This window comes from Numenius arquata, chromosome 14, assembly GCF_964106895.1.
Source record: "Numenius arquata chromosome 14, bNumArq3.hap1.1, whole genome shotgun sequence".
Taxonomy (NCBI): domain Eukaryota; kingdom Metazoa; phylum Chordata; class Aves; order Charadriiformes; family Scolopacidae; genus Numenius; species Numenius arquata.
Genome location: NC_133589.1, coordinates 82,044 through 153,512, shown reverse-complemented (window position 1 = coordinate 153,512; position 71,469 = coordinate 82,044). Strand labels below are relative to the sequence as shown.

General features: G+C 41.2%; 3 protein-coding genes and 1 non-coding gene across 5 annotated transcripts in view; 1 reads left to right on the top strand and 3 right to left on the bottom strand.

The window, feature by feature from the left end:
- Positions 1–24,584, bottom strand: part of EEF2K (eukaryotic elongation factor 2 kinase) — a 26,847-nt gene extending 2,263 nt beyond the window's left edge. The window contains exons 1-18 of one of the 2 annotated variants that reach the window (XM_074158286.1): positions 24,260–24,584; positions 22,398–22,448; positions 20,505–20,605; positions 18,869–18,929; positions 17,985–18,022; positions 15,176–15,347; positions 12,022–12,171; positions 10,352–10,484; positions 9,531–9,658; positions 8,739–8,940; positions 8,392–8,459; positions 7,100–7,177; positions 6,211–6,273; positions 4,765–4,899; positions 3,355–3,543; positions 2,823–2,947; positions 1,485–1,663; positions 1–860 (exon numbers count right to left, since the gene is read on the bottom strand). The exon at positions 1–860 is cut by the window's left edge and continues 2,263 nt beyond it. In XM_074158286.1, the coding sequence (XP_074014387.1) occupies positions 751–860; positions 1,485–1,663; positions 2,823–2,947; positions 3,355–3,543; positions 4,765–4,899; positions 6,211–6,273; positions 7,100–7,177; positions 8,392–8,459; positions 8,739–8,940; positions 9,531–9,658; positions 10,352–10,484; positions 12,022–12,171; positions 15,176–15,347; positions 17,985–18,022; positions 18,869–18,929; positions 20,505–20,605; positions 22,398–22,448; positions 24,260–24,505 (2,229 nt within the window). In that variant the 5' untranslated portion in view covers positions 24,506–24,584 and the 3' untranslated portion in view covers positions 1–750. The remainder of the gene's footprint in view (positions 861–1,484; positions 1,664–2,822; positions 2,948–3,354; positions 3,544–4,764; positions 4,900–6,210; positions 6,274–7,099; positions 7,178–8,391; positions 8,460–8,738; positions 8,941–9,530; positions 9,659–10,351; positions 10,485–12,021; positions 12,172–15,175; positions 15,348–17,984; positions 18,023–18,868; positions 18,930–20,504; positions 20,606–22,397; positions 22,449–24,259) is intronic. The other variant, XM_074158287.1, reaches the window with a different exon arrangement.
- Positions 24,585–35,369: 10,785 nt separating this feature from the next.
- Positions 35,370–35,451, top strand: TRNAL-UAG (transfer RNA leucine (anticodon UAG)). Its single transcript has one exon. It is a non-coding gene; the product is annotated as a tRNA-Leu (tRNA).
- A 1,497-nt stretch (positions 35,452–36,948) lies between these two features.
- Positions 36,949–46,976, bottom strand: LOC141471850 (putative short-chain dehydrogenase/reductase family 42E member 2). Its single transcript, XM_074158573.1, has 11 exons — positions 46,635–46,976; positions 46,022–46,117; positions 44,922–44,979; positions 44,161–44,279; positions 43,125–43,200; positions 41,587–41,669; positions 40,208–40,345; positions 39,169–39,234; positions 38,475–38,538; positions 37,739–37,812; positions 36,949–37,197 (listed from the first exon to the last, which is right to left on the bottom strand). The coding sequence occupies exons 1-11, from the start codon at positions 46,974–46,976 to the stop codon at positions 36,949–36,951; spliced, it is 1,365 nt and encodes a 454-aa protein (XP_074014674.1).
- Positions 46,977–51,342: 4,366 nt separating this feature from the next.
- On the bottom strand, positions 51,343–64,830 carry LOC141471884 (putative short-chain dehydrogenase/reductase family 42E member 2). The gene is made up of 11 exons (XM_074158615.1): positions 64,600–64,830; positions 61,970–62,065; positions 61,110–61,170; positions 59,154–59,272; positions 57,572–57,647; positions 56,262–56,344; positions 55,613–55,750; positions 54,030–54,095; positions 53,163–53,226; positions 52,736–52,809; positions 51,343–51,546 (listed from the first exon to the last, which is right to left on the bottom strand). Exons 1-11 carry the CDS (start codon positions 64,828–64,830, stop codon positions 51,343–51,345), a joined length of 1,212 nt encoding a protein of 403 aa, XP_074014716.1.
- Between the last annotated feature and the right edge of the window lie 6,639 nt (positions 64,831–71,469).

Sequence of the window (71,469 nt, the reverse complement as noted above, 5' to 3'; positions counted from 1 at the left end):
AATTTTACACAACTATGTTATTATATGGTGCAAATTATGAAAATGAGAGAGGTAGCTGGATGCCTCACCTCATCAGGAACATCAGTGATTTTCTGATGGTAAAATATGCAATGCTGGAAATGAATAAAACATATTCCACTCAGAATATCCTCACTGCCAATTTGAAGCATCTTCCTCACCCCCCTCAAACTGTAAGGGTTCTATCTGGAATTTGTTTGAGAAGAATAACAAGAAGTGCCCAATGACACCAGCATAATAGAATGGGACTACTTATTAAAATTAGTAGCTGCATGCCTCACTTGAAAATTTACAGTCACACGCAAATTCGGTGAGAAACACCAAAAAAAGATGAAGAAATGCTGAGAATTTAGGAAAATGTTTTTCTGTATGTGGAGAAGAAAAATGTAAACACACTGATGATTTGCTGTGTAAAAAACAGGACATGTGAAACCTAAATAGACATCAGCTTCATTATTCATCAAAAAAACTAAGCCCCTCAGTTCTAACAGTTAAAAAAAAAAAAAAACAATAAAAGGTCAAGTGTGTCTGCATTACAGCTTTAAAACACTGCAGAAGTATGCCACAGCACCCTACATACCACTTACATTTGGATTTCCCCCCTTCAAGAAACCCCCAAAAACTAAAATACAAAAAAAAGAAACTGGTAACACCACATAAAAATCTATCTTTTTAGCTGCAAATGCGGCAAGTCTATAAAAAAAAGTATACAAGAACTGCTTAATTGCGGTGTTATTCTTCCATCATCGCCCAAGCCTCTTCTGCTTTTTGGTAGTACTGATTTGCCAGTCTGCCTTTCATGGCTTCCATTGCTGTTTCTGCTGCTTCTGTGTACAGCTCACCTGGGGAGGAAACAGTATCAGTTATGGTACAGGGTAAAGAAAAAAACATCTCTTTATCCTGACGCAATTAAAGGACAAAAAGAGAAACTGAGGTCGAACTACAGGGGTGGGTGAATGAGCGTATTTTAATAGTGTCAGCAGAGTTACATCAGCTGGGAACCTGGCTTTCGCTTTTCAAGTTGAAAGCTGCATGACTGGCTGCTAAAGGCTCCTCAAGGGATTTGCAAGGACTGGACATATGACCAGTCGGTAGGAGTCCCCCCGAAGCCCACATACATGACACAACTAAGGCAATGCTGTGTCAGGCCTGGGATCACGGCTGTGACTCAATACAAGACACAACCTGCAGTTCAGCGGCCTCACAGGGAGCAAAGGTGGCTTGTGAGTGACTCACTGGGTCACAGGACCGGGCCTGGCACCGACCCCTACCCCATCACCAGCAAGATCTCTTATTTCGCTGTTTTCAGGCTTCTATCACCCAGCATCATTACCACTTCATCTACAAATGTGAGGGTACTGACCCTCTGCATGTTTGTAACAGCTGAAGCAGGAAATGTACTTCTGGGGTACATGTTGAGGGAAAAGGGAAGGATTACTTATTACAGAAACAAAATGAGACCTCACCTGATCTCTGTGGATCCTTATTCAGGTGGAACCCTCCAGTCATTAACATCTCTGCTTCCCTGGCCAGCAGCAGATACCGGGGCTCATCCTGAGTGCCATCATATTCCCCTCCCTCATCATAATCGGTCATGTTCAGTGCTGCGTTGTACCAGTACAGTGCCTCCTTCCAATCCTGTACTCTGAAGTTCAAAACAATTTTTGAAGATGGTTACCTTAGGAAACAAATGTCCTTGCACTGGAGACTCAGAATTCAATTTTGCAGTACCTTCTCAGAGCCTTGACGCTCTCCAAGAAAGCAAACGTTTTCACAGAGGCTCACTAACTCTGCACTGCAGCATCAGGTCACTGAATCAAATGAGGCTGGGACCACTTTATGCAATAATTACAGAGGAGAAAGTTATCAGGCTGTACTGTGTTGAGCTCCAGAGCCTAAGCTTTTGTTATAGTTGTATGGTTTTGGTCTGGCATTTATATTTGTAAAGGTAACTAATTTAGAAACATTCTGAAGTTGCAGGGAGTCCTGTTTCATAAATACTTTAAAACCAGCGATTTTCATGTTGAGAATGCTCAGTGCACAATCTATTTCTTAGTCACAATGCTGCTCCTATCCTTCCTATCAAAATAGGACCGCTGGCCAAATTAAGAGAGACTGAGGTAAAAGCATTTTTAAATTTCTTAAAACCATCCTTAATTAAAAGTAATATCCTCAGCATTAAGACTATGTTCCTGTGAAATTTCTATTTCTACTTTTATTATGAGAAGCAGTAGCGGCTACAACTGTGACAAATACTTTGTTCATCTGACTGCATTTCGTCTATAGTCACTTTACAACTTCACCTAATTCTCCTATTCCACAGCTTCTTTCATAGTTTAATTAGGAAAAAAAACAACACCCACTTTTAGAAAAAAATGTGCTTGCAAAAAGGTCACTAAGGAGACACACAGTTGTAAATACTTTTCACTTACTTTTAGGGTACTACATCTCCAAAGGATCTCTTGTGTTCATTTGTTAGCACTGATCCCAGGATTTTCAAGACTGCAACTCCCACTGAAGTGAAGGGGAGTTTTATCACCAACTTCAGAGCAAAAATACTTGGCCATCACAGGGCAACCTCAGCCAAACTCAAACACACAGCTGCATCCAACAGCAGAAATGATCTCTGCTATCATGGCCTAAACCTTGCTTTTATTCACACTTGGGTAAGTTTGAAGTAACTCCAAAATGCTACTTCATAGCATTACTGACATAACAGCTCTTTATGTGAATGGAAGGCACACATATCAAGTGCTTCCTCCCATGGAGCACCACCAAGTGAATTACTCAGTCATGCATAGTACCTGTCTGAACCAAGATTTACACCTGTATCATAGGCTCTTGCTACAAGAATCATGGAAGGCCGGTCTCCAGCTTCTGCTGCTCTCAGCAAGTAATCAAATCCTTTGTTTCTGTTCTCCTTCGTGTCCTAGTAAAACAAAACAAAACCTCTAAAATGCATGTTTCTAAGTAAAACCATCCCTTCCTTCCTCTAACACTAAATGCAGCTTCTCCAAGTCAGTAATAGCTGCAAGTGTTTAGCATGCCTGAGAAACAGGCACAGCCACAAAAAAACCCTAAGACACTGAATAGTAAAGATCATTTCAAAAATGTCCTGAAGATATGCAGTAATTTGCTAGCAAAACCAAGAACAGGCAGAATTTTTTTCCTGCTTTGTCCGAGTCCTTAATTACAAAGTTATCTATTTTCTCTGAAGAGGCTACAGAACACCTAACTACAGTTATTGTTTTGTCTCCACTTCCTGTTATTCTTAGGTTATTTTTACAATGGACCACAATTCTGCATTTTGGCATTTTCTTTGAAATTCCTGTTTACCTCCAGAGTGACCTCAGAAAGAATGTGATGTGGCAGCTGAGAGCACATGAGCCCTAACCCAACGATGGCTTCCAGCTCCCCACAGTCTGCAGCGTGCTCCAGGTGGAACAGGGCTGACTCCTGATCCCATTCCTTGTCTTTCTCACAGAAACGCCCAGCTTCGTGATAGCGAACCATGGCCAAATGCACCTAGAACACAATTGCACAGGAAAGAGCCACAAGTATAGACCTGATTCTTCAAAATCCCCATGCTCAGTCCGGCCCAAACCACGACATTTACTTGGGCACAAAAATACCTCGCTGAGGTCACTACTTAATTAAAGCTAATTGTGTGCCTCTCTGTGACTAAGCAGAGGACTAGTTTGATAACACACGGACCTGGAGCCTGACTTGTTCCTGAACAGATTAAACAGGCAAAAAGTGATGATTATAGGCAGGGCAACTGCCTGTCCAGTTCTGTAAGCTTAGACACATACAGCTTTGCAGATCTGACTGCTAGAGACAGAAGACCTAATTCAACAAGAACCTCCCCACATCGGTGTGCCCTAAGCAGTATCCCAGCAGGTTGCCACACCAGAGGACCAGTGTGAGGGGCATATCCCAGCATATCTGCTAGGGCCTTGGAGACCTTTAGGAGGGAGTCAAAGTTAAAAGCACCCAGCCAGCAGCTGCCTAATGTGCCAGCCAGCAAGACACATGGCAGAGACCATGGGTACCGCAAGGGCCCCTACAGAGAAGGAATTAACCTGAAGCACAGAAAATCAAGAAGGTTATCCAGGGTAAAATCCTCATACCATTGAAGCCTTTATTGTCAGAGGGGAGTGGGGGCAGGATTTCATTCCAAACACGTTGTGGGATTTTGATTTTTTTTTTTTTTTTCCTCCCTTCCCCAAGGAAAAGGCAGGTTTCTTCTCAGACCAAAAGGTTTGAGAACGTCTGAGGCTCTCAGGATATTCAGGAAGATCTACACCATGTGTTTTGAGCGTGGACTTAAGCCCACACATAAGCCCAGACTTAATTCACATTTACATTGGCTGGGATAGTCTGGAGTAAGAAGAGTTGGTCCACGCTACCATTTTTCAGGAGCCCAACCTTGCCTATTTGCAAGTTGTGGATCAGGCACACCATATCTATCCCACTCCATCTTCTCTGTGCGAATCCTCTGGAAAGGCAGGTGAACCAACAACAGGGTCCTTCCCAAAGGAGCCCAGATATTGCAAGTCCAAAGACAGAGGGAATTCACGGGTTCCTGAGCTGAGATGTCTTTTATAACATAGGATTAGGTGACAGAAAGCTATAGACATTTTCACCTGCACAAATAACTCATGCAGAGAAACACCTCTATGCAAGTAATAAATGCAAGATGTTCCTTTCCAGTTGGAAAGAACAGGATTACTGCACCCATCCTACCTTCCCAAGGACTGACTTCCCAATTTTCTTTTCAAGTTCTAGTGCGTTGAGCCTCTGAATTTCTTGGGCAACACAGGATGGTCTGTGGATGTGGACTCTGGAAGAGTTGTAGAGATTCCATTTCTCCACACTGATCTGAAATAGGAAATATACTATCATTTCTATTCAAAATTAAGATTTCCGAACTATTCAATATGGATTGCATCCAGAAATCAAAGCCTCCCCCCCCCCCCCATTAACGTTATTACTTATTAGGAAATACTGTAATTTAAAACACAGCTTTCAGAATTCATGTTAATAGCTGAATAAATGGTAATTATTCTTTGTTAAAGAAACAGAATAAAGCCCTCTGTTTCTAATCCCCACATCAAGTATCTTCCACAAACGACAGCAGCGAAGCAAAGCATTAAGTTCTGAATCAGAAAAAAGGTACTTATAAAAACAAGCACCTGAATAGTCACACTGCAAGCACTGAGGTTATCCATGCAAAAAAAAAAAAAATTAAATCCGTACTTTTCTAGTCAGAATTTCAGTTCAAAACATTTTAAATGCTACTTGCATTCTACAACTCTAGAAAAATGAAAATTAACAATGCAGAAGATGAGAGGCAGATACATGTATTGGTGTTTCTCAGGATGTCCAAACACAACGAGAACAAACAACTTTTCAACATAATGGGTGAATGGGAAACAGTAGCCAAAACCAATCCTATCAGGATGAAAGCCGTTGGAGGTACACAGGGGAAGCACAACAGGGAAGGCTACTGGCACCAGTCTGTTAAAGCTGTTTCAATTTCCTGAATCACCAATTTATAATCATTACAAGGAAATTCTGAAAAGTATCTAATTAAAACATTCACTGTTGTCAAAGCTCTGTTTTTTCTTTCCTTGCAGAATAGAGTTATTTGTTTAAGTTTAAAGCCACATAAACTAATTATCACAGAAGCTATATTTTGTAAAAACATAGGAGGAGGTCTGGTCTTCCCTAAGCTCAGTTAGATACACAGTGGAGAGAGCTACTGTCACGTACTTCAAACAGTGCATGTTTAAAAAAAAATAAATCATCCAACCATGATAGGACACGATTCCAAAAATAAAGTGCAGAAAGGAAATAAAATCTAGTTAGGCAGAAAAAAAAAAAATAACCTGTAGAACTGTAATTATTTTTTTAAAGTGATAAAGCTATGCATAATCATTAATTTATGTTAGAGATCAGTTACAGAGGTGACAATCTGTTTATAACATTACTTTAACTGGAAAATAAAAACAAAACAAAAAAGGAAACAACACAGAGTGGTAAATTAATATTAATAAACATAATCTGTAGCTGAAAAGGAAGGAAAACTGACATCTGATTTAGTGATGTGAAGTTAGATGGCAGATGAGTGGAACAAAGGACAAGCAGAGTGGCAAACTCATCGTCTATGAACATTTCTGCTTTATTTACCCTTGCAGAGCTTCCCAAACTGTCTTCATCAGATTCATGTCTTCGGTTGTTGTTTGAATGGCCCTACGTTAATGTAAAGATTTGCATAATTTAATTTGCAGCAACTGATGTGTGCCAGTTCCCCTCTAGACTGTTCTTATCCACCAAAATTAATAGTGACAATGACCAAAATAGTTTCTACTGGATTCTTTTCTCTCAGTGATAGCGCAATATAAAAAGAAACATACTGAAATGGTAAAGAATGTGTCACACCCATTCTCTAATCCTGTAAACTGGATATCCCATAACAAACACCTTGTCACTTCAAAGGCGACAAAAGGAGTAGCATCAGTATTCTGGAAGCAGTATTCTCTTTCCTGTCTTCTATTTAAATATCTAGTTAAGAACTTCAGGTAAAAAAGCATTCATTTCAAAGTCTGTATTTTAAAGCAGTAGCCGACTAACCCACAGAAATTCTAAAGTTGCATATTATTAACTGACAACAACATTAAGTTCTATGATATCCTAAGCCATATAAAGTCATAGAAAGAATAGAGGGTAAGAGAGTCTGAAAGTAAATCATATTCATGGATTCCATATGACAAGAAATTGGCTACCTTTCTCAAATGCAATACAGAATACTTAAAAAAAAAACCACCACAACAATATGCCAGTGTTTAAAATTAAGCTCCTCATTATAGTCTCTCTCCTGTAAAAGCATCATTAGCATTCCCAAGATGAGCAAGCAAGTTTGCAACATGCGGGAATTTCTTTCTAATGGTTTCCTCCGTTTACAAAGTCTAGATCAAGAGGGATAAAAAATAAGATTCCTCTATTGTATTCCTCTGTAAGATTCTTCTGTCTTGAAACACTTCAAGTACGAACAGGCCCAACTCTGCTAAATTCTTACCCTCTCTCTATGATCTAGATCTTCTTGCTCACTTCTCTTTTCACTGGGATATCCGCTGTCTCCCCCATTTTCAAAATCCTACAGAAGAACAAAACATCACAATGTTAGCACTACCCTTTGTGAGGATCTCAGCTTGACATTTCCCACAGAGAAAACCTTCTGCTGGTTCAATAAGATACGCTGGATGGATATACTGGATGACTATTATTGTGTACTATCCTGGTTTCAGCTGGGAATTAATTTTCTTTCTAGTAATTGCTATGAAAGGAATATCAATAATGCATATTGTTTTAGTTGTTGCTAAGCAATGTTTGAATTTTTGAAGGACTCTTTTCAGCTTCCCATAGAAGCTGAGAAGGAGCATAGACAGAATAATGGAACATTCCGTACCACAGACATCATGCTCAGTATATAAATGGGCGCCAGCTGGGAGTAGGGTGGGGATAGAGTCTGCAATCAGTAATCAGAAAGGTACCCATTCACCAGGCAGGGAGTCATTTCTGTCATTATTATTATCATTGTAATTTTCCTTTTCTGTTACTGTTTCTATTGAACTGTTTTTATCTCAACCCACAAAGTTTTTTCCTTTCCGTTCCTCTCCTTTTTTCCCTACCCTTCTGGAGGAAGGGGGAGACCTGCGGCTGCGTGGTCCTGGCTGACAGCTGGGGTTAAACCATGACATATGTTGTGTTGCCTCTGACAGAGCAGGATCTACTGACCCAGAAGGTACTGTCCAAGTTTATGTTCTCTCTTAGATACATACAGGAGAAAAAAAAAAAAAAAAGTCAAGGACTCACATCTTTATCAAACCAAGAGTCCACTGAATACAGTTTTCAGTCTTCAGTGGTAGCCAGTTAAAATATAAAACAGTAACCGGCAGCCTCTGGCAGTAAGGCCCTGGTGTTGGAAAATTCCCATGGAAAACTTACTGCAGTCTCCCCAGGCGAGGTTTTCTAACATCCCACAGTACTAGTACTTGCAGAGACCTAATCAATGGGGATTCTGTTTAGCTTTCATACCACAGCAGTGCCAAAGACACAACATGCAGGCAAGGGAACATATACGCACTTTCCTTATCTGTTAAAATACATCAAATGCAAATAAATTTCCAGAGTGGAAAAAAAAAAAAATCATGCTATCTTAAAATAAAATGTTCTTCCTTCATTAGAAAGAGCAAATGCACACCGGTAATGTGACCTGCAGCAATGAAAGCAGGCAGAGCACCTTTACGTGCTTTTACTGAACCAAGCCTTCAGGCCATCCTTTAAAGACACATTCATTAAGGAACTCACCCTTTGGTTATCAAGCTGATCATAGTCTTTGTGAACCAAGTTATCTACTTCGCTGAACACAGGCCAACCTAGGAAGAAAAATACTTGCTTCTTACTGTAAGGATAACATGTTTGAGAAGAAAGCTCTAGATACCATCATGTTACTGCATTTTTTTCACAGAAACATTTGTGTATTAATAATCTACACACAAGTAGTTTTAGTTTTATTTCTGCTCAGAGAAGAATGCTAGAGACAAGTATTGTGGACTAAATACAACATGCTGCTGTGTTTAAAACCAACAAAATAAAACAAGTCACTGCCAAACATTCAGGAGCCCCCAAGGAAGTTAGGTATGAAGATCACTCACTGAGCACGTCCATCTTTTGGCTGTGAGGGGTTGCTGAGGAGGGAGAGCAGGGCAAAGAGTCAAACGCCACATCGCTCATGCTTTCATCTCCGGAGTTTTCAGACAGGCGGAAGAGCAGAGGAGGCCGACTACCAGAGACTGTTCTCACCCGGCTGCTGCCACATTTTTCCTCTGTGCCACGGAGAATTGTCTCAGCAGATTCCTTGGCAAATTAACAAGAAAGTCCCATGAGTAATGCTTCTCTGTATTCTAATGATGCTATATAAGCCAACATGAATGTTTATTACCCCCCTTTACAAAAGGGCGGGTATAAATACACATGCGTATACATAACTATTTGCTTTGAAAAGTTCTATAACCCAACAAAATATCAAGTCCTGGCATAGTTACAGTCAAACAGTTCTGTTTAAGACTGAATTTCATTCAAAGCATTTCATCAGGTCCCAGTCCCACTAATACCAGTTGAAACTGAGATCAGTTAAAGACGAGCAGTTCTACTCTTTTTGTCTCCCCAAATTAGGTTTGTGAGGTATGAAACTTACTAATGACTTCAGCATTCAAAGATATACTGGGTCCTAAACATACATGTGTTACAAGGTTCCCTATGTATTAAAGCTACAGTATTAACTCAGAGACAAGTGTGGGTAAGTCAGCTTTAAAATGCAACATTAGTGATTAAGATGGTTATATTTGCCATTTAAATAGCATATTTGAATTTTATTTAAAGGGCTTTTAAAATCAGAATAAATCAGCTACACTGCTTGCTTACACTTTTTTTCATCAAGCACTTACAAGCAATTTTTTATTAGAATCCAAGGCATCTTTCTCTTTGGATGAAAGATCAAATGGTGCAAGCCCCATGCTTTTGCAAATCTTGTTGCAGGAATGAGAATGAAAGAATAAGGCCATACCTCGAACACCTACAGCATTAAAAAATAGTGAAGAAAGGCTTTACTTTAAGTTTTTATGACAGTTTGCTTATTAAAAGCTAGAAGTCCCAAGGCATTTTCTAAAAAGTCAAAAGATAAAGAAAGAGAATGTGCTTTGTAACATACACAGCTCAACCCACTTCCGTTTTATTTTAATACCTGTATGGGCTTTTCACTCGTTCTGCAAGAGAGAGTGAAAGGAGAACTGCAAAGTCTTCAAAAGCTATGTGTGCACAGGATATAATAAATAAATCTGGCTGCATCATTGAGAAACACACCTACATTTCATACTGCTTACAAAACTTGCTGTGTCCTATAAATAACTTCATGTATGGACACTTGGAGCTTTACAAATATGCAAGGCCTATCTCTCCACATTCAGCTGCATCCATGCCTGCAACGTGGCAAGGAAATTAAAGGCCACCACTACTGCTTTCACATTGTAGGAAGTGACTTAATTTCATTACTTGTTTGGTTTAAGAGTAGACAAGCAGACACGAGCCAAGATCAGCTCTCATTTCAAATCTGCCCATGCACAACGGCTGCCCTGTTCAGGGATCCCAGCTGTTTGCAAGACCCTCAGAAACGTGCCTGCTCACTCAGCTGCGTAGTGGCTACCCAGCAGACAGCTGAGAAGAGAAAATAAGAATCCATTAGCATGTGAAACAGGATCATCGATTTTACCTAGGTTGCCATCTCCAAAATCTGTACCGTTCTCTGTATGGATCTGAGGATCCGTGTAAAGATCTCCAACTCCCTGGATATCAACAACAATGAGTTGGTGTCCTGAGCGCTCAAAGGTGAAGTGACTAAAGGCCTGGGAAGAACCACAGAAGATGTCTGAGAAAACTCTCCCTCAATCTACTGAAAACAGCAACGCACATTCATATCTTATACATGGGCAAAGAAGCCTGGTAACACTATCGGTGAAATATAACTGGTATAAACATAATGATGAAAGCAATGAGAGACTAAACGCATGCAGTAGATTGCTTCTCCAACCTGCCCCCACTCAGTGCAGGGCTAAAAGAGGTAGGATGAAAAGAAGCAGTGGGAACACGCATGGGAGAGGAAATTGCTTTATTCCTCCTTCCTGTACCAGAGATTCTGTTTTCTACTACAGTCTTCACCTTAGGAAGCGGGGAGCAGCCTGGCAGAGAAAACAACAGCAGGCTCTGGTACCAGTGCAGAATCGCTTCTGCTTAAACATCCTGGCTGTGCCTGTGGACCTCAAAGCTCTGCAGCCCTGGGATGCTGCTTCCTTCTGCCAACAGGCAAAGATTTGCCACATTTTGGAAAAAAAAAAAAAAAAAAAAAAAAAAAAAGAGTGAGCACCTCTACAAATTCTCCTTCCCCTACTATGGCCTTTGGGAGGTCCCCCTGAACAGCTGATCTGGCTCTACATTCATGTATCATCAGATAATGAAATGTGCGTTAGTACTCTTTAAATGCAGAATTTCAAGAATCAGGTATAAAAATCCCTTCTCTTTGGCATAAAGCTGAGACATTAGGAATCTTCTGGGAAGGCCTCCAAAAACGCGCTGCTAGGCCTGACAGAGGTGACGGGTGGACATAAACAAGCATTTTAACTGCAGCAGATCTCATGGAACATTTTGTTCCCAACCTGTGAAAGCACAGCACTGATTCAGTGTGCAAAAGACAGCCCAGAACATAAACCCTCTGCTTACATTAAGCATCAGGACAAACACCTTAAAAATACCAGGAAAAAATGAAAAGAACAAAACCCTCAAGCCCCAGTAAAACACTCCTTTGCTATGCTGACCACTTTGCATTTTTCATCAGTATTTTAAAGTTCTTTTATGAGATCCAAGAATCACTTGAAATCTGTACTTGTATTTCTGTACGCAATCTCAGATTCACCTATTCAGAGGCTGTAGCTGAAAAAACCCCAGATTCTTGTATGCAAATGGACTAGATGTTTAGTTACACGAGTTGGGTATCTGCCACCTCTTTTTGAATATTACATGAAGCACCAGAAAACTATTTAGGACATAGTACAGAAGAGGTCCCTGCCTTAATTTGAAGAGAGTCTGAAATATGTTGATGCTTGCAATTATAATTAAGAGTCAAAGGACTTAATGTTTCCGAAGAGTATTAACCATGTTTAACTCAAATAAAATCAACAGACACTGAAATGAAATAAAGCAAGCACACTCAGTGGCTGAAAGAGCCGGGCCCAAATAAGGGGTAGACATACTGCAAAAAGAGAAATTAATTTGGCATTGTACTGGAAAGCCTGCAGTTTCATTTCTTGGCAGTAATGCAAAAACTCTGGACAGAGCCAAGAATTTCTTTGCAGCAGACTCTATGGAAAGCATTAAACAAACTCTCACTTGCGGAGTAAGACGAATGTTGTCATCTCGCACAAATCCAGAATTTGAGTTGTATTTGATGTACTTGCCCTCAATGTAATGTTCCAAATGAAAGAGTGGCTTTCCAGGTCTGTTCTTCATTTCAATTATACAGGTCTGTACTATATCCACCTGGGGGAGGGAAAGAAGATAAACAATGACAAACAGAATACTGTCTTCAGATCAAAGTGTGTCTGAATCCTCCAGCTGTGAAAACTTTCCCAATGGGAGAAGCTGAAAAATTGCAAAGATCTGTCTTTTTAACAAGAGGGTGGGGGAAGAGTCACATGCTTCTTAGATTATTGGAGGAATGCTATAAATTAAAAGCAGTCACTTCAAAACAGCTCACTTCTGCAGGAAATTCCTCTAAAAAATTCTTAGTAAATGTTGGCTTGCCATTTTATTTTTGTGGGTATCTTAAGAGTAGACTCCAAAGAGTCTGTACCCAGAAAGCAAAACATACAGTAACCACTGCACAACTTGTAGAAATGCCTCTTCAGAGAAGATACTCTTCAGAATATCTTCAGATACTTCTGTATCCTGCCTCACCTCCTCCCTCTCTCCCAGACACATTCCTAAAGGAGAAACCATCACAACTCTCACTTTACTTACATCTTCTCCCCTATGTGAGTTTAAAACTACTAGATTTTCAGATTCCTCTTTGTGTGCTTCGCTCTATACCTCACCTTGCTGCTGTTAGACAGGTGGTTATTAACTAATCCTCATATGGAAGGCAATACACATAGTCCACATATTCAAACGCACTCACTCATTTTGGCTATTAAATGGCTATGGCCCCCACACTGAGACACAGTTCCTGACCCAAGCATCTTGTCACATCACACATGGTCTGTGGTAGAGCCAAGGGCAGGAACCATGATACCACAGTGCATGTGCAGCACCCCTCCTACAAGCTGCCTCTTCTGCTCATTTGAAGTCACAGTTAACTCAGGCATTTGGTACCCGCTGTGCATTGAAGGGACTCAACAGCTTCATTGATACATACCGTGGACATACTCAAAGAGGAGCTACCGCCCGGGAGCAAGTGAGCTTTGCGGTTCCTCATGCCTGCACTTTCGTTTCTTGTCTTTTAAGAAGCTGATTGCTGCTGGAGGCCAGCTTTGACCAGCTATTCAACTTACCAGCACGGAAAAGTGCAAAGCTCTGTTGGCTGTACAAAGTATTTAGTATGGACCCCAGAACCAGAAATACAGCCAGCAAGTCAGTGGAACCACCTCTTCCTGAATCCTATGTGTTTATGCACATCACTAGCACAGAAGATGGGAGCTTCTCTTGATAACCTCAGCCTAGTCTGATATCCCATACACCCAGGAGTTTCATACATCTTAACGCTTTGCACTTAACACAGTGTGCTAGTATTGTCATTGAGACACCTAAAGGAAACAAAGCCATGGTAGATTATTTTTTGGAAAATTTTTGACCACTCCTCAGATATCTGTATTTGAATTGCTTCGTAAAGTTATTCAGGCTTTCAGCTCTTCTTAAAAATCAGTGCTAGTTAGGTGTTTAGATAGGTTTGCAAGATTTAAGAATCTACCTTCCTGGAGCACTAACAGTTAAGTGCTTGCTGACGCTGCAGCTGGCAATGAGTTCTGTGACATCTGTTGATAAAGGCTGTTAAAGCCATCTTGTTAAAGGCTGTTGATATTGTATACCTGGACTTTCAAAAAGCATTCGATACTGTCCCCCATACAATTCTTGTGGAAAAACTGGCTTCACACGGCCTGGATGAGCATACGATCCGCTGGGTCAAGCAATGGCTGACTGGAAGGTCCCAAAGAGTGGTGCTCAGTGGATTGAAATCCAGCTGGTGGCCGGTCACAAGTGGTGTGCCTCAGGGCTCAGTGTTAGGACCATTTCTGTTTAACATCTTTATTGATGATCTCGACAAGGACATAGGGTGTAACATCAGCAAGTTCGCAGATGACACCAAGTTAAGCAGGAGTGTTGATTCCCAGGAGGATAGGGAAGCTCTACAGAGAGACTTAGATAGATTGGATCGTTGGGCCAACATCAACGGTATGAGTTTCAACAAGGGCAAGTGCCAGGTCCTGCACTTGGGCCACAATAACCCCGAGCAGCGCTACAGGCTTGGGGAAATGTGGCTGGAAAGCTGCCTGGAAGAAAGAGACCTGGGGGTTCTAATGGACAAGCGGCTGAACGTGAGCCGGCAGTGTGCCCAGGTGGCCACGAAAGCCAACGGCATCCTGGCTTGTATTAGAAACAGCGTGAGCAGCAGGAGTAGGGAGGTGATTGTGCCCCTGTACTCGGCACTGGTGAGGCCACGCCTGGAGTCTTGTGTCCGGTTTTGGGCACCTCAATCCAAGAGAGATATCGAGGTGCTGGAGCGAGTGCAGAGGAGGGCAACGAAGCTGGTGAAGGGCCTGGAGAATAAATCTTATGAAGAGCGATTGAGGGAGCTGGGACTGTTTAGTATGAGGAAGAGGAGGCTGAGGGGAGACCTCATCACTCTCTTCAACTACTTGAAAGGACACTGTAGAGAGGTTGGTGCTGGTCTCTTCGCACAGGTAACTAATGACCGAACGAGAGGGAATGGCTTTGAGCTCCAACAGGGTAGGTTTAGACTGAACATTAGGAAAGAATTTTTCACAGAAAGAGTGGTCGGGCATTGGAATAGGCTACTCAGGGAGGTGGTTGAGTCACCATCCCTGAATGTGTTTAAGAGACATTTAGATGTGGTATTGGGGGATATGATATAGGGGAGAACTTTGTAGTGTAGGGTAGATGGTTGGACTCGATGATCCCAAGGGTCTCTTCCAACCTGGATGATTCTATGATTCTATGATCTCTGATTATCTCAAAAGCAGCTGGGCAAATATCAAAAGAAGCAATACAAACACTGTTTTATTTTGGTCTTCAGTCAACAGCTGGGAACAGTCATAAATTCATAAACACACAGCCCCTAATTCTGGAAATATAAAGCAATTTCTGCATTTACTTCATTAAAAATCAGGTACTATTTAATGGAAAACACAGCAGTGCAGAAGAATCTATTAACAGAATGTGAACAAGTAATTCCCTGAAAATTAAATTGAAAACTAATCTAATAGGAGAGTAAGACTGCATTTTTGCTTAGCAAGATCTGTGAATGTACCTGTTTTGGTGGCTTGTGCCGGTTGTACTCTTCTCCCCAGAGTTTTGCTTCCATCTGAAGTCGGACATCCTCAAAATACACATCCCTGTCTACACTCTCTACGTATTGCTTGGCAACATAGTTATAGGCACCTTTCCAGTTCTGCGTGTGTAAGAAATTGGACAGCTTTTTCCTGAAAGACAAATCTATCGTTGGTGAAAGCAAAACCAAGAATTTCAATTCTGTCTTTCCCATTTCTTTGCCTACGTGGACAGAGCCAGGCCCTGAGGTCAGCATCACCCCCAGTCATTTACCAGATACGCTAGCTGAAAAGCAAAGCACAGGTAGAGGGCAAGGGAAAAAGCACCATTGCATATGAACGGCTGGGATGTGCCAAAGTGCCTGCTTGGTTTGACTGCACCTACTTCTACTCTGAACTTCCTTCTTTTCTCATTTCCTTTTCCTCCCTGCTCCCCTCACACCCAGAGTATAAAGGGTCAGTGCCACCTCAACGCCCTGTTCTAATGTCAACAATAATTTTCTGCAGAAATTTACAGGCAGTGGCCTTTCAAACATGAACTGAGAGGAGAAACCCTCTTCTATGATAAGAGCAAACTGCTGCCTTGTCAGCACACAGGGGTTACTACTCAGTAGTACGCTTCCAGAGGCAAAGGTGCACCTGACAGTTCTTACGATGTAGCTTTTAACTTTTGTTGATGTGCAAAATCTTAATCCACACATCTCTCAAAAGTGTGGGGGGGGGCACAAGAGGATCTGCTGGCTGCCAACAAATGGATTAATGAATTCTGCAACCCAGTGGTTGCAGAAGATGCCAAAGTTAAGTCAAATGGGGAAAAAAAACCCACAAACATTATCTAGAATTCCAAAGCAGACACAGTCTTCTTTCCTAGAGCAACTTCCTCCCCTCCCACAACCCCTCAGCCAAGAGCTTAATTCAACAGAGAAGATCGCAAAAAGGTATAAAAGCCCCCCACCATGGCAGCAGTGGTAGCTGGAGAGGCCAGCGATGCCAAGCCAGTCTGAAGGGGGAGGAGGAGTATGAAAAGAAGCATCTAGAGGAAGGCATGGCTGGCTCCTGAGCGGTTCTCATCCTTTGCTCAGTAAAAAACAATGGTTTCTCTGAGCCTTTCTCGGTGCCATGGCAAGTCGCACGTTTTGAGAAGGTAGTAGCAGCACTCAAACTCTCAACCCTTCCCCTCTCCCTCCTAAGATTTTGGTGCAAGGTCTTGTTACAGGGGACAGTAAAGGCAAAGCAACTTCAGACTGTCTGTCCTACCGGGATGGGCAGTTGCTATAGCAGAGGCCTTGGAACAAGCAAGACAAGAATTCAGCCATGATTTGAAACCTTTCCAGTTCTCTGAAGAAACCCATTTCTCTGCAAAACAAGCCAGCTCACGTGCCCTTCTAAAGCCAATACTCTCTGAAGTTCCTTGAGCCAAATGCCATCACTGTCATGACTAAGGACTCAGAGAGTTGCAAAAATCTAGAAGAGAAAGCTCCAGATGAGAAATATCAGTGCACCACTGAGAGTTATGGAAAATCCAGCATTAAAAAGTGGAAATACAAGTTATGCTTTCTTTGTACAAGAGGTTAAGGCAAAGCTGCAAAGATAAATTTCTGTTTATGGCACTACTCAAGATACTGTGTAAAGGGGAGTTTGGTAAACAACAAGAGCTAAAAGCAATGTCAGCAGGCTAAGATTTGTGACTTCTTAGGCATCCTTCACTGCTCTATCTAGCTTTGTAATAACAGAGCCACCTGCATGAACTGACACTGAAACAATGCCAAACTGGAGGACTGAGAGGTTACTTGTCCTCCTTTTTGTTCAGGTTCAAAACAGGTTTTTGTCATTCAGGAGTTCTCTTTGCAGAAGTGAAACCAGACATGAAATGCAATTTCTCTGGATTCCACAGCTGGAAAGAAGGGGGAGCAGCCTTAAGCACATACATGTACATTTTCCAGAAAATATTCATTTCATTTTTTTCCAGAGCCTGGAAAGGGTGGGGTACTCTTCTAGCACAAACTGATTTACAGCTAGATGCTGATGCCCACAACCATATTTGCTAATGCTCTCTGAGGAAAGAAAAGTTCCTCCTCTGTCTTCTCCCACACTTTACCCTTCTAGAAAGAGTAACTGTGAGTATTTGAGCTCTGCCTTACTTAGGACAGGATTATTCTGGTAGATGTGATCCAAAGTAAACTCTGAGAGGATAACCTCTTTACTGAGGGGGGCTGAGTTGAGATTGCACCATCCAACTATTCTTTCCCCTCTTCTCTGCCTAACCACAGGCCTCAAGTTGGCTTCAGGCTGCACACACCTGACAGCCTCGTATCAAATTCGAGGGTATTTTAGCACACTAGGAACACAGAAACAAAGTAGCTGCTTCTGTACTTTTATGAGTATTTTGCCGCAAGAGATGGTGGAAATAGCATAAATTTATAAATTGCTAATTGATAGGCTGATTATACTTGCTGGAACTGGACACGATTGCATGTTATCCATCCCACCACAGTTCCAGCACAGACAATGGCTTGACTTTCCAAATCAAGCTTACTGGATGCCTGCACCACACTTGCTTCTGCTTCCCTTAAGAGGATGTTCTGCTTTCTGATCCCCACTTCCTGTGCTTCGCCTGGAGCCACACAAACAGGAATAAACCCCTCAGCTATGCCTTTTAGAAAGACACAGCAGGGAGCTAATGGGGAGCCACACTTTACACAATCTCCACCAAACCTAAGTGACATTCCAGTCACCACAGAAGAAAATACCGCATGGAGGCCAACAAAGATAAAGCCAGCAGATACTTACGTTCTGAAACACTCTCGCATTGCTCCACGGCCAAAAGGCTAGAGAAAAGAAAAAAACAAAAACCCAGCATTGCCGTTTCCACAAAGTTATTTTCTTACCAGTAACAGACACAACCATGTGTTCCCCTTTATTTCCTGCAGAAAGCAGTTCTCAAGCAAGCTGCTTCTCCTCAAAGAAAAGTGAAAACCCACTGGCAGGTATAAGTAGCAATGTGGGGAAAAGACATTGGGAGTAAGTCCCTTCTCAATATCTCAAGGAGCAGACATGACATGTCTTTTAAAGAAGCTATTTAAATTCTCTCTCTAGTTTGGAGTCAGCTCTGTTGCGGCAGTCTAGAGAAGCTGGCTTCGCAGACCTCATGCTCTCTACGTTTAGACTTCCACAGAGGATGTGCCAAACAGAGCATCACCTCCCCAGACACCAGATACTAGGTCAGTAACATGGGACAAGGCAACTCCAACACACCACCAGCCCCATGATTTAACTGGGAACTGACAGTAGCTTCCACCCTCACACACCAACCATTCGGTCTGTTTTCATCCTAAGAGCAGAAATTACTTGGAAGCACACAAAACAGTAGGACTATTGCCAGGCAGGGACATGAGGCCAGCAGGAAATGGAAGAGAGATCATTAGGAAAGGAACAAATGCCTCATGTTGCTGACAGGGAAGGGCTGACTCCATGTTCTACTCTACTCTGGGAAGAAAAGGCTGTTGGGACACCAAAACATAGTGGATGAGCTGAGGAAAAAGAGAGGTAGGAAAAAAGAATGACATTGAAACTTCAAAACTTCTATATGAGGAAAACTTGCTGCCACTATTCAGTAACAGGGAGGAAATGACAAATTTGGCTGCTAACAAACACAAAGGACAGTGTGATCTTACTTGTGAAGCCATCTTGATGAGGACTTCATCTTCAACCCAGTCCCCCGTAACTGCATTGTACCTGCAAAAATCAGGAGATGCGCTTCAGAACTATGCAGAAGGAACCCAAATCTTCCCATCCCCAGCGCGTATCCTTCTTTATCTCTAGCTGACTGCTCAAAAGTGCTGCTGCCACTCAAACATAAAAACTTCTAATCTTCCCACCACACTCCTGCCCTCCTTACACAGGAAAAAAGAAATAGGTACAGAGACACTTAATCCTATTGACAATGAACAGATTACGCTACAGAAGCTAAACTTTTGCAGCACTACAAATTAGGCTTTATCTGCTTTGACGTCCAATCTCCTTTGTGATGCCTAGGCAGCACGCTGGGGGCAGAAAGAGCCTTACCAAGCCCTGCACATGGGACAGGTTGCCTCCCCAGCCCTGAGCCTGTGTAACCCTGGTTGTGGTGGTGGATCTGCTGCAGGGTGGTGGAGGAGGCGAGCAGAACGCTGCACCAGCTGGGGCTGCTAAAAGCAGCGGGGCCAAGAACAGCCCAACACGGCACCAAGGAGGAGCAAGTCTCTGCACAGCCCTTTGATAACACAGAGTACAGCTGTGGTTTCTCCCCATCCCCTAAGCTCCCCACACAGCAAAAGCCAAACTGAGAACCACAGTGGCCAAGTTACCAACACATGATTGCATCCAGCCCAATTCCCCCGACCTGCACCAAGTACTTCATATGCATGCAGACACCCCACATACCCCCTTAGGCTGTACCACCCCAGTTCACAGCAGACAAAAGAGGTGGAAGTAGGAATATCAGAGCCATCTCTTTTTAATAGGGTATTCAAGTAGCCCTAAACCAACATTATCACTTATTTGTCTTTTAAAATATGCATGCTATTTCAGGACTGCGTGGCTGACTGGGGACAGATGCAGTCTATGGGGAAAAAGAGTGCTGCGTGACAGTGTTATGTGATGGCAAGGGAGGTCTCCCATATACTGACCCTAAGTGATAATTAACTGGCCTCTTGCTCCTACCCCTTCCACCCAGAAACCTGCGTCAGTAGGGCAAACGTTTTGGCAAAGCCATGCTAAAGCTCTGAGAATAGTTTAAGAGCTAAACTCAGTTTCAGCACGTACACCACGCTGAGCTATTCTGGGCTTTATATGGATTTAAATTCCAGCCACATGCAGCAATACTGCATGGACAGGCAACAGTGAAACTGCTATTTTGGGAAAGGCAGAGTGTTATGTTGCCTTTTTTTCCTAAACCATTCAAACTAAGTATGCTGCCTCTTTACTGGATTTCATTTCCTTATTAAATTAAGTCTACAGCATTAATAAATCAACCAGAAAACACCTTTCAGCCTTGTTTCCTGTCTAGATGGTGAAACTCATAGATACTACGTAGGTGGGAGAGAGAGAAAGAGCGTGGCACTGGTTTGCTGAAAGGTTTATTTATTTTTTTTTGATGATGAGCAGTATTTACATATCCCTGGGAAATTCAGTTAAGACACTCACTTTGGGCATTATTGAAAGTTCCTCAGCCATGTAATTACACATATTCTGCCTTCTAAAAACATAGCCCTTGCATAAACCAGCGCATTCTGTTTAGCATCAGCATTAAAAGCAGAAAGACTCACAGACCTGTAACGAATGGCTTGTTCTGACTCAATGTCCTCGAGATGAAATTCTGCCCACGGATCGGGCATGTGCTTTGCTTTCTGAATAGCATGTTTCCAGGTTTCCTGAAGAAGTTACAAACTGGCAGGTTATTTATGATCAGCAGCAACTCACAACAATGCTATTTTCTAGAGCACATCAGGACCCCAATGCTGTGAAGACGTGTAACTACACAACCCCCCAAAGCACTATTCAGAGCAGGGACCGAGAGGTACAGAAGAACACTCTGACATTTTTATAGCTTCAAGTATAATGAAACACAGTTCAAAAATATAAAGCATCATGTTTTAAGTTCAATTTGCACTGTCATAAAATTACTGAGGACAGAACCTGGTCTAGTATATACCAAGTATAATTTGCAAAAATCTGTTGTAATTTGCAAATACCTCTAACATACGCTGCAAATAGTGGTAAGTCACACTTAAATGACATTAATTGACTTTTACTGGTTTGATTTTTAACTTTTTGTAACTAACAGCACATGCTGACAGTGTAAGCACAAAAAAGTCCATTAATGACAGAGCAATATGGAAGAAGAAAAAAAGTTCTGTAAATCCCAAGGCCCCCAAATTATGCTCAGCACAAGAAAGAAAACATTAGAATGTTGTAAAAGGAGATTATTATAACAATTCCAGACAAGTAGCTATTACAATCTCCACCAAGTCAAGAGTAAAAAATCAAAGGAGTTTTCTGGAATATAAACAGTCTTTCTCTACCAGCCAATTTGGATGCTTTTCTCCTAACATTTTGATTCCCCTCTTTTTACATTGTACTGTTCCAAGAGAACTGGAGATATGATCCTGTGATGTGCCAAAGACCTTCTGCAAGGTGAGCAGGAGAAAAGACCACTCTGCACCCACACCAGTAAAGAACTACTCAGCTCTGAGACTCTGTTACCGCCTCTCTGACTGAATTTCAAGTATGTAGAAACAGTAACTTTTACAATATTGTTTTTTTTTTTCCTTTGGAATTTAAATCTGTCAAAACTTAAAAGTATAAATTGATGCAGCAATGACATCATTAAGTTTTTGAAGCAGACGAGCTTTTAAATTGTTCATGTTTATCTTTTATTTCAACTGTAAAACTGCATACCTTGCAAACAACTTGAACATCCCCCTTTCTGATAATAAAACCACAAAAGAAACACAATACTACAATAAATAAAACAAGTTTAAAAGACAGGCTGAGAAAGATCTCCTGTGTGTTTCATAACAAAATGAAGTTGCCTCAGATCATGCGATGATAAACATTCCATATGGAGCTGGGAACTTCCATACTTGAATATATATGAAAAAAAAATAGGGAGACAGAAACAAGCCAAGGCTCGGTCAATTATCTATGTCAAATCATGCTTGAATAGGGTCCCTCTCCAAAAGGGTGATCTGTGTCCATGCTAGGTAATGATTTAAATAAATTACTTGTGCTTGATCTTGTGAGGTGCCTTGTACAAAAGCTGTATTCTAATCTTCAAACAAACAAAAGGTGGACTTCAAGGAAATGGCGCTAACCATGCAATTTTTCTCCTGCTGTAGGTGTCTGTCTGCCATACAGACCAAGCAGATGTCCTGCATCCGTCCTATTCTTGTTCACAGTAGGAAATACTGTGAAGAAACAACTACAGATACATGCTTTAAAATAAGTGATATCTCAGGGTAGAGAACAAAAGATGGTTATTATCTCATTCAACAGGTATCTTTTTTTAGTTTTGACCTGATGACTTTTATGGGCTGAGGCAAGCAGTTCTCCCAGACAATAAAACAATGAACAAAAAAAGGCCATAAAAGGAAAACAAACAAACAAACAAAAAATCTTAATGCATCTATTAGATACTGTGTTCACATTTTCTTTTTAACCTACCCGACTATGGTCAACCACAGAGCCGTGCTTAGAACAATGCTGTGCGTCATTCTAAAGGATGCACGAGAAACATAAAAGTAGGAAAATACATGTGATAAGACAGATGTTTGACAAAGCGTCTCTATTCTCTTTGTTAATTAAAAAAAAAAAAATAATAAATTTTTCCACTTAAAAGCCACTCTTAATTTACATTCCTAATTTAAGTTCATTCTTAGAACTTCTGTGAACCAACCTACAGAGGTAAGTTGTCAAATTTTTTTTTATTGAAAAATATGAGTTTTAAAAGAGTCTTGCCTATTAACTAGCTAATTAACCATTGCTGAGTCCTGTTTAAAGGCAGAGAGCTAATAGTAATTCTTCTACCTGTCTCTGCATTTCATTATCAATGGCCACACTGCCATCAGCTTTGGGCCGCGACAGGCAGACTCTGACCAGACCAGGCTGTGGTGGTTTAAGATGTCAGTCCTGGCTGTCAGCTCCTCTCTGTGTTGGTACTCACCATTTCTGCAGCTTAAGCAGCTGATGAAGACTTGCTTGCTCCATGTCTCAACCCAATGCATTTTATCTGTGAGAGGAGCTAAAAATGCCAAACAAGGCCTTGTGACACCCAAAGCATGGGTGCATATATTCTGCAGAAGCAACACGATAGCTTAGGAAGGAGGAAATCACTACAATTTCTTAAGTCTTTATCAGTTTTATCTCAGGCCACATGACTCGGAACTCGCACTGCAAACTCAGAGGCAAGTGTTTAGTACATGCTAAAACACACACACAAATTTAGACTAAGCTCCCTATCACATCTTAACTTCCTTAGCACAGCATACACTAAAATCTGTCCTCTTGTCTGGACTAAACTTGTACTCTTCACCTTCCTCAGGAATATGTACCTTTTAATGTAAAAATGATAAAGGAAAATCTTACTGCAGACAAGACAGTTTCACTTTTAATGTGTTTTAATGTGTTAGCCGACTAACATAAACCCTCTGGTATCTCTTCAGGAACAAAGCATGTATTAGGCATAACCAAGATTTTAAAGTATCTATTAAATAAATAGTATGTTAATATTTATAACAAAAAAATGTGTTAATTAAACACATTAAATCCCAGCCTAAATAAAAATCTAAGAGACATGCCAGACGAGCACAAATGGTGCATATTTGGAGTATCTAACCTACAAAGTGAACGTCACTCGTGTTCTTGAGGCTCTGCTGCCTGTGGGTTGGTCTCCCTTTGCCTGGCCCAATCTGTGCAAGGGAGCGGAGCAGGACACGCTGCCAAAGAAGCGCCAAAGCCCCTCTGACCTCTCTGCTGTCATCGCTCTTCATTTTGAAAAGGTCAGGAACTACTGCCAGTGTGACACTTCATGTCCAAGCACAAGAGTCAACATGTTAAAAGCTCCCCCAGAAGGAACTGTAACTGGAAAACCTATCATTACAATTTAATCATTTACAATTTAATTTGTCCAAATAAAAATATTATGGATTATTAACTCCACTTGGCAAAATCCATAATAAAATACCTTTTGCCAGGCCCCAATTTAGCTTACAAGAAGTATAATCTTTTAAATCTCCCAATCAATGTATTGCTTTTTTAATGGTTTGATCATAATGGCAGTGAATTGTTCACCTTGATTCTGCTGCTTTTGTAGGTGAAGATCTCCCACTGAATTAAAAGGGACAGTAAGCAATTCAATGGCAGTGTCAGACTATTGGCTTAATGGAATTAACTGCAGGTCTGGAAAAACAGATATTTTTTTTTTTTTTTTATTGAAGCGTTAGTTAAAAGAGATGAAGCAGTTAGAGAATCTCTCATACCAACTACATAAAACCAAAACCTTATTGAAGGCTGGAGCCAATACTTACCTTAAAGCTAAATGAGTTTCTAGGAGAAGAGCTTGAACTGTACTGTTCAGTTTTTGCTAAGTTGCTATAATAATTGTCAACTTTGATACCAGCAGACTTGTTAGAAACTGGATCCTCAGTTATTGGACAGATAAAATAATTGTCTTCATCATCACTATCAGCATCAAGATAATTTCCAGAGTTTGCTGTAGTTGATCTAACATTATCAATCCCTTCCATACGAAAAATAAGATCCTCGTCTGCCATGTTTGTGGGAGGTCAGTTTAACTCCTGCAATGATTAAAACAGCCACTATTCCGACACACATGCAAACAGAGGGAAGAAGCTGGATGGGAGGGAAAAAAAAAAAGAATGGGTTATTAAAAAAACAAACGTTGCATGAAACTGATTGTCAACACACTGGCAGAAAAAAATTAAAATCATTTGCATTTGGCTCGATGAAAATGATCCCGAAGTACCTACATGAGGTTTCAAATACCTCAGTGCTAGATCCTGGTTTCTAGAAGGCACTCAAGTTTTTAATTTGCTACAGGACTGAGAAAAGAAGATAACCAAGTATAGAATAATACTATAAAATCTGAGGGATTGCAAACACCACCTGCTGCCTATGGCTGACATCTCTTAATGCTCCTGTCTCCTCTGAATATTTTTAATTCTTCTCTGAAATGCTGAGTTTCACAACACCGGTCTTAGAAATTTGAGGGAGTTTTAGCTCAAACACCACAATCAGGTTTTAAAATTTTTTCACGACAAGCCTTCTCCAGGATATTGCAAACAAATTAATAGCCAAAGGAGTTAGGGAGTATTGGGACAACGTCGAACATTATCCCGCCACTGCCAAAATTTAAATTGGCTTTTGGCTCACATATAGCCAACGGTCCACAGTGCCAAGCAGGTTGCTCAGGCTACCCAGGACATCCTCAGAAGGACAAAGTACAAAACAGGCCAAGAAAGAAGGCCACCATTCCACTGCTGCTGCCCAAGTGCACTCACTAGTAGATCAGAGAGACAAGAGGAGGTATGCGTGAGGGGTATACTCAGCCGTTCTGCCTTTTATGCTGTGAAGAGATTTCAATTTGGACCAGTCTATCCTCTTCCAACTCCAAAGACAGCAGATACGGCATTCTGCTCAACAGCATCAAGCCTCCAAGCTGTGTTTGCTTTAAGCATAGAGCTTAAAGGAAAAAGTGTTCTCCCTGGTTAATAGCTCTTTTGCAAAGAGGTGAGAAAGCTTGATTTTGTCACTGGTTATTTCAACTTTTTAGTAGCTTCCTGGATCCCAAGAGCATAGAACAGGTAGGGTTTGGCTTCTTCTGGGTCCTATCTCCAAAGTAAACTAAGAAAATTGAAAGTAAAAGCAACAGCGCAAGGCAGACAGGACACAGGCTTCAACCATTTCTAAGTCCAGAAGGTGACATTCTAGGTAAATATTTCATTGAAGCACTCTGACACCTTAAACAATGTTAGAGTAAACAATACAGGGAGTTCCATGCGGATATCAAAACTGCAGCTCTGCAAAGGCACTCATCTTACCATAACTTTTCCAAATTAGTGACACCACTTTCAGAGAGCCAGAGCACAGACACTGTACAGCCCAGCAGGTCAAACAGACATGTGTTACAAAAAAAGATAAGTGAATCATGGAATTTTTCCCCCAGAGATCGTACAATAGCAGCATGCTCAGCTGCCTCCACCCAAGAAACAGTTTGTGATGATTCAGCAGAACTCAAACCGAAATAAACCTCTACAGGCACAAGCTACAGAAGGTATTGTGTCTTTCATACATTACCTCCATTTCCATTCTTACACACTCTGCAGTCCAGAGCCATGGCAGTAGGATACCAATGCTGTCTTTCAGAGAGAATAGTTTGCCATTTTCCAGACCTATGAAGTCTTCCTTCCACCCCACAACAAGCTTCAGCAAAGAGGCCTCTGGAACACAGTGGGGCCAGTGGCTGTGACAACCCGGAGCAGAGTAACGCTGCACCCTCTGTACCGGGGCTCACTGCAGCCCATCACCTGTAACACAACCTGCCCCGCAGAAGGTTGGGGACACATGGCTGAGCAGGAAACCGGTGTCACCTCCCGTTCGGTGCAGTGCCTTCTCTATAGCTCAGGCTCCCTTTGCAACTGCCCGGCTACTTCCTGGATACTCTTGCACGTAAAGCTTTCTTTTTTCCTCTGAAGTCTTGTCCTTTTCCTGCTGAGCCCACTCGTGCAGCCAGTCCACATCTACGGAGACTGCTAGCGATTGAGGAAGGTATGAACAGCCAGAGTGGCACAGGCCCGTGACTCACCTAATACCAACTGCATCAAAGAGCAAGGAAACCTTCAGAGAACTATAATCTGTCCCTATTCACGTGTTTTTCTAATTACTGATAGTCCACATTTTCTGAAACTCTGTTCTCATTAATTGCACAAACTCTAGGTTTCAGAGTAATTTTCTGAAGTTTCTAACACCTGTCTTCGCCAAACTTAATGACTTTCCATCATGACTTCAATACTCAATTGCATCAAAAGCTCAGACCACACTGGAGAGAACACACAGACTGAAGTGAAATGACCTTTCTGCTACATGTTTTTGTTAATTTTTTCTTCTGTTGAGAGTACAACAATATACAACCAATTCCCCTACGATCATATCCCGCTTGGAGCTTTCCAGATCATGCCGCTGTTTCCTGTTGCATTTTTATTCAATGCTGAGGTCAATCAGCAAATCTGATCATAACCAAGCTGACAGCAAAGAACAACCTGACCCCATAGAACTCACCAGGAGAATCCAACACCTGGGCAAGAACCCAGTGGACATCAACACAGCCCAGCTTTTCACACCACAAGTGCTGCGGCAAACCGGGGCAGGTCTGTAGAGCAGCACGGTTGTGTTGAGGGTCTGCCATCCTCATCATCCGTCTCTTGGGGTTTACGTCAGACTGACTGTAATCTGGTCACAGGGAGCAGACACCACCAGTGGCTGTGCTACATTTGACAGCTAAGTTTCATGCACAAGGAGTTTAGTTAGTGAGCTCTGAGACTGCTTTGCAACATGAATCAAAGTGCAATGAGCTGAGATGATCAGGAGAGTCGCTTTAGAAGCACTTTTTTGATCAGAACAAAAAGCCAGCATAGGCTTACCCAGGGGAAGGCTGGAAAGGGATAGACACGTGAGGCACTGGGCTACTGCTTGATTTTACATTACATTTTTCTCCTTAAAAATAATAAGCCAGACTCACAAACCACACCATGACTCTTAAACCACTATCAGCACTTAAGCTGTCAGAAACCAGTAGCACAAGCACAAACTTCCATACCCACTCAAATTAATGGGATTACTTTCTCATCATTTTAGCTTTGATTATTCACATTGCTCTGTTGCAAGAAAAACATGAAGGGTCAGACGAATGCAAAATAATCATCCAAATCTTCACACAGATTTAGCTGAGTTTAAGCACATATTTGCTGGCAAGTCTGCCACAGGGCATTTTGCTGGCTCTTCAGATAGGTTCTGTGAGTGTATTACAGTCAGGTCTGCCTGAGGGCAGAAATAGACCACACAAAGCAGCATATCTTGATTTGTTTCACACAACACATAGTTCAAAATCCTTTTGGTTTTGGAGACCTGAAAACAACAATTTGAGCTTACAGAATATTGCACTTAATTTATTCTCAATATTATGTAAGTATCACCCTTCCTTCTGACTCCCATCTAATGGAAGCATAACGTGATTTACAAGCTAGAAAAATGAGATGTAGGAATGATCAAAGTCCTTGGAAGAGGTGGAAGCCTACATAGATACTTTGAAAATACCTGCACCTACAAAATAGAGGATTAGTTAGCATTTTCAAAATTTGTTCCTGATGCTGGCTGAGCAACAGCACGCAACCAAAAACAGACACTTCTAAGTGTCCCATCAACTGCTTGGCTCTAGAGCAACCCCACCCAACCAGCTAAATCAGGGATTTTCACGCAGCTTGTCTAAAAAGACAACTATAAAAGAAGGTTCCCAACTTTGCTTCACTGCTATTCATCAGCTCTGTGCATATTCAACCTACTTCTCCATGAAACAGTACCAGATGAAAACACTCCTACAGCAGTAATCACAGCTGCAGACTTTAGACCACAGCTACTGAGAAGATGGTCACCACAGAAACAGTGCCTCAGCGTATGGCACCTTTCACCAGCAACATTATGTCTTTGGTTAGTGCCTTTCTGATGGAGGCAGGATTCCCACAGCTCAGCCACCAACACAGGTAACACCAACACTCCACCAGCGTCAGGTAGCACCAGCTACAGTCCACCACTGATGAAGGAGCTCTGAGCAGCTGTGAAGCGCTCATGTGCTCATACTCAGAGGGATCTGGACAGGCTGGATCGATGGGCCAATGGGATGAGGTTCAACAAGGCCAAGTCCTGCACTTGGGTCACAACAACCCCATGGACGCGACAGGCTGGGGGAAGAGTGGCTGGAGCTGCCCGACAGAAAAGGACCTGGGGGGGGGCTGGTCAAACACCAGCTGAATATGAGCTAGCCCAGGTGCCCAAGAAGGCCAACAGCATCCTGGCCTGTGTCAGCAATAGCGTGGCCAGCAGGCCCAGGGCAGTGATCAGCACCCTGTACTCGGCACTAGTGAGGCCCTACCTCAAATACTGTATTCAGTTTTGGGCCCCTCAGAACAGCAAAGACATTGAGGTGCTGGAGCATGTCCAGAGAAGGGCAACGGAGCTGGTGAGGGGTCTGGAGCACAAGTCTTGTGAGGAGTGCTGAGGGAGCAGGGGGTGTTCAGCCTGGAAAAGAGGAGGCTGAGGGGAGACCTTCTTGCTCCCTACAACTCCCTGAAAGGAGGGTGTAGCCGGGGGAGGGCAGTCTCTTCTCCCAAGGAACAGGCGACAGGTTAAGAGGAAATGGCCTCAAGCTGCACCAGGGGAGGGTTAGGATGGATATTAAGAAAAATTTCTTCACTCAAAGGGTTGTTAAGCATTGGAACAGGCTTCCCAGGGAAGCGGTGGATCCACCATCACTGGAAGCATTTAAAAGTTGTGTAGAGCTGGTGCTGAGAGACATTGTCTAGTGGTGGACTTAGCAGTGTTGGGTTAACGGTTGGACTCAATGACCTCAAGGGTCTTTTCCAACCTAATTGATTCTACAGTCCTATATAATCTGCTCATCTAGCAAAGACCACATTGGAGTTGTCATTTCTGGAAAGAGGCAATACCACAGAACTGCAAGGGGAAGGTATCCTCAGTTGCCACTATTGTTTTTACTGTGATCATCTTACTAGAGTCTAACAAGTATTTAAGAACTTTAACCTCTACCGCTTGTCAGCACACACAAACAACAGATGTAAAATGATGTTTCAAGTAGGGGACAAACTCCAGGACATGGACTAGCCTCATCACCCGCAGCTGCTGTCCTGCGCTCGTTTCTACTACTGCAGTCACACACGTCAGCACATCCACCAGGTCTGAGCCTGTCTGAGAAACAGGAGCAAGGAATGCAGGTTTATGCAGTGATTGCAAACGTTTCTGTGACTTACTGTGTAAATGCAACATTATCACACAAATCAGTTTCTATTTAAAGCTAATGGTGTTTATAAAACTCTCTCAGTTTTTCTTGGAACCATACTTCTTGTAAAGGACTTGTGGTGTTTGCTTTGGAAGTGTATTTACCAAAACCAGTCCTCATATAACACCCTCTTTAAAACAGAATTTAATACCCAAACTTTAAACTACACACAAACATTGTTCTAAACCTCACAGTTTATTTGACCAAAAGCACTATAAAAAAGCCTGAGCTTCATCCCAAGACTTCTATTCTGTGCTTTTGCATTATGGCATAAAGTCGTACTATCTAGGAATCCCTGTTACTATTGCTGCTATGTTTTGATCATTTAGTCTTTAATATCCACTACAGAAGCTTTCCTATGGCTAAGCAGCAAAGAGTCAGACTGCACTGAACCTAGCCTGCAAGCCGGCATTATCACATACAACCTGTAATTTAAACTACTCGCTCCAATCTACCTTGGAAATTTATTTCTTTTTTTAAAATCAATCTTGTACTACGCAATTCAAAATTAAGATAATCTAAAATACAGTCAGTTATTAAATCCATTTAATTATCTATTTTTTGGGGGGCTTTTCTAGTGCCTGTCTGAAGTATTTCTTTTCTCTTGTCTTTATATCCAAGAGCCATACCACCAGGAGAGGCAGGTGAGTTGCAAGGACAATTCACTGTGTTGCCAAGCGCAGTGCACGTGCAAACACAGATAAACAGAGGGGAAAATTCACATCACAGTGCTGGTAAAAGACAACTTGTTCCCTGTAGGGTGTCTGTTGTTTTGAAACCCTCCTGGTTTGGCATGACCCTTGAGCGAGACCCCACAGCTGCCTCAGCATTGAAACCTGCCTTAATTCATCCCAAAGAGCTGAGGGGCAGGAATGCTCTACTCTAGTCAGCCAAAGAAGGGGCAACTGGAGCATCTCCAGCTACTTCTTAGTGGCTGTTTCAGCTCAGACATAGCCCTCTGCTCCACTTTAGCACAGGACAGGGAACAGGAACCACCCTAGAACAGAGGAAGTCCCACCGTCTCTTGTAGAGAAGCATTAAAGCAAGAATGACCTTCTTCTCCCTGGTATCATATTAAATCCCTTTTGGTTTACTACCACATCAGCTAAAGCCACCTAGCAGGATATCCGTAACAGTAACAAGCAGTTTTTTCTTTTAAGAGAAAAATAACTTTTTTTCAGATTAACATTCTTTTAAAATACCGATTTGAAACTTAACCTAAGCAACTATACAGGTTGGTCACCTTACAACATATTGTTGTCATCTTTATGAAATACAGACACAAAGCTACATAACATGGTCCAGAACAACCCCACTGCTCTGTTAACATCCTGCAGCACGTTACAGAACTACTGTGCTTTCCAAACACCCAACCAACCCTTGTGAAGCAAACGTCTACCCTCATCTGCACTGGCAAGAAAACAGGTTTAGCGAGTCACGGTAACAGCTCTGATAAAAAACAAGATTAAAAAACCCAGAAACGTCTCAACTCACTGGCTACCTTTGACAAACCTGGTCTTACCAAGTACAGATCTTCTCATGAGAAGACTTTACTTCAGGTTCCTTCCAGCGCGTCACTACTGCAAACACCGTGGCACAAATCACATCCAGTCTGTCTGCAAGCACAGCATCGCCTTGGCCAGAGAGAGTTAAGAGAGCAACAATGCAAAGTGCATGAAGCGAACAGGAAAGTCCATCTGTGCCAGCTCAGAGAACAAAGCATTCTGACAGTCAAACCCCTGTGCAAGGAAACACACTGCAGCTTCGGACACACAAATGGCTTTTAGAGCTACAAGCAGTAAAGCACAGGGACAACCCTTCTGAGTCAAGTTCACCCTTTTGCCAGACACACATAAGAATACTACGTTAGCGGTAGCCAAAATACAGTGATATTAAAGGACAGAAAAGAAACTTTCAAGGTAACTTTAAGACGTTCTTGCATTGCCATTAATAGTTCTGTTATTTCAACTGGCTTTAAATACACTGAGCAGTTAACTATCACCGACTTTTTGTAAACATTTGCTCAGTACTCCACGTTGTTGATCAACCCCACGTTTTATGCATATCGAGGCATTTGAAAAGTTATCCGAATACAAGCAGTGCTAAAAGCCGCCCAAGGCCGCCCGGTGCGCTCCGCGGCCCTGCGCCACCCCCGCGCCCGCCCCGGCCTCCTCCGGGGCGCCTCCGCAACGGGAGACGGGACCGGGGTGCTCCTGCGACGGGCGTGCCCTACAGTTAATTGCACTGGCCTGCAAACACATATGGATTAAACTATCATCCTCAGGCGCAAGTGCAGGAGTGCTGCCCAACTCAAAAATATCACGTTATCAACTTTAGGTCACCGCAGAAACTCACGCCTTGGCCGCCGGCCTTTTACAGGCTGTAAGTTGGTCACTATTTTCTGCAATTAAAACCGCCCATTCCGCCCTCCGCACTTCACCCCGCGACAGCTTCCGTGAGTCCGACCCCTCGCCGGCCCCCGCACCGCCAAGGCACCTACCGGGTGGGTGCAGCCCCGCCACCGCCCCGGGGCAGGCGGGCGCGCAGCCGCCGTGCTGAGGGGAGGCAGGCAGCGGCCCCGCCCCTCGCCTCGCATGCGGCCGCCGCCTTCCCGCCCAGCGCGCGGAGGGGCGGTGCCTGGCGCTCGCCTGAGAGGCCGCTCCGCAGCCCGTCGGGAGCCTCCCGGACACTTCATTCCTGTGAGAAAAACGTTGAAAATTTGAGAACTACCTTCCATTAGCATCGTTAAGTATTAGAGACGGGGGAATCCCGGGCGAGAGGGAGCAGGAGGTATGCAAAGAGTCTGCTGCTTTCACTGTCGTTTCATCTTGTATTCATGTAAACAATCCTCCTTAGTGCTTTTTACCATAAGTAATGGTTACAAAACTGAGATGGAATATGTGAGTAAGTCCTTTGTGACAGACGGATGGTCTCTTGTGGCATCACAAACACAAAATGCTCTTCAAAGAGGGAGGCCACACTGAGAGAAATGCTGCTGCAGGGCTAGTGCTGAGATAATCTTCAGGAAGAAGATTACTAATATTTAATTAAGCACACACTGACTCTGTCAGGAACACCCACCTACCACCCCCACCACCTACATAAATTAAACCGTAGCTTTAGCTTGGGGACTGGAGGCAGCAGCAGGGACACTGCCTGCCATTTGAGGGTACCTGTAACTTCAGCAGCGATTTCCAGCGCTGTGCTGAGGACCTTGAGAACCTAAAGTGGAGACTTGACCGAGCTGCTGTTTCACGCTGCTTCTTACAGGCGCGTTTCTGTGTAGCCTCAAGTTCCTGCAGAGTTTAAGCTCACATTAAAAACATGTACAATGTTTGAAGATTGTGCAGAAAACCTCTGAGGTCCTACTCATCTCCCAGCCGCAAGTCACTGTTTTAAGTATTACCAGCCATGGAAAACAGTGCTTTTGCCCCATCAGCACCAGAGCGCAACCTCTCTCCCAGTGCCCGGGGGGGAGCTGCACCCCCAGGGCTGCCCTCGGGCCTGGGAACAGGGCAGACTCCTCAAATTGAGTCTGAAGGCCTGGTAGAAGCCAGATGCCCGGTTCCCACTGCATGAAAGTGTGCTGATAATGCTTAAAAAAATCACCATCTGCTATTATAGGCTACTGATAGTGGTGGAATGCCATTACCGGTGTGATAAATGAGCATAACTAAGCAAGTCACAAGAGTAACTGGCTTTGAACGCATGTAAATACGCAGCATTGTTTTGGATGAAAATAGACCCACTGGCATACAGCAGTATTATGCTATATATCCTCATGGAGAGTGTCCTGCTGTATTAGGAACATACTTAGGGGATACCCTCTGAAGCTATACATTGCTCATGCTTTTAAATAAGCCAGCTCTGGTACCCTAATGCGAGAGTATACTTATTTTCAGTTTAAGTCTGGTGCTCCTCTTCTGTAATATTTTCTTAACCATCAGTGATGATAAAAAAGTGTTTGATGTATACTGAAATTAGGTATTAGCCCAGAAATGCTGCACCTTCTAGTCTTGTTTTATATTTAGATGTTGTCTATTATATCCTTAATACTTGAGGAGCTTGATTCACATTAATTTTTTCGTTGAGAATATTAAAAATTAAATTTAAAATGGCAACCCAGGAAATTAGTATGTTATTCTTTCATTTAGTATGCCCAGCAATGCATATATATTTTTTCCAAGAGCACTGAAGGTTGTGAAGTCCCAGTATGCTCATGGTAAACGAGGTTCTGTTTAGAAATTACTGTTCTAGGGAACTGCAGTTTTTTAAAGGAAAAAGGAAAGAACAAGCCCAGACAATACTAGCTTTCAGGGCAATTTTGATCTGCGCTAATTCGAAAATCCAGATGAAAAATTGCCTGTAAATCAATTAATTCTCTGACAATTTGGGCCTACGTACTCCTACAAGAGTCCCTTCTTAACAAGGTAAATCCAGTTCTCATAAACCTCACTTCAGCCTTATGGTAGGTGCATATAATATACATGCATAAAACTTCCTGGAGCACCAGCACATGGCTTCCTACAAGAAGATCAAGGGTAGACATCCCTTCTCTGTATTAATCGCACAGTATTTAGTCCTGATGTTTTCAGCTCTGTCCACAAAATAATTACACAAATTTGTCCTGCAGGCCTCCCAGAATAAGAGAATTCCTCTTTCCAGTGACAGCCTGAATCTGGCTCTGGTTGCCAAACCCAGCTCCCTCGTCAAGGTGAGCAGGAAAAGCCCCGCTCACACCATGCCCGAGCTCGGCAGCAGCAGGTCAGTAAGGCCCCAGGTGAGCGAGCTGTGTCAGGGCCAGCCCGAGCCACCAGCTGCCCTTCGTACCAGCCGCCGCAGCTCCATGTCGAGCAGCACCGAGATAAAGGCAGCCGGGGGCCTCCCCGTTCGGTGGGAATGGTGCAGCTGAGGACACAGCGTGGGGCTGATCCCGCAGCCGGCTGGGAAGGTCACTGGCCCTGCAGCCCCGGAGCGGGCCGGGAGGCGGCTGTCTCCCCGCGGGGAGCTGGGGGGGAGCAGGCAAGGGGTCCTGCCCGTGGGGCGGGAGCTGGCCCGGGCCCTCCTTCTGGCAGGGAACTGGGGCAGAGCTGCTCTGGCAGCTGTCAAGGCCCCAGCGAAGGGCTGCCCTGTACCGCGCGGCCACGGCAGGGACATCCCCGGGGTGGCGGGTCCGCGCCCTCCTGAGGACAAGCTGGCACTCTTACTGCCGCTGCGGCGAACAGGCCCCTGGGCAGCGCCTTGCTGAGAAGCCGGCCCGTGTTTGCCGCCGACACGGTGCCTCGACGGCCGGGCCCCGGGGGAGGAGGGAGCCCGTGGTGCTAGCCGGGGCCCGGGGAGCCCGCGGGGTACGGGCGCCGCTAGCAGCCCCGGTCGTGGAGGCCTCTCGGCGGCGAACGAGGCAGCCGCGCCCGCTGCAGCCGGCTTCTTTCCCCGGGGGGCGGGCGCTGTGGCAGCGCAGAGACGGCTGGGCACCGTACAGAAGGGGTGGGGAGAGCCGCGGCGCCGCCCCTGTGAAAGAGGCCTGGCGGGTGCTTCGGTACGCAGGCGGTAGCGTGGCCGAGTGGTCTAAGGCGCTGGATTTAGGCTCCAGTCATTTCGATGGCGTGGGTTCGAATCCCACCGCTGCCAAGCTATTTTGTCGCGGCGGCAGCTCCTTCTCGCTGCCCGACCAGCACGACCGCCGTCGCGGTGAACGGGGGCCGCTGGGCCGGCCTGGGCCCCGCGCCCGCTCGGGGCGGGGCGGGGGTGTTGCCAGTCACAGCCCTTAAAATCGAATTTCAGAAAGTTGTGGTATGTGCTGAGGAAATAGTCTTCACTTCCTCGCATGTCTTTGGCTTAAAATCAGAAATACCAATTTTGGCAGTTCTGTGTTTGGGTTCCTGCACCCTCAACCCCCAGGCCCTGCACCTGGCCTTTCCTGCTTACTCTGGGCTCAGGGCTCAACGTCTGAGTGCTCACGCTTTCTCCCGAATTCTCAAATCCATCTGTGATAACTGCCGCCCCCCGACCGTGATTCCTGTAGCTGTCCTGACTCATCCCTAGTCCTGTCCCCTTTCCCAAGCTTCGCTCTTTCTGCTTGCATCCTGCTCCCGATTGTTCCCTCCCCACGTTACAGGCTGGAAAAGGTGCAACGAGGAGGGAGATTGCTGTGATAAATCACCAGCTTGAGTGGCAGATGGGAGGGTGTGGGGACTTCCAGACCCCCAGCTTTTCAGGCCCATTTTAGCTGAACAGTAATTAAAAAAGCACATTGTTCACTACCTGCTGCAGGGATTTGCTCAGTAGAACTGCTATACTTTCTGTGAAAAAACATAGTTGTACCTAAAGTTCAGCTGATAAGCAACTAAAATGTGTTGGTTGTTGACCTCAGTAACTACAGGAGCTAAAAGAAGCAGTACAAAGGTTAGTGTTACCCATAGTGGCTGGTTCCTCTACTGTGACATAAATGCACTTAAATAATATAACTTAGTAAATAACTTCCGATTTAACTAAAATACAGAGTTTTGACTCATGAAAAACCATACCTGCATGTATCTTCTAGGCCTGAGAGGTGCTGTCACAGATGGCTCTGCACCCCAGGGGTAGGGTGGGGAGCGGTTCTGGAACAGTTCTGATTTCAGCGAAGTCTCAAGTACGCATTTATTTTCCCTCATATGCAGTGATACAGGTAATTCACAAAAGAAATTCACAGTGAACTCCCTCTGTACGGCTGGTATGTGTTATTTACAGTAATTTGTTCTGTCCATCCCTTGTCTTGTTCCTCTGTTCCCCAAGGCAGTGAGCCATGGCAGCAGCTGTGGTCAATCTTTTTCCTTATTTTAGCTATTTTTCCTCGCTGGTGAAGCACTCCAGGCTGGCTGTAGCTCTTCCTGCAGGTTCTCATTTACTTCAGCAATCAATTTAGAAAGTTGTTTTTTTGGTGTGAAATAAACAGATGCAATAATTTTGATTCCAGTGTTTCAGTGATTTGGCCGTAATTTTAATTTCACAAGTACAGCTACTGATCTGTTACAATTTTGTTTTTAAGTCTAATAATACCTGCCTGTTTATTGCACTGGAGCCAGTAACTGTTGAGATTAGAATGATCCAGGTAGCAGTACTGTGAGTATGTGCAGTTTATGCAAGTCAGTTTCGTGTTTCTTTAAAAAAATGCAAAACTGAAAGGCCATCAAATTTTAAAGAAAGAAGGATCAAACTTACACTAACAATTAAAGTAAGCAGAACTTTGAGGAAGATGTGATGATTCTGGGCTCCTGGTCTTGTTTTAATGTAATGGTCCACGGAATCAGCAAATGCAAACTTCTCTGGGCTGTATCCTAGCTGACTCCGTGCCTTGTCTATTCGAAATGTATGGGTTATAGAAATGTTCTGTACCTAAGACCAGAAAGTCAACATACAAAGACAGGAATACATAGGAAATATGTCTGTTAAAGGAAATGTAAAATAAAAAAAAAACCAACCACAACATTATATTAACGTCCTATTGACACGTCACATTATCTTTAAAACTGTTCACTCAAAAGGAGAATCTTGAAAGCCCGAAGAGGCAGTAAAAGCTGCAAAGCAGAATCTTCTAGTCTAGAAAACATCCACAAAAACTGTTCTGCACTCTTGTTTATGTACCTAAGAAGGCAGATAAAAGCCCTCTCTTAGGTGCCTAGGTACCTTCAGAAATGGGGGCCCAAGTGACCAGCCAAAGCCAGAACAGGGCCTTGGAAGGAAGAAGCTGAAGCAGCCGCTCCCAGATTGCAAGCATAAGCTCTTACCTTTTAAAAGATTATGGTAATGAGCATAAAGTAGTACTGGGTGGATTTTACTTTCTGCTGGCTTAATCTTAAATTGTACCTTGGTATTAACATGTATGTATGTATGCATCCTGTGAGAATTAAGGGGAGTTTACAAACAAAGACTTTACCTCGTTTCTGGTCAGCAGTGGAGACAGTTCAACAAATGGTTTCAGCATCAGATGAAGGTATTCCATTATCATGGCTGCATAACAAAAGATTTCTACTTGAAGTAAGAACAGTAAATTGCTATACCATTATGATTTTGGCATATCTCGCACTGAGAGCTCAGGGCACCATCACTAACATCAACAGAGCTACTTGCTCACAAGGGAGTAGATTTAGTCTTAATAATTCAGTCAGCCTGAATTAGGGTCCTTGTGTGAAAAGGGGTTGGTGACAGTTCTAGTGAAAAGACTGTGAGATTTCATAAAAATGTGGTAACAACAAAATACTTAAAGTTGGATTCTCTTGTAGCTGTGCATGGGGGTTGATTCCGGAGAGAGCACGGGGTACAGGAAAGAAATTCACCCATTCAGCAAAGCAGGTACTCTTCAGCATATTTCATGAAGTCATGGATTTTTACATCTAACATTTATAATATTAACTCCACAAAGTTATATATCTGTTAAGTCCTACATAAAATCTGTTTTTATGAGACTTACATAACAGATCATTCTGGTTTCAACACACTGCATAGAGCTGAACTTCACCCCGAACTGCTGCACACTAGATGAGCCCACAGCATATTATTTTATACATGAAACTGAAAATTGTGGCAAATTAAAAAAAAAACAACACATTATATTACACTTAGGAATGAGGGTAGTGTGGACAGGAAAGAGAAATGTTGATGAAATATTTTACCTGATGCATAAACTAAGGAAGTAGGAATACGTATCCGTGGTTTACTGCAACCTAATCTTTCAAACTGAAAGAAATTTAAAAAGCAGTGAAAACAACAGAAACCTCAAACAAGTTTTAAAGTTTGAATACAGAAGATATTTGTGGAAGTATTTACTGATAAAACAGAAAAAACCACCATTGCTGTTACTATTTGAGTTTTAATTTTTCAGGGGATTCCAGTTAGTCACGTGAAGACACTATGTAATTTTCAAGTGGCAGTCTCAAAAAAAGGGAAAAAAAAAGTTTATAATAATCAATCGAAATGTAACAGTGTGCTGATATACAGTTTGAGCCCATTGTTAACAATAAAATGATCTTTTGAAAAGTATGTATATTACAGATTAATAACTAGGATTTATATTTTTTTGTCCACCCAAAATGTATGCCCAAGAAATGAAGATAATGGCAACTCAAAAGAGCATACTGGTTTAGACGGTTCTTTGGTCTCAGTGAAAACAGTTGCTTTAATGCATTATTTTAGGTAGGCTTTGTTTCACCACTAATCACGAACTTCGAGCTGGAATTAAACCTACATTCAGAACGGAACTCCTACACCCTAAGCAAACATACCAAATGTAACATGTGCACAAGAGCTGGAGTTGTATACAGTCAAAGAAATTAATGTATTTGGAGATAAAGTAGATACTGTACATACAAGTGGAGTTAACCATTCAAAAAGGTTGAATTTTTCACCATCATTAATGAAATACACCTGGCCACTCTGTTAAAGAGGTAGAGAAGAGACAAATTAGTAAAAATAATACTGCATATATGTTGACTTCTTTATCTGACTCCTTATGTATATCTTACAAATAATACTGCAATATAAAATAAGCATGGATGTACTTACAAGCCAACAAACTCTCTACATGCATTTCAATCTGTTGCACTAATGTGTGCACTGAAATTGTTGGACAAGTGGTTTATGTGATTAACATGCCTTGGTACATTTCTTACAGATGTGCCTATACAGAATAGCTATATTGACTATACAGAGGTTACCGAAAGCACTGAAAGTGGTCCCGTATCTCACTTGTGCTGTTGACGCAGTCACCAGTGGTGGGACATGTTCTGCTCTCGGTCCAGCTGAGGTTCATTGAAATCCATGACTCCTTCTGTCTAACGAAGGCCCAAGTTACCTCTTTCCCTTTTGCTTTTAGGGTTTTAGAAAAAGTAGGTTAATCTACTTTGAAAATCTTTCTAATGCGCTTTAAGGGTAGTGCTTCTAGGTCAAATAATAAACTGTGTTTACAAGGAGGAAAACGATTGCCACTATTTTTGAAATCAATGAACCCAAATAAAATGTGCTTTTATTTGCGTATGGTATGGGAAGAACTGATGATCACAGTTCAGAACATTAAGTCTGGATCTATATACAGGGGAACAGGAGATAAATCTACCTGCAAACATTCTTTGCTCATCTTCCAGAAATGTCAAATATTGTATTACAAAAATGCAAAGATGGAGATATGCTTGCAGAACGAAATATTCCAACTGTGAACACACTGCACAGCTGATGCTGCCAGGTCCCACACTGTTCGTACCACATTTGTCAACTAAAACCAGAGACTGCAACATAAGCTAAGGGACCATAACCCATGCACTAATTACTGCTACTGCAGTAGTTACTACAGAACAGGACAGTGGCAGGATCCATGGTCAAATGAAAACCGGTGCTTTTATTGTTTACTTACAGCGATGTAGTTCTTTTTAGGGGTGAGAGCGTCAGCAGCTAGAATTTGAGCTTGTACAAGATTCTCTGCGTGCACCCAGTTCATTGTAGCAGAAGGATCCCCAAACCTGAAGCTAAGTAGACCTCTCTCAATATTCTTCTGTAGACATAACAAACATGAAACCAAAGCAAAATGGGTTTAAAAATAAGGCACAGTGCACTTTGTTGTCCAGTTAAATGTAGGTTTGTCTCTACTTTAAAAAATTACCATTTTTTAACCAAAACCCCAAAAAATCCATTAAAAACAATCAAGAGAAATCAGAGAGCTCTAAAAATACTGCTCCTGAGGAAGGGCTAAAGAATGTATTGAACACAATACATCCTGAATTTACAAAAAATACAAGTCTCTTCTAAGGATAAGTAAAACATTGTATGATGCAAGATACAGTTCTGAATGGATCAAAAGTATTCACAAAACTGGGTCAAATTTAACAAATAGCTTCGACTGGGAAAAAATGGAACGTAATCCTAGGTGTCACATTTTTCATTTAACAGGTAAATTCTAGAAACTGCAAAATTTGATAGTTGCATCATGCCTTAAAATGGGCATAATAAATAAGCTTAAAGTCTTAAATGGAAATGTTAAAAGATGGCTTTTTTTTGTTGCTAAAGACAACATCTCCAGTTTAACTAAAATGACATTTGCCATTCTTAAAAATTATTTTATTTAGAAGATGATAAAGTGCATTTTGGCTGACTTCCATATAATTTCCTACCACAGCCACAAACCAAAAATATTTATTATGTGATAAGCTTTAATCTATTCTTTCCTCAACGCTGTACATAACTTTATATTGTACTGATGCTTTTAAAATAACTGACTCATGTAATTCTACATGGATCATAATCTAAACACTGTACTAGTCCTACAATAAAAGACAGCAAGTGAAAAAGAGTAAAACATAAGCACCTTGGCTGTTTGCCCTTCAGTAACCTGTTGTACCAGAAGGTGCTTCTGATTCCTGAGCTTGTTTCACTGGGTATTGAAAGCTGTTAATAGTTGAGACTGGAAATCAGATATTTTGCTGTATCTCTTTTCATTAATATTTTAAACCATTTGGTGTAAGTTGCATCTAAACAGCCATTTGAAATATCTCAATCTTAACATTACAGTAAGCATTAAATTATAAAGCTGGACTTACATGTGTTTGTATTTAAAAAAAAAGGCTTTTAAAATGTATAATAATATACTACATTTTAACAAAAGTTATAATATCCTCAACAGGCAATTGACTTGTTGAATTGCTGCCCAATAAGGTGGTCAGTCAATTTATATCACAAGTAAGTGATGCTGTCGTATATCATAGACAATTCTGCTGATTAAAAAATTAAAATACATACTGCTAGCCTTGGCAAGTGTCTTTGCTCTTCTGGTCCATAGATTCCTGGCGGGCGGAGAACACACGTATAGAGTATCCCACCTCCTAGAAGAATTGATAAGACCATTCTTAAGTGACTTTCACATGACTACATTATGTCTTTATTTGTATGAAACAAAGACCGTGGTAGTAGAACTTACTCTGAAATAAATCTTACAAATTAATACATACCAGATAGTGTTGAATTAGTAGTTGGATACTAAGTTGGTAGAATCAGAACATGCAAAGTAGCAAGATAAGATTTGGAGAAGTCCTGCCAGCATAGTTGGATTCGTAGCAATTACTAGATATTTCAAAACCTCTTTCTAACTAGCCCTTTGTCTCTGTGCCAAAGCAGTAAATGAATGTGCCAACTACGGTGATGAGTTTACTGAAGTGAGTGAGTTATTGGTAAGAAAGTGGAACGAAACCAACTAATCCTGTACAAAGTTATTGATGGGAACCAGTGACTTGCGAGCAGTACAAGATAGAGCCGAAAGTTCTCAACAGTAGGCACAGCCAGCTCCCACTAGAACTGCTGCAGAAGCTCTTGAAAACTTCAGTGGAAGAAGGTAAGGACCATCATAAAAATCCAATCACTTCCCAAGTACATCAGTTGGCTGGTTCATCGTCTGCTGGTAACTGTTCCTAATAGTACTTGAAAACATGCAAAATACTCAATCCTGCTATGGCACAGGATCAAAATGGGACATTTGGAACACTGACTGGTTCTAATTTCATTGACAAATGCAAAACTGTGTATTTCTCCTAAATTTAAGAGCATCTTTGATGTGAAGAGCTGCTGAGAAAAGAGGAAATAAGGGAAAACTGCCTTATTTTTAAAACAAAATAATTCTATTGGGATGAAATGGCCATGAGTGACTTTATATCTCTTTATAGCCCTCTGCAAGTATCAAGTGAAGAGAGTCTTTTCTGTAAGTTGTCTACCGCTAAATTTAGCTCAGTGTGAGCAGTGTCACCTTGTCAGATAGAATCATGTTGCACTTTACATTAATTTGTTTTGCACTGGCAGTTATAGTATCTCACAGGTGAGCTTAAGTATTCAAGCATATAGCTGGCTTCCTCAACGTGGAAAACTTTGGAAACACTAATAAGTAATTCCAGGCTGTAGTATCAGGTGGCTTCTTCAGATTTTAATATATAATGGAGGGGAGAAGGGGTAACAATTTAAATCACCATTCATGTTTTACTTATGTTGCATAATACAGTGACAGGAAAACTTGGTTTTGTTTCATTTATAGCTGTCTTAATCATTTCAATTAACATACCGAACTCTTTGCTACCATGGTACAACGTCTTAGGGACACTATGGGAACTAAGAACAATTGAAACTGATTTTTAAGTGGAAATCTTTTCATTTGTGAGAGGGAGTAGATAACTCAAGTTCATAATTGCTGGACAATCTTGTCCACTAAGCACTGATACAGGACACAGGACGTTAGTGAAAACAAGAAGAGAAGGAATAAATTCCACTATGAATTCATGCTAAGACAAAAGTACCTGCTAGTGGAGTTCCATTAGCTGCTAGTACCATTTGTTCTGCAATTGATTTGGTTCTGGAATAATGATCAACATGCTACAGAGAAAAAGCAAATATGTTTTTATCTAGTCTTGAGATGACAGGGCTGAGGGGCATCTCTTCTCCACTAATTTTTACTTAGCAGATGGCAACAAATACCGCAAAATACAGAAGCCGTGTGGTACTAGTTTAGGATAAAACACATGCATATTGCTAAGGTAAGCAAGCATTTTTGTTTATGCAAATCCAGGTAATTAATTTCAGCACATTTGAGAAGCAATAAATATATGTATGCTTTGAACGCTGCCAAGAATGTAACTGATCACTACTTTGTAATCTGGATTTCTTTTTCAGGTAACGGAAAAGTCAAAAGCCAAGTTTTGAAGACAATTGGTCTGAATTATCCTGTTCAGTTTCTTGTGGCACTGTCCCAGAGAAAATATTATTTGATATATTATTCAAAATATTATTCAGTATTTTCTCTATTCATCTCTACTTCTTGAAAGTACTTAATGGACAGAGGAGGGACACAAAAACCAACTCTGTATGCAAAGCAAGCAGAAGTACTTTCTCCATGTTAAGTGCAATAAAGCCACCTAAAAATGGGCTGCTTTTCCAAATCAGCTTTACACTGATTATATGTCATCTTCAATAAGGGAGAAACAGAAAAATCATATAAATAATTGATGGCTAAAGAGGCACCGAGCCGTAGAACACAATCCCTATGTCCAGGTGGAATTTCATTAATGTTAATGGGACACTATGAGTTATTTTCCATAATCAAGGCCTTGACAGGAAACAAAAAAAAAAACCCAGCAACCTGCAAGATACATAAAACTGATGTGTAAAGTTGTGAATAGCTTCTACTATTCTTCTTCTCTTTACACTAAAGAGTGTAAAGAGTTTTCTTTCCTGGTACTGGATTCTGATACCAGGCAAAACATGGTCTTGAGAACTCCAGGCTTTTTCAGAAACAAGAAAGTAAACAAAGAGGAAACAGAAAAATAATAAAAGTACCTTTTCTATAGGAAAATATGGCACAGTTTCCTCATCACCATCTTCAATAGGAAGCCCTCCAAACACCACATTTACTGTACTGGTGTATATCAATCTAGCAATGTTCCTTTGTTTGCAGGCTGCAGCAATGTAAGCAGGAAATGAGTTTAGTGGAAACGGGAACAATGTGGGAAAAAAGTTTCTATGAGCTTTTTCTGAGAAACTGTCAAATCTTAAAAGAGCAAATCCTTCTATTTGATGATTGGGTGATTTAAAACGTAAAGCATATTTAAAAGGAAGACAACAGTGTGGAACCAAGTGCTGTATGACCCAGTAGATGCTCCTCTGGGCACTGTAAGCTCGCACTGTGCCTGCGGGAGGCTGCTGCTGGCTGCCCAGACCGGTTGAGGCTCCAGTGGCTGGAGCCCCCCTGCTCCAAGGGCTGCCACTACCCCTGCACCAGCTATTGGAGAGCAAAGAGGTTTGCTGCTACAAAATACAGATGGAAATAGTTAACTCCTGACATCAGTACGGGTTCTGACATCAGGTCAAAACTGACTAGGTAAAGCTGAAGTAGCTGAACTACCGTGCTGGCTGTCATATCACACCCCCTAACAGAACTGAGCATCAAAACCACATTGATGTGTTTCCTCATCTTCTGCCAAAAACATAAAGTATTCAGTAAAAAATAGCATGTGCCATAAAAGCCAAATGGCTTTTTCTAAGTGGTATAATATTTCTATGTGTTATACTAACACCCAATGGCAAGGTTAGATACATACCATCAATGATGAATCTTGTTCCATTAATGTTTACAGTTTCAATCTCTTCTCTGTGCAACTAAGAAAATAAAGAAAAAATAATGAAATTGTGCATTTTTTAATAATAATACATTTTTCATTCAATAGGGGCATGTTATAAATGTGTAATGGGTTTAGTGCTTTGATTATAGAAAAGATCATTTAGGCTGCTGTTTCAGACTTCAAGAAGTCAAATAATGATTTTAAAAATAATTTATTGAATAAATTTTAATAATTTTAAAATAATTTTAAATAATTTATTAATAATTATTTTAATAAAATACACCTGTATTTTTCTTGTATTTACAGACCAGCCTGCTTGAAGCAGAGAATTGCAGTGCTTCTGAACAAACATTTCCAGTGATTATACATCTTGCAGCAGTTAAATATCCATGTTTCAGTAGCACTTCAGTGACCAATTCCAAGTACACATTTGCTTGATTGCAAATATCTTTGAATGAGCTATTCTATCCAGGTAAGATAATTACTGAAGTTCCTTTTATTAAATAGGGTAAGAATGGGTCTGTGTGTGTTTGTAATTTTAATCGTAAAAAATGTGGCTCAGAGTCCGACATCAGGTACATCCTTACAGCTTCTTACAGCTTTTTACCCAATAGCAAACAATTAAGACTTGAAATACAGCCATTGTTACAATTTAGTTATATAAAATAATTTATTATTTAGTTCGGGTTTTATTCCTCCCAGTGATCTTACACCTCAGTGTTCCATGTGAAAGCTTTTGGGAAGGATCAGGATTTTGGAGGGTACCAACCTCCCTTATCTTTCCTTTTGTCCTCATACTATTTCAGAACTCTTCAAGGCCATTTCCAACTCAAAAGCCCGCCCAGGGTGCTGGTGGGGCCTCGAATGTGGGGGGAAATAATTCCACAACTAGGAAACCAGTAGTGTGAGCGGACTGTGTGCAGCTCGCACACCAGTTTGGACCAAAACAGCACAGAGGTGGATTCAGGCTCTCAGGATAATTTGAAGAGATAGAATCTAACGTGCAGTGTTACAGCATCGAGTCTCTCATCCTCAGAGTGGGCAGTCGCACAGAAAAAAGCAAAACTATTTGAACTCACTTGCTCTCTTCCTGACATTCCATATGAAGCTACATGAAACACACAGTCGGCCCCTTCACAGGCTGCAAGTATGGCATCATAGTCTCTGACATCTGCCTGTAATACATAAGACAAGATATTTGGACTTGAAGCCAAAGCTGCAGGTTAGCATTTGTCATATAGTGGGTTAGCACAGAGGGAATGCATATACATAAATGTACTTACTGTACATCCTGAGACTGAAAACTAGACCCATTTCAGTACTTGCTGATAATCATACTTTTCTTCGATAGAACTCAAAGGACTTTAAAAACATTTGTTAAGCCTCGATACTCCCGTGTTCATTTTACAGGCGATTAAACTAAGGCAGAGATGAGGGCAGTGACTACTGGGTCCTGAGGCATACTCCAGAGTCAGGAGGTGAGGCGCATTACATGTGTCATCATTTTCTTTATTTCAGATACACTAAAATCAATTGACCAAAAATCCTGTGGAATATCTACACAGTTCAAACAGCTCTTGAAATTTGCAATAATTTGCAATTAGGTATTTGGATTCTGTGAAAACTAGTGAGACACTATGGAAAAGGCAAATGAACTAACTTCGATTGTTGTGAAAATATAATTTATCATACCTGGATACACACTACTCCGTTGGGAATTTCCCAGATAGGCTTGTGTATGTCATACAGAACAACAGAAGCTCCAGCCTTGGCAAGAGCACATCCCAGCTTGTAGCCAAAATAGCCTCCACCTCCGGTCACCACTGCTCTCATTCTTTTTTCATGCAGTGCTCCAGCATCGCCGCTCGCTTTGGAGTTAGAAGTTCGGCGCCAGGGTGTTGCTACCCCACACGGGGTAAGTTTTCTGTCAGTGAAATACTGTCTTCTGTTACTAGGCACAGGTAACAATTTCTCTTCCATGTTGAAAATTGCTCCATAGCGCTCCTGGATGCAGATGACTCCAGTGAGTTTCATATTAACAAGCTCTATTTACAGCAGGAAACTTTTACTTTAATGCAACCTGTTCCAGAGACATAAAGACAAAAGCAAAACACTAGTTACAAAATTTCCAGTTTTCAAAGATTTCCTTAAAAAGACCTATTTAAATGTTCTGCTTAGATTGCTTAAAAGTTTGTTTGATCGTAATTTTCGCATTTTGCAAACATTTAAAATGTTTGTATACTATATTAAAGGCAGCATCCTGAAAACAAATAACAAAGGCTGCATGTTAAATATTTATTTGCAAATGGTATCCAGAATAATAAAAAAAAATAAATCTCCCTAATGCAGAGAACATGAATTCAATGTTTTCCATGAATGGGTCAAAATTAGAGTAATGGTACAGACCATAATTCTTTAGCAGAACAGAAAATGCTGCCTATGGGAAATGCCTCCCCTGGTCCTAGTTCAGTTCATTCTGGTCTGCACCACAAGCTCAAAGGCGACCTTTAGGGGCCAGATGTGATACAGGGCCATACCTGCATTTGAAATCTTGAACTGTCAGGAAAATTCTAAAGATGAACAAGTTGCATTTAAGTTTCTGTGCTTAAAAAACAAGCAAGCAAGGCCAAGCAGAACAGCAGCAGAACAAAACGTCCCCTAGAGCAAAAGACGTTTTGAATGCTTCTTCCACTTGTCACTGGTTTATCACAAAGACGGGTATCTGGCAAAAGCGGTATTTCCAACTGCTTTCTAAGTAGGAGCAGCTGAATGTAAATTGAGAATACACTGTGCTTTCATCATTGGCAGTGACGGAGTGGAGATAGATGAGGATTTCAGGAGGAAAGAGGAATGTCTGATACTTACTTTACACCTTTAGAAGGTGTATCAGAGAACAAGGCTGTCAAATCCCTCAGAGGGGAACTAGAATACAATAATTGCTGCATGACAGAACAGGTCAATGAGTAGATTAAGAAAAAAGTAGTATTGAATCATTTCTTTCTTAAACATGGAGGTTTTCCCCCATCTATGCAATGGTCAAGGGTTCATCGCTGTCAGACAAGGTGTTTTAGAGGCCGTGGCTACCCATTTCCCCGGTTACCCGCACCCCTGCGCCGCTATAAAAGATTAAAAGTCACCCGAGCTCTGCAGGCTCTCTCTGCATTCTCTGCATCTCACTTGCAAATGTGCCAGGGAAGGGGCGCTGCCAGGCAACGCGAGGCCGGCCCCGCCGCCCGGGCTGGGGCCCGCGGCTCCGCGACCCCCGCCGGCCCCGGGGCCGCACCGCGGGAGACCTGTCCCGGCCGGGCGCTCCCCGCCGCCGCCTCCGCCCTGCCGCTCGCCCGTCGCGGCGGAGGCAGGCCCGGCGGGTCCCCGAACGGCTGCCCCTTCCTCCCCACGTGGGCCGCACCGGGCTCTTTGGGGTCCCGGAGCATCCCTGGGGTCTCGCTCGTCCCGCAGCATCTCTGGCATCCCACTGCACTCCCGGGGTCCCGCAGCCCCCCCAGGGTCTCACTCATCTTGCAGCATCTTTGGAATCCCACAGTCTTCCTGGGATATTTCACATCGCACAGCATGCCTCAGATTCGGCTCATCCCACAGCATCTTTGGGACCCCACAGCATCCAGTGGCGTTCCTGGATTCCCACAGCATACCTGGGCATCTCACAGCATCCTACAGTGGCTCTTACCTCCGTGTGTCTTCACATAGCCAGGAGCTCTGCACGAGCGCATCCTGTCGATGGTTGGGGCTCCCTCCACATTGAGGTACCTGTTGAACAGGCTGTTCAGGAAAAACAGACCATCTCTTGATTACTGGTTGGCTAGTCGGTGGTGGGACATGGCTCAGAGAGATGCAGAGCAAAACAGCAGGAATCCCCAAAGAGGAAACATAATCATAAACAAATAGGCACTAAAACCCCTGGCCTCCTGAGCCGGCAGCCAGTCTCTGTTCTGCTCTGTGGACACTCGTGCCTGGGAGGATGTGAAAAAGGTCAGGAGCGGCAGAATTTCAGAGTTACCCTTTCCATGCAAAAATTAACCTTTGAACAAGTTTACCTCTTCTGTTATAGCTGTGCCATGTCTGAATATTCATATTAAATTTTAATCATTTAAAGACACACTTGCAATTACGTTAGAGCAAAAGTAACTCGAACAATAGCCAGCTTAAACTAAGACTCAGTAAGGACTGACAGAAAGGAGACAGCTGGCTACTCCAAACTGGTGCTAACAGTTGTCTTAAAACTTCAAATACTGGATTTGTAATAATGACAAATCAATTGATCAAAGCCAGTTAGTATTGATCAGTGCTGTTATAACAGTGATGTAAAAAGCGTCTTACCTGAAATAACAAATCAGAGGTATGGCATTACAGGACTGGAATGGTGGGGCTCCACGGGGACTTGCAGCCGCAAAGCCAGCAAATTCCTCAGTTCGTCCTTGCTGAGAAGCATCCAAAAAAAGGCCACAGCCTGCACTTCTCACCGGGCTGCAGGCGACTGCCCAACGCTGCTTCTGAAAAGTGTTGGTGCAATCCGGAATGCAGTCCTGAGCTATCAGTCTAATAAAAGCCATATATGAAAGACTCATAAATAACTAATTTAAAAGTAAATTAAATGTTTGCATACAGTTAAAATGCTGACACTGGGACGTAACTGTACACTTGTGGTTCTCTATTCTGCATTTCTAGGGAAACAAAGCTTACACAGTACCTCCTGCAGCGCTCGCTGGTCCGGTCTGTCCGTCAGCTGCACCTCCACGTTGCTGAATTGTGAACTGAACTGGTTGTAATCAAACTCGGAAACTGTCTCACGTATACTGAGTTTCTTTCAGTTTCCTGACAATGGGTACCCAGGAGTAGGAGAGAGGGCTGTGCAGTGCTAAGGGAAGACGTACAGCGTGAGCTCAGTTTGTAATGGATGAGGACAAGCTCCAAACGCAAATCTGTGAGAGCAGGCTTTACTGCTTTCACTGCACATAGAACTATTTGTTTAAAGAAAAGAAAAAAAATAACCGGAGTGAAACAATTCTTTGCTCACATAAGCTGCAGTGGTAGTTGTGGTTGCTCGCACATTTTCCTGTCATTGTGTCCTGTCCTTTACGTATAAAGTTTTATTCTTGTAGGATCGCTGTAAGCTGTCTTGTGCACCCTGTAAATTTAAAGATACAGTGAGAGCCCCCATAAACTTACTGGTCTTAAAACATTCTGTAAAATGCTAACACAAAGGCAAAATGCATATAGACAAATACAGAGTGGAGATAATCAGATAGCAAAGTGTTTCCATCACTCTTCCATGGCCCACTCTAGCAAGTCCATCTCCCTGGATCCGTGCGGGGTACAGGAGAGGGAGCTCCTCCCCAGTGAGGGCAAAGCTGGTCCCTGAGGAAATCCTCACCACAGGAACCTTATGGAAATTCACCTGGCTACACATGCCATGTGTGCAGGTAGCACATATGTAGCATGTGTGGCTCAGGTCGCACATTCCACTCAAAAGCAACTAATATAAGTGTTAGGGTGGGGGGAAAGTGAGAAGTCTCGGTGCTTGGCACCCTGAAACAGCAACATGCCGAGCGAGCAGCGAGCCAGCCCTGGAACAGGGTCACCGGTAGCGTGACTCAGCTTCCTCTACGTGGCAAGGCAGCACCAACAGCCTGCTGGACTCCAGGGTCTTCTGTGCCCTCCCTCCCCCTTCCCACAGGCTCCTTAAAAACAGTATTTGCTTCAGATATTATTTATTATTGTATTGAAAGGATATTATTTGATTTACAAACATGCATAATGTTATTTATTACATTTTTACAAAACTTTTGAACAATAAAACTATTTTACATAAAAATTACTTCCAGTCCTCTCACCACCTGTTATTTATATATATTTACTTTACATATTTGTTTTACTGTTTCCGAGTTCTTCATAATTCCTCATACTAACACACAGCAGCTGTAGCCGTAGCGTCACCAGAGGAATTGTTTAGTCAACCCTTTCTTCCTTGGAGCTGCGGGACTTGTTATAGCGCTGTGGTCCTACAATGGTTCCTCTTCTTCCAATTTCTTGCCCTCCTTCCTGAATTATCATTTTTTGAAAATCGTTCTCAGCATGAAGCAATCCATTAATGAAGATCCATTAAAACTATTCCTGCACCTGGTAGTGGTGAACTCCTTTGATTTTGTGACACTGCATTGTGCTTTGGGAACATATCCTGATGTATCCTGTGTTGTCACTTTTGTGGCAGTTTTTTTGATTGTTTTGGGGGCTTTTTTGTGTGTGTTTTTGAGATGGAGAAATGTCATCATAGCAGTAAGAATAATAGAGTCCAGAGTGGCTGAGGAATGTACTATGAGCAGATCATTAATACTCAGAAACAAAATTAGGTCTTGTGGAACAGGTGGGTAGTTATTTGATTTTAGAAGAAAGAAAGAATGATCAAACTTAGCAAAATACCAAAAGCAAACACCATTTTAAGGAACGTGTGATCCTTTTGGCAAGTAGGTCTTGTTTTCAGATAGTGATCCACAGAATCAGCGAATGAGAACTTCTTTGGTTTGTACCCAAGTTGATTTCGTGCCTTGTCTATTCGGAAAGTGTGAGTTACGGTAACGTTCCACACCTAAAATCCAAAGGACAGTTATGAAAGTGACTTTAATATCTGATTTTCTAGAACTTGCATGAAAATACATCAACAATGATAGTACAATGGAATTTAAAACATGAATAAAGATAGACACACAAAAATATATACATCTTGGAGTCGGATGCTGTCCAGAGCTCACAGAATGAGTTGATGTAGCCGACAGCTAAAGACCCAGAGCTTGGGGGACTGGGTGCAGGAGTTTATGACACTGATTTCTCCCTTGTGAATGTCAGATAATGAACTAATGAAACCCCATGCACCAGATCAGCACCCTCCCCTCAGACTGGCTCCGAACAGAGGAATGCGCAGTGGAACTGGATGGATGCGCTGGAGGAGCGAGCTGTGGCCTCTCAACTTTGCAGAAAGGAATGGAAAACAGCACTTTTGGAAAGTTATAGCCTCCAGCTCTGAATGCACAGTACTTGGGGAAACGCTTAAGCAATGATTTCTGATTTCCGCTTCAGAGGTAGAACTAATGTAGAAGGAAGTATAAAAACAGATAAATTGCGGAATAACTGAAAAGCTACAGCAGAAGTTAATGAGGTCCATTCAGTCCCTTCAGTGTCCTATTAGGTTACACGCTGCGATTACAGTAAGAGACTAGGGGACAGATTAGTTAAAGCATTTTGTCTTGATTATAAATCATAATACTGTACAAAACCGTAAGTTATATCAAAATGAATTTGTCCAGAAGGTGGGGTTTTCTGCAGAAAATTGGTTTTTCTTTCCAATTTAGAATAATTTTCAGCAGACTTTCTAATTATTGGCCAGCCTGGTATTGTGATAACTGCTCCCACTTTCACCCAAGGCCCTTGCTCTGTACTCTGGGACCACCTTTCTTTAGGGCAGCTTGCTGGAAAGGATGAAGGGCCTGTTTTCCTCTGTGCCAGCTCCACGTCAGCCGTTCTGTCTTGCCTCTCTAGGATGTTTCTCTGGATCATCTAATCTTCAGTTAAGGTTTAATTTCTGATGATTAGGTCAGGATGGCACAGAAAAATCAGGCTACAAAATGACTGTGTAAGCCCTGCATGGACTATGCCCTGAGCAGAAAACAGAGCTCTAATGCAGACACTCCTGTCTGCATCCAAAGCACATATCACATAATGAAAATTTTGGTCAGAAATATATAAACATCCCCTCTTTTTATATATATATATATATTTACCTCACTCCTTGTCAAGAAAGGTGTAAAGCTAAAAACTGGCTTTAGGATCAGGTGCAGATATTCCATCACAGTGGCTGTGAAACAAAAAGTGACTTAATGAGACAGCTGGATAACAATAACCTGAGATAATACTGACATTGCACATCCTGTAATTCCCACTGACATCTGAGGATGCAATTAAGATGGTAGAAGGCAGTGTTTAATTTATAAAGTACATGATAGACTCACTTTATGAATAGCCTTCAGAGTTTATCTGGTATAATTAATGCCAAATAACAACTGTTAGATTAATTAGAATAATGTTATGTAACTTCTACAGTTTGGCTCCCTGAATTTTATAAAACCATTATGTAGCTTTATAGGAACAGAAAACAAATTAAAAAAAACAAACAGTGCAATAATGAAGTATGTATTTTGTTATTTTTACCTGCTATATGAACCAGGAGAACAGGAATATGTATCCAGGGTTTCCTGTAGCCTAATTTTTCAAACTAGAAGGGGTATGAAGGGAAAGAATAACAGAATTTGTATCAAATTGAGCGTGTCAATGAAGCATGAAAATGGAAAAATGAATATTGATAAAACTTGTATCTAAACTTTTTTCCTGTGAATCTTCCTACCAATACTGGTAGTAAGAAAAGCAACCGAAACCCGCTACTCCTTCTTTGGTGTTCACCTCCCACCCTTCAAACGCAGCTGGATGGGAAAGGGGAAACAATGCTGTTTCCAAGGGGTGAGTGACCAAGACTGGAACTCAACTACACTTAGATACAGGCCCATCATTCCACTGCAGTCATTTTCCCGAAAGTCTTTCTGTGTCGGCATTGCAGTATCAAAACTTTAGCATGTTCCTAAAATCCCAGCCTGATGTTTATTAAAATACAATGTTCCCTCTTTAGCTTTTACGATACGGTTCTAAAAGGCCTTCCTTTTTGCGCTGCAGTCGATGGCAGAACAAAGAAATTAAAAGCTCTGCCAGATGCTAACAGTAGAACTTCTTGTGCACTGTGAGCTTGCTTTACAGAAATGTTTCTGTTCTATAGCAGGTTCTGTATCGCTCAGCTAAATTCTCTCAAAACAGTAAGGGCAGTTACACATACCCAAAACTTCCCTTAAAGCCAGCAGAACTTTGGGAAATGCAGGGAGAACTGAATGCAAAACTGACTTTAATGTTAAATAATTCAGTAATGAATGTGCACTGAATTTCATTTACTTAGTATGGTCGGTCTTTTAGTTACTGATATATTTAGGGCCCATACAGTGCATTAGAGCTAAACGTATGTGTAATACATACCAAAGGGATGATCCATTCAGAAAATATGACATTTTCACCATCATGTATGTAATACGCCTGACCACTCTGTTTAAGTAGCAGAGAAAAACAATTAGAAAAATACTATCTGTAGGATGGCATGATTGCATTACATTGGTTGGATGTAGGATGGCATGGTTGGATGGCTCGGTGGATAAGGAATTGGCTGGATGGTCACACTCAAAAAGTAGTGGTCAACAGCTCCACGTCCACGTGGTGACCAGTGAGGCATGCCGTTCCTCAGGGGTCCGTACTGGGACCAGTGCTGTTCAACATCTTTGTCAGCGACATGGACAGTGGGACAGAGTGCACCCTCAGCAAGTTTGCCGATGACACCAAGCTGTGTGGAGCGGTCAACGCTCTGGAGGGAAGGAATGGCATCCAGAGGGACCTGGACAGGCTGGAGAGGTGGGCCCATGTGAACCTCATGAAGTTCAACCAAGCCAAGTGCCAAGGTCCTGCACATGGGTCAGGGCAATCTCAAGCACAAATACAGGCTGAGTGGAGAATGGCTGGAGGGCAGCCCTGAGGAGAAGGACTTGGGGGTGTTGGTGGATGAGAAGCTCAACAGGAGGCAGCAATGTGCGCTGGCAGCCCAGAAAGCCACCTGCATCCTGGGCTGCATCCCCAGCAGCGTGGCCAGCAGAGCAAGGGCGGGGATTCTGCCCCTCTGCTCCGCTCTGAGGAGACACCCCCCCCCCCAGTGCTGCCTCCACCTGGCGGGGCCACGAGCACTGTGGGCCACCAGCATTGTTGGGGCCACCAACATCAGAAGGACACAGACCTGTTGGAGTGGGGCCAGAGGAGGCCACGGAGATGCTGGGAGGGCTGGAGCCCCTCTGCTGTGAGGACAGGCTGAGAGAGTTGGGGGGGTTCAGCCTGGAGAAGAGAAGGCTCCGGAGAGACCTTAGAGCCCCTTCCAGTCCCTAAGGGGGCTCCAGGAAAGCTGGGGAGGGACTCTGGATCAGGGAGGGGAGCCATAAGATGACGGGGAACAGTTTTAAACAGACAGAGGGGAGATTTAGATTAGATATTAGGAAGAACTTTTTTGCTGTGAGAGTGGTGAGAGCCTGGCCCAGGTTGCCCAGAGAAGCTGTGGCTGCCCCATCCCTGGAGGGGTTCAAGGCCAGGTTGGACGGGGCTTGGAGCAACCTGGTCTGGTGGGAGGTGTCCCTGCCCAGGGCAGGGGAGTTGGACAAAATAATCTTTAAGGTCCCTTCCAACCCAACCCATTCAGTGATTCTGCGATCTAGAATCAGAATCTATTTTCAAAAAAGTAACAGAATACATAGATATGTATAATGGTGAATATATTAACCCAGTTAAAAATACTGTTTCTTCAAACCAAAGAGGAAATTATGTATTTTCAATAGAGAAAAAATTAGCATCAAAATATTATCAGAATGTATTTGCACTGGTACTGTCCATGCGTTTGTGGAGCCACATACAATTTCTGAGAATTTAGCACATGATCTTTTGGAGAACCTTTGATCTCAAAACATCAAAAATTAAACCTATTTGAGAGCTAAAGCTACTGGGACACAATGTTTATAGTGTTTACTTACAGCTACATAACCCTTCTCAGAAGTGAGAGCCTCAGCAGCTAGTAAGTGAGCTTGTACAAGATTTCCTATGTGAACCCAGTTCATCTGAACTTTGTGATTCCCAAATTTGAAGTTAAATAGTCTCCGCTGGATATTTACCTGTAGAAACAGAAAACATGAAATAACTATGTTGTCCCTTTATTATGCAGTATACCATATTCATTTTGGCTCAGCCTGAATACTTAGAATTTGCTCTATTTGTGTACAATTACATCACAAGAAATGTGTCACAAGAAAAAATGAACTAGTTGGTGGTTTCATAAATCAAGGACTGTTGCACTCATACACAGTGGTAAAATACGGTGACATTATACTATTTGGCTGAAATGAAAGTGCATATTTGAAAGACAATATCAGGGATGCAAACCTAGTTCTACCATGACATTTCAGCCTTGCAGCTTTTTCTTTTCACTTAAAAGTGCAGCTTGATCCTTGCCGTTTCTGCAGTGCTCATGTCACGCTATTTGTTTTCTTGCATCATATGACCTGTCACCAAGCTTTCCCAACATTCCTGGAGGAATCGTCAAGATCTGCAATCATGATACTTGCACTTGTGCTATGCCCTTACAACTACTGCAGTGTCTTCCAGAGCTGACTACAGAACACATACGGCGACTCGTGGCAGGTGGCGCGGCTCTTCTGGTCCATAAATGCCTGGTGGGCGAAGCACACAGGTATGGAGCTTCTCACCTCCTTGGAGAGAGAACAAAATGGGATTTTCAGATAGCTTTGATATGGCTGGCATATATTGTCTGGGTTTTACATTGTGAAAGTAAAGGATCAGTCTGACCAGTCTATGTGACTCCGCTTCCTACGAACTTGTTTTCATTTCTGTATAAAATCGAATTCAGTAGTAGTGAAAGACCCTATCCTGGCAGCCTGAAAAACTGAATCCCTCTGACCATAGAAGAGCTTGAATTCGGCCAGGACAAATAAAATTTTCCTACAGATATGCCACCTACTTGATTGACTTTTGCTATTTATTATAGATAAAAGTTTGTAACGTACACATTGTCCACCATTGTAGACACATGCAATACCAGAAGATAATTCAATTTGCTATATTTAGACACCTTGCTTGCTTGCAGCTCAATGGCATCACAAAGAAATAGAAGAGGTCTCTTAAACAGAGGCTTTCAAATGAGTTAGAATACTTTAAATCAAAATTACTACTTTGAGCTCTACGTGTGAATCAGTAAGCAGACTCTTCTGACTCCTGAGAACAGGCACAATTACACCTTTCACGCTAGCAAGTGCAACAGGTGGTAGGCATTAGCTCAGTAGTAATTAATCAACAATGCTAAAATTGAATCCCCACCGAATTTACATTTGCCAACTTTTCAGTTCAGAGAAATCAGTAGGAATAACAGAACATGTATGTAAAAGCAAAGATAAATATCTCTCTTGCTACGTACAGACAGAATTTTAGCCGCAGCTCTTCACGCATGTGTGACTGTGTAAGTCAACATGACCGTGATATTGCCAATCTGTTTAAGAAACTGCAATTATTCTATCCAGACACCTGCGAGACTTTGGGGATTATGAGAATGACCTATTGGACAGTTCTTAGAGATTGGTATTATTAGAGAATCCTGAAGTGATAGACTGAATGGAGAATAAAAGCACAAATACTCTATCTATTGTAAAATTGGTAAACTTTTAAGATGATTTGAAGAAGTAAAGAAGTAAAGTTAAATTTTCTGAATTCTCCCATATATTATTTGCATATAATCTCATACTGATCTGGCTATACACATAAAAAAATTAATAATCCACCAAAGGGAGGAGTGGAAACAAACAAAATAAAACCTTATTTCAATTAATTTAAAGTATACTATTTATTGATAAATGAGAAACCAGAGAATGGAATAACCATTAGCACTACTAATGATAGCAAAACCCCAAATGTTTTATATGTACCTTTGAGTGAAGTTCCATTAGCAGCAAGAACCATTTGGTCTGCAATTGCCTTTGTTCTAGAATAATGATTAAATTGCTATAAAGAAAGGCAGAATATGATCAACATTTTAATCACATTATTGCATCTGTAAAGGCAAACTTACTGTTTATATCTGATAACGGTTTAATCTACCCAGCTTGTAGACACCAGAGGAGTAAAACCAAACTAGAAATAACAAGAAGACATAGCAAAAACATACTTTGTTTATGACAAAGAAACTTATCAGACTTACATTTTAGTTGCACAAGTTTAGCTTCAGAGTGAATTTAAGTCCACTAGTATTTACTTAACTCACTTTTTGTGCTGCATGTACTGAAATAATTAATATCAAGCCAAATGTTCTGGTGGGTCAGATAATTTTATTTTGAAAAAACATCCATTTTCAAATGGAAAAAGTTTTTTAGAACAGTAAGTTGTATATGAAATTAAAAATTCAGACTTTCCTAAAAATGTTTCCATTTCTTATTGAAGCTATGTGGGAAGTTATAAATAATTTTTTCCCAACTGTATCTTTTACTATTTTCTTTAAAAATTGCACCCAAGTGTATTTAAACAACAGGATTCTGGACACAGTTAGCACATGTTTGTTTAGTGATTAATTACCCACGCGAGGCTATTTATGTATCTGTTGAATTTTGTATTGCCATATGTCATATTGAAAAATAAACCTAAAAATCCTACCAGGGAAATTTTTCCACTCTCAGGTGGCTTAATCCACCTGCTCCACCTCCCTCCATGCCCCACTGCCCTCTGCTGCTGGCTATTACACCATCACCACTAGAGAAAACGTATGATTAGGGGCTCAGAGGTGTGCAAGTAATGACAAATTCCTGAAATGCTTTCTCAGAATCTGAGGTGCTGTCACAAACTGACACATCCAACTCAGTGCCTCAGGAGGTCTCCTGCGTAGGAATCCCAGACACAGGATGCGCATTCCAAAATGACAGCTTTTAGCTGCAGGGAGTGCGCTGGGAGCAGGAAAGAACAAATGGGAAGAGCGGCCAGAACGCACTGGGCTTCAGGTTTCAGCCAGAACATATTTTCTAAATGGTCACAGTAAAGAAGGAATGGTATTTCAGAGGGAGCTCTGAGGTGACTGTAACTACCGCCTGGCCTGCAGCAAGAAAGCAAGGTTTAGGAACCTCAAAGAAGCAAAAATGTGTGTGATAAAGATGTAGAATTTGGTATTTAACAATATAGTTCAATGCAAAGGCTCACAGGGGCCATAATACTCAGTATTTATATAGTGGATGGTCCCCTGAAAGCCCTTCCTCTTAAAATATTTGTGTTAAATGTCACGTTCCACTTTTCTTAGTCATTTTTAGATATTTCATCATCTCACATCTGTCTAGTTATAGCAGATTAAAGCCACTATGGTTTGAGTATTTCTTCATTGATCATGAGTGAATTTTTATGAATGCAAAAGAATTTCACGGAATTTGATGCAATAGATAGTACAACAGCTTCCACTCTCAGAACAGCCTTCACATAATCTACCCTTTAGAGCACAGTAAATGCCATGCTATCACATGAACAAAGTACCTTTTCCAGTGGAAAATATGGCACAGTTTCTTCATCTCCCTCTTCAATAGGATTCCCTCCAAATACCACATTCACTGTACTGGTATATATCAGTCTAGGGATATTTCTTTGTTTGCAGACTACAACAATACACAAAATAAATTATTTTAAAACAAAAATAGAGTGAGAAACACCACATGAACTGGCAGCTTCTTTTTGAAAACAAACATTATGCTTATAGAAACAGTACAATTTTAACATTAACTTATTTAATATAATATTATCTTCCATTCAGCTGGAATTTTTCATCCTAAATATCTGCTATGTAAGTATTATGTATTGTGGTCACCAAAAGTTTTATGATTAGGTACCTGCAACTACCATATCACCACTGGACTGCAGTCATCAGCTGCACAGACAAATTATCTTGGCGGGGGGGAAAAATTTCCTCCTTTACTTTAGAAACATTTCTAAAACATGTTCATTTTACAAACTGAATAAAAAAGGAGATGAGTAGAAACAATTGTCGTGATCAAATAGTACTGAAAACTCCCTGCTTCTTTCTGTAAGGGCAGTGCTGTGGAGAGCAGCCTTTTTGCCCTTTTTCAGCAGCGAGCGGTTACCGCTTCTTGCACCGCAGTCTCACCGATGCCTGTGCAGGTAAGTGAGGTCTTATAAGAAAATGTGCTCTCTCTCTGGTGTGACAAAACTGTATTTGTCTCAATCTGTTCATAAGTGACAAAGGGTTAGCAGGAAACACATGCTGTTAGTGCATAATCAGTAGTACCTTAAATACAAATGAAATTACTATTCTTTACAAAACAAAGTCTTAATGATGGGTTCCAGTCAGGTGGTAAGATATTGTGACTAAATTCTGCTGCATATGTATCACAGCAAACTTGAATAATGTAAATTTTCCTTTGATCTAACAATGCTTCTAAAGTTTAAGCGAATTAATATTCAAAGTCAGGAATTTTTAGAATCTACAGAGCAGTCAGTCCAGTTGGCCCAATGGCTCATTTTGAAAATAATGAATGTAATTACCATGTTGCAAATATTTGGAACAAAATACAATAATAATATCTATTATTAAAATGTAGATTAACAGATTCATGCTCCTTCCAAGACTCTTGCTTTGTTGGGAGCCTACGGAAATTTGACATGACATATTTATGTGGGTTCAGAGGTCGGAGTAAGAAGAAGGGAGTATGTGGCAACCTCTTCCCTCTAACTCATTCAGAGTTTTACTTGCCTACCATGTCACTCTAATTATTCATACTTTTTCCAGTAATAATCCACGGTAATCCACAGGCAGCCTGAAAATGGGTCTAAATTAAAACTGCTTTTGCCATTTTGCTTTTTGATCTTTTTTGCTGTTTGGTTTTTGAGGGAAAAGCAAAGAGAAAGTAGCTTTGGTATTTACAATAGACTTTGAAATGTTCTTTCTAAAACAGAATATACAGAAAGAAATCTACTAATAATTTCCAGAGACAGTAGTCAAAACTCATTATATAATAAAAAGAGATCACATTTTGATAGATGATCAGAAAGAAGATTTTCTATATTAAGGTGATAAAATAATAGCTAAATATACTTAGCGCATCTACGACTCCTGTTACCAAATGTTTACAACACAACAAACAGTACAGTATCTCTCATGTTATTTCTATGAGGAAAGAGGATAATACTTCTCCATCACACAAAGTAAAGAGAAAAAAAAAACAGTACATGGAGGAGAGCTTAAGTTGGTCTGCCAAGGAATGAAGTCCAGGTTGAAAACCCATCCCCAATTCAAACCAGTGGCAAATCTCCTACCAGTTTTAATGGGACCTGAACACCTGGCTTTACATCGTACTCTGAAAGGAGGGAGAGAAGAGCCTCATTTTACTGCCAAATCAACACAGGAAACACTTAATTTAAAGTTTTTTTAATTCATGGTTTGAATCAGATGCAGAGAAAGAACATCGAGGTACATACCGTCAATTACTATTTTTGTGCCTCCGACATTGATGGATTCTATCTGGTCTTTCTTTTGAATCTAGAAATAGAGTTTGCACAGTATCTAATTAATTGAATAAGTCATATTCACAATACAAGTGTTACAATTGCCAGATCCAGAAGAGCTGTGGCCTTTTTGTGATGTATGTGTTAGTTCTCTGTTCTTCTGACATACAGTGATTCCTAGCAGTTCTCATTTTTATTGTATTATTCAGTGTATGAATAAATAAAGTTCAAAAATGAAAGACAAAATGCATCTGAAAGGAAATTATAACGCTTCATCTTTTTTTTGTCGCACCCCAGATAATCCATGATACACAATCAGGCTTTACAAACAGATGTTATGCTCCCTGAAAGGTTTCACAAATTCTTGTTCCAGTGGCAATCTGTCCTGTTCCTAGAAATAAATCAGTAGTTTCATGACTTTTTTTTGGTAACACCCTCTGTGAATATCAGTTATTTAGCATAACTACATTGAGTTCCTAGCCTGTATCCTCATGACTATGAGTTCAGAAGAAGAAAATGCATTAACATTAATTCTAGAGCAATATTGTCCCACTTCTTCAGATTAGAGAAAAAGGATAGGCCTTCTTATCTGAGATATTAAATCTATGGTCTCATTTTTCTAGAGGACTTTGTGTAGTACATTAGTTGCATGCTTTGACATTTATTATTTTAGGAATACCTCACTTTGTGCCTGTATGGATGACCTGACCTTTATAACTAACTTCTGTCTGACATAAATTATATGATCATATAATTACATTCTTTGCTACATGCAGACAAGTTTTTGCTTTCACAAGAATAAAGAAAGAAAATGTTAGGAAAATTGTACTTGCTTGTTCTAATCCTGACATTCCACATGCAGCCACATGAAAAACACAGTCAACTCCTTCACACGCTTTGAACACTGCATCATAATCCCTCACATCACCCTGTAAAATGAGAAAAGACTAATAGAGCTCATTACATTCTCTACAGAATTAGCATTAATATGGCTATTAATGAAAATCTGAAGAGATTCTGATCTATTTTTCACAATACTTAACTAGCATTAAATAAAACATAAACATGGAGAAATATCCATGACTAAGATTTTTGTTAGTATTTTGTTGCAAAACAAATATGACTCTTGTTAGCTTCCATTATAATACATATTTTCACACTTAGTCCTTCAGCCTGCAGGCTGGCAAAACTTGTTTGACTTGAATGGGAGCAGCACGTGCTTAAGGGCTGGAGAATCACAGCAGGAAGGGTTCAGCTGTTTACCGTGGAATAACCAAATAAGAGAACCCCTTTTCTGTTTGCACCTTGAGATGTGACTTGTGCAATCTGGACAAATGTCTCTTTGCCCAGCTAAGGTTTACTGAGTGATAAATTTAATTACAGTTTTGTACGAGATTAAAAGAAAAGAGTACACATTATATGCATTTGACACTGTATTAGTATACATTGGTGTATTACAATCACATTTTATGAAATGCTATATAGTGCTGAATGCTGTACTATATTAAAAACACAGGCACTGTATCTAGTATCAAATGCTATGCTGTGCTTCGAATATTATAGTGCATTTTTGTACACCAGGCAATACTATGTGAATAATACTCCACATTCATATGGATGCCAATAAAAACATAACACTTTTCAGAATTATCATATTTCAAAATATTTGAGATTATTTCATTTACTGTAATGAAATTCATAGATAATCACAAAAGAAATGGCTGGTGGCAATATTAAGAGGTAAACTAATCAGTTTTCAACTCTCAACTTTTTTCTTCTGAGGTTGCCAAAGTATTTCACAAACATGTCTGACTTACACTTCCTACCTTCAATCAAATGCTAAAGTACCTAACCAGTACACACAACATTAGCAATCTCCAAATCACTAATCAAGGCTCAGATATCTGAAGTGACTTATTACTTTATTTACTAGGACTCCATAGTTCCATTTTATAGGTAATTCACCTATACTTCATAATATTTATTCTTTTTAAAAAGCCCTGTTCTCAGAAGATCATTTGTCAGATCTCGAGTCTCCTTTAGAAGATGTAAACTGCCATCAATCCACCAACTTAAATAAAATTATGTGGATTTATATCATTAACAAATCAAGCCTATCATTTTTGACTTGGTCCTCAATAATACTTTCTCTCTCTCCCACATTCTGTAAAAGCTGTTTATGAAACTGAACAAAAGAACAACCATCCTGAGTCAGATGAAAGGTCTGCTTAGCTCGCTACCTGCCCACTCCGCATTATGGTCCATCCCCTTTGCCTCCCCTTACACCTGTCTGACACGGCAATTCAGTACAAAGGAGAAAATCCGTCATCACCTCAGTAGCTCCTAGGACAAGGATCCTGTGATCATTTTCAGCTTTGCCATCAACTTTCTAGTTCCACTGGTGGTGTTGAAGAGTTCTTAGAAAAGGTCAGCTGAATGATACCCGATGTCCAGCTAGACCTTGTGCAAGACAATGGGAGCATACACAAACTGCCAGTGCCCCCTGTGTACCCAGAACCCAAAGCTGATGGATGAAACAGCTGTGAGAAGCTGGTGGTCCTCACACCTCCCAACCAGGGGGAATGTTGTCCTCCACAGATGGCTGTGAGTCGTTAAATATTTGCAGTCTCTCTTATTCCACCTCTTTTGCGGGCATAATAAATTTCTTGAATTGTTAAGAATCAAAAGGAATCAGTGCTCATAAATGGGTACCCTGGGAAGAGCAGGAACAGGGGAGGCATATGTGACACTTTCCTCCAGAATACTTTTCCAGTCTCCAAGTGTATTAATTCAGAAGATTTATTGAGCCTAAATTAGCTTACCCATTTAGTGATCTCCAGTGGAAATAAGGTTTTGGCAAGACTTTGTACGTGCCTTTTACCCACTCCATGAAAGAAGAGCTTCTTTTTATTTGTATTGAGCTCACGACTCCTCATTTCACCTGATAGCCCTTCCTTCTTGTACTGGAAAGGACAGTCAATCCCCATCTGTCTCCATACCATTCACAGTGGGAGCTCTCCTGCTCCCAAGTAATCTCTTTTCCAGACTGGAAAGACCGTGTTTCCTTAATCATTCTCTGCCTGGCAGTCATTCTACATTTATGATCACTTTTATTGCCCTGTCTTTCTGTCACCTTTTCACTCGAAATTATTTCCCATAGCAGTAAACTTTGTCACTTCATTGTTCCCTCCTTCGCCGAGGTGAGCTATGAATGTGTTCAACGGCGCCTCCCAACACAGGACTCCTCAGAACTTCACTGGTAACACTGAGAGAACTGACCACTTGGAAGCCTGTTTGCTGCCTCTTCATCAGGTACTTATGCATTTGAGGACCTTTTTACAAAGACTTCTTATTGTACTTAAAGGCTTTTCAGTAAACACTTTTACTGAAAATCCTTAAGAGGAAGTCTTGCTAGTGCACACAACTTTATTTCACTGCTGTTAAATGTATCATTTCAACATACCTTGAAAAAATCTGCTCCGTTTGGAATTTCCCATTTAGGTTTCTGTACATCAAACAGAACAACAGCAATTCCTGACCTGACAAGAGCACATCCTAGATGGTATCCCAGGTAGCCTCCACCTCCTGTCACCACTGTCCTTCTGCCTCCGTTAACCAGTGGCCCAGCACATTCATTTAGTTTGCTCTCACACGGTTGGCTGCTGTGGAGCTCTTCTGTAGATCCTTCTTGCATCACGACTACAAGATAGAAGAACTCTTGAAAATTCCTGCATAATACTCTGAGATCTGGGTAATTTCAGTAAATTTCATGTTGCAATGCTCCTTTTGTGACTATACTGGTTTTTTGTATATATCTTTATTATTTTAACATGTTTAAAGTGTATAAATTCATAATTTTGGTGATGGGTTTTCCATGTACGAATAATGAGTCTGAATACTTCAATATTCCAAGGTTTTGCTCATACCCGCGAGTTTCATATTATATAGAAATGATGAGAAATTACAGGATTTTAGAGCTGTTATAATTACCTAACCTTAACAGGTATGATTACATTTTTGAATACTTGGTATATCAAACATTTTATCCCTGAAAACTCACTCACTTCTGATATATTAATGCCAAATAGGTGTTAGCCTACTAGTCAGGAAAAAAATTAGATAAGAAATGTAAGAAAGGATTGATTCTGCTTTTAAAATTCACTTTATTTCACAGTTGGGTCACAGTTTGTCAGTAATGATGAAGATTTGTTACCATTTAAAACTTTTCTGGTTATACACTAAATATAACACACTGGGCAGTTTTCTGTCCAGTACTTAGTAACTTTTGTCCTTATTGTCCTCATAAGGACATTCATATACAGTAGCTAAACTGACAAGTAACAGAAAGGATAAGCCATATGCCCTGTGGATTCATCTGCATGGGAAAGCTGCACAGAATATCATTCTGTGATAAGCAATTCCACAGGAGTTACCCATCTGTACTCTTTGTTCTGTGTTAAAATTGAGTTTATTCTACAGTAATCACTTTTCTTTAGAAATTCACTCATATTCTGCAATTAAAATGACACATATTCCAGATCACAATGTACTCCAAGAAATCGGTCCAGTTAATTTTCCCACAGACAGCCCCTATTGTCCTGATTCCTTGCATGGCATTTGCACATTAGGATCTAGGCTCTTATGTCCCCAAATAGAAGTCCAGAATAAATGCATCTAAATAAAGTCACTGTAAAGTGAGAGCCAGACCAGGCGCCTGCCAGTATAATATAGGAATATACACCCAGTTCCTGCAGATTATTATGGTTTTCTCATAGTTGGAGTGGGTCCTCATAGCAACATCCCCACGCGTGAGAGTACATCACCTTCCACCGGCTGGGCACAGACACTTAAGCATAGTTTGCTCTCAGTCATTTACTCCAGGGTTGAGCAGAGATTATGCAGAAACTGGGCATGACTGGTAACTGGCAGCTGCATCACTTCCAGGGTGACAAAAAATACTAGAGAAGCAACAGAAAATGCAGTCCGCAGTACACAAAGTTACAGACTACTTTTACTATTGCCTAGTTAAGAAAAATATCATAAAAAAAATTACAAAAAAATATTTTATGCATTGTTTTTCGGATTTCAGACATGGGAAAGTAAGTACCAGATTCTCCATGCTGTTATACTGTTTTAACACCAATTCCAGATCACCATATTCAATGAACGGAGTGGCATAACGCAGTGGAAAATATGGGCTCCTTATGTTGAAAAATATCCTGACATTTCAAAAATTAAAAATAATCCTCATTTTCAAAATAAAATTTAAATTAGAACTAATGTCATAAACTAAACCAAGTATGCTTCTCCTGTTCAATCAAGGAAATTTAAATTCATATCTCTATATTATGCTACACAGTAGTTTTAAGCCATATAAAATTCTTTTGCCTTGACTTCTGTGAAAAAGCACCTTTTTATACAATGTAAGGAGAAGTAAGGTCAAGCTTGTCACTTATGCCATAAAAAGACATATTTGAAAAATGGCATTATTTGAATACTTGTCATTAATATCTCCTTATATTCTAAGTAAGCTGGAGGTTGTACAAAAAAGTTTGAAGATTTTGCTAGAAATGTCTTTCTTAAAAAGCATTGATATTTTAATCTGCTTCATGGAATTAGAAAAAGATAACAAATTCTTGAATGTAAACGATTTCCTTGTTTCTCCAAATTTACAGAAACTATTCTGATTTATCAATGTATTTTGCACGATGAGCATAGTTACATCTTAAGCAGTGCATGCGGTGTGAGTTGCTCTTAGCTCCCCTACTGTCATTTCAAACATTAGAAATGCAGCAATTACTTCCCATAAAAAGTTAGATTCAAACATTTAAGGTTTTTTAAAATAGCTAAAGAAGTATTAAGTACCCTTAGTAGAATCCTGGATGTCAGCGTTCTCCCAGTCCTTCCTGTCCAAGTAATATGGTGAGACTTCTCTCTGCTGGGCAATCAGTGACACTAGGGCATCCGGTCCTCTCTGACAAACAGATGTTCTCATGTGCTCAGGCCCTTTTGCTGTTCCTGCCCCTTTGTAGCTCGTGGCTGGGCTGGGAGCCAAAAAAGGGCAGGGCTTAATTTGTACATAATTTACGTTCCTTTTCAGGAAAAATGAATTATTTTCTCCACATCAGACCCTTCTAAATAGGATGGTATCTCTTACTGTTACTTGGTAAAAGTATTGATAAGACACTAAACAACACAAATGTATTACTGATACCATCATTCTGTAGATAAATTGTGCTAGATTACTAAGACATCTCACACTGTTATTAAAAAGTACGGAGAAAAGGGTTCTTTACTGAAGAAAAACAGGAAATAAATCCTTAACACTAATATTTAAAAGTGGACCTCTCTCAGTTGTGTTAAACTTTGGTAGGATTCATTTCATCTATCAGCAGAGGGAATGGAAACACTTTCTCCTACCTACAGTTTTCAACCTAAATTTGGATAAAGAGAAGGAACAAAAATCTTGTCTGGCAGCAGTACTTAGCAGTTTCATCCCGACTTTTCTATCTTCTTCCCCAACCAAATCATGTATTTGCAAAGAGGCTTAGACGAGCAAGTTGTTCTCTGGCTTCCGAGATGAATGAAGCAAAGGCAGCAAACTAACTGGTACACAACAGAGCAGGAAAAGGTGATTCACTATTAAATAATGCATTCAAAATGAATACTGAATTAAATTATTAATAATTATAGAATTTCTCGGATCCTAAGATTTTAAAGCACTTTAAAAACACATACCCTTTTGCAAATTAAACAATGAGAAATCAAAGCCAACATTTTAAAATGGGCGTGTCTAAAGTTAGGTCTCAAAGCAGTAGTTAAGATGCTAAAGAAACACTCCCAAATCTAAATATAAATGACTACAATTTAAAATGTTGGCATGTTAGAAATATCTCAAGTTCATAGGTGGCTTTGCAATTTAAACGTAATTAACATTCACGGGCTGACGAGAACTCAGACTGACACCTACGCAAATATATTTTAGCACATCATATATGTATATAAGTCCCTGTAGTCTGCATTAGTACCAGAATCTTGAACCTGTCAAGGTAATCCGTACTTCTCAGGCTTCCAGATGAGTGACAACCCCAGCTCAGAGTGAAACCCCCAAGAATACCCCCTTCTCTGTTTTGAGCCGTCCACAGCACTTAGAGATTTTACCATTCAATTCAAGACAGAAAGCAGCTATTCTATCCTTGATCTACTACAGAACTCCTCTGTCAAAGTCAAAGCAGCTGCTCAGTTTATTGACAGCACATCAATCCCACACTGGCCAGTGAAAACCAGCAAAGAGAATGTAACTTGGCTTTGGGTTCCACTTGAGCCAGAAGAAGACACCTCAGAAGAGCTTTCAGAACTGGTATTTTGTAACTCCCCTGTTACGCTTATTCTTGTATCTTGGATGAAGAAGAGGGGTGGCCATATTTTATTCACCGCATCCTGCTGAGTCTTTTTGAAAGAAACTGAAGCTAAAGTTACAGTAAGCAAAGCTGCTGCATTAAGATTCAAGCTTGCTTTTGGTCTTGAATCACAACTCTGTTCTAGCCTTTTCTACTTTTTCTCCTATAACCACGAACAGTTCACATAGGCACACAGAAATAAACAAAAACTTCCTGCACTTCTGGGAGATGACTGCATAAAATACAACAGCAAGGTGTCAGAGAGTTTGCCTGTTTATTTACATGGAGAAGGTCCACATTTCAAAACGTTATGTTGGCTTATCAAATATCACTCACATCCAGACTGTAAAGCAATGCTGAAATGTTAATTGCAGTGTTTCATAGAGGAATCAAGTAGATTTACACAAGCTGATTTCAAACCACGTGCTGATAGATCCACTGATAAACTTGAATTGAGTGAGTAGGACTCAGGCCGTAAGACAGACAAGACACTACGTGTCTCTAGTACACAAAGGGACAGTCTTGTCCTCGTGTAGCTCTGTGGGCACCAGACCTGGGACCACAGAGAGGTATTAGGTCATGGCCCAGGAGACAGATGTGCAGAGACTGGGGCTTTGCCCCTCTATTTAGCAGGTCCCATTAACTCCATAGATGTGCATTCTCAGGCCACAGAATGGGAGCAATTCTCCAGCTGTGAGATAACAGGAACCCAAATGAGTGTTTTCAATTGTGTGGAAGACACTATGCAGAGAGGAGCTTTTGACAGAGACATAACCAAAGCATGAAGAGCTAGACAGAGGTCTGAGTTAAAATGACAGCCGGATGTTTGGCCTGAGTCATAGGCAGGATGGGATGTTCTGCAGTGCCCAAGAGCAGAAGAACAGCAGAAGAACTTAAGAGACAAAGCTCTCTCTTAAAGCTATCTCAAGGACAGGATTTTGCTGAAACAACTGGAGCATAAAAACATCCTCTCTTCATTTGACTTATTAAAAATTCTATATCTAAGCCCCAAACTATTCGAGCTGCCCAAGCTCATTGTGTTTGAACACCTCCTTGTGCACTTATTCACCTTCAGATGCCCAGTGATATGCACTGGCACAAGCATATGAACTCAGGGTGGCGAGACTCGTTCAGACAGCGTACCAAACCATGGATCCTCTCTGCAACCCCAAAGAAGTCTGGACAGATCTGTTGTAGGGTGTAAGTACCTTTTGACTAAAGGTACTTAGCTCTTTGTGACTACAAAAACAACCATCCTCATAACAAGGATTGAGTCTAAAACAACAGAGAGCTGAGAGAAGTGAAATGACAAAGGTGAGCGTATTCACATTTTAAGCAAGAGATGACAGAAAATGTTAAAAAGCATTTAAATCAGAAGGTCTTGCAATGTTAATGGAAAAGAGGAAAGTAATGGAACTCTCCTCTAAACATGATACATTGCTGTGCTTGGAATTTTTTGCTACAAAAAGAGAAATCACGTGATCTGAATTTGGGAAACAAAATTTAAGAATAATTCTGTTTCATATAATCAAATGCTAAACATATCACATATTTCTAAGGAATGAAGTCATCCTTAAAAAAACTTCCCAACACAATATTGATGTAACAACAGATGTAATTTAATACCCAAAGTATGCGTCATTCAAATGCAATATTAAATCCTTTATGATAATACGTTCTTCACATTCCTTGCTAGGTTAGAAAAAAAAGATACAGTGGCAAATCAACTTACCCATGTCATGCTGTAAGTCCATGCCAGAAGGGAAAAGAAGATGCAGATCCTTATTCCTGTTATTAGACAAAAGGTATATTTTTGATGCCCAACACAGCAAAAAAACCCCAACCGTATGCTAAGACTAACTTAAGATCATTTGGGCAGTAGGCTCCTGCTGATTTTTTGTTAGCCAAAGATAATAAGCATCATCACTATGCATTTCAATAGCTTGTCTTTTGTAAAGACATTTTTTCTGCAGAGCAATTTAATTACACATTTTTATATAATATAATAACAAAAGAAGAAAGTTACAAATATATATTTAGTAGAGATTATACTATGCTTTTTCTGTTTTTCTGACATCCTGTCACCTGTTAATGACAGCACGTAAGAAATGTATACTATGCTCTTTCTTTCTAATGCTATCAGATACAGTGTTTCTAAAACCAACAATATCTAAGACTTCAAACGTGTTTTTCCTCCTAAAAAGTCTGAAAAATCAAGGGTTTCTACTATATTCTTCAGATAGCTAGCTGCAAAGCTGAGAGATCAGATTCTTCTTAAATCCCACAGTTCTTCATTAACATACATAAGTATTCTCACTCTATTCCTTCCTTTTTCTTGTGACTTTGTGTATTTATTTCCGTTGTGATTCTGCGTATTTCACCGTTTCCTCATGGAAGGAATAAAGCACACAGATACTTCAAAACACAGCCTTGGAATGTGTCATATAAAATGCTTTTCAAGTTACGCTGTTCTCTTTTCCTTTGTATTCATGGTTGCTTTGCATGCTACACTCATTTACAGGTCAAATGAAATGATAATGGCGAGACTGCATTGCCAAATCGGGGTGGAATTCCAGGAAGAAGCAAATCAACTTTTAATATCAACAATGAAGATGCCCTTTATCAGCTCTTAGGTCTTGTTAGAAAAGGAGACAGTTTATGCAATATTTGAAGGCAAGGAATACAAATGCATCATATATAAAACCACTGCATTAGCTTGTACTGAATAAAGGCATGCTTCTATATCATGAGCAGGGATGACAGCGTGGCTTCTTACATACAGGAATCACAGAGAAAACATAAAAACCACAGCAGCTATATATATGCAGGTTTAAAAAAGATTATTGAAGACCAATGCTAATAGGTTTTAATTCAAAGGTTTTCTAATGGTTATTGCACTGGAAGAGAGAAGTACAGATCATTACTACTACATG

Bases quoted from the DNA above. Each gene is read 5' to 3' on its own strand.
- LOC141471850 (XM_074158573.1), bottom strand. From the start codon at position 46,976: ATGAAACTCACTGGAGTCATCTGCATCCAGGAGCGCTATGGAGCAATT. The intron at 46,118-46,634 runs GTATGATAAATT...TATGTATTACAG, and splicing joins ACGGAGTAGTGTGTATCCAG to GCAGATGTCAGAGACTATGA. The intron at 43,201-44,160 runs GTACTTTTATTA...TTTTCTCTGTAG, and splicing joins CATATTTTCCTATAGAAAAG to CATGTTGATCATTATTCCAG.
- LOC141471884 (XM_074158615.1), bottom strand. From the start codon at position 64,830: ATGCAAGAAGGATCTACAGAAGAGCTCCACAGCAGCCAACCGTGTGAG. The intron at 61,171-61,969 runs GCAAGTACAATT...CTCTATTTCTAG, and splicing joins GAATGTCAGGATTAGAACAA to ATTCAAAAGAAAGACCAGAT. The intron at 51,547-52,735 runs GTAAATATATAT...TTTGGATTTTAG, and splicing joins CTTTCTTGACAAGGAGTGAG to GTGTGGAACGTTACCGTAAC.